The sequence below is a fragment of the Aegilops tauschii genome, chromosome 3 (assembly GCF_002575655.3).
Source record: "Aegilops tauschii subsp. strangulata cultivar AL8/78 chromosome 3, Aet v6.0, whole genome shotgun sequence".
Lineage (NCBI taxonomy): Eukaryota > Viridiplantae > Streptophyta > Magnoliopsida > Poales > Poaceae > Aegilops > Aegilops tauschii.
Genome location: NC_053037.3, coordinates 271,874,691 through 271,946,779, shown reverse-complemented (window position 1 = coordinate 271,946,779; position 72,089 = coordinate 271,874,691). Strand labels below are relative to the sequence as shown.

The 72,089-nt window shown below is 45.2% G+C and overlaps 1 protein-coding gene across 2 annotated transcripts; it reads left to right on the top strand.

Annotated features, from left to right (window-relative positions):
* The first annotated feature begins 38,966 nt into the window (after positions 1-38,966).
* Positions 38,967-62,301, top strand: LOC109760997 (uncharacterized). 2 transcript variants are annotated; one of them, XM_020319797.4, is made up of 9 exons: positions 38,967-39,255; positions 43,590-43,959; positions 44,077-44,194; positions 44,289-44,394; positions 44,491-44,586; positions 51,487-52,194; positions 52,317-52,474; positions 61,752-61,894; positions 61,991-62,301. In XM_020319797.4, exons 1-9 carry the CDS (start codon positions 39,223-39,225, stop codon positions 62,074-62,076), a joined length of 1,818 nt encoding a protein of 605 aa, XP_020175386.1. In that variant the 5' UTR covers positions 38,967-39,222; the 3' UTR covers positions 62,077-62,301. The 2 variants fall into 2 exon arrangements, with proteins under 2 accessions (XP_020175386.1, XP_020175387.1); XM_020319798.4 differs by lacking the exon at positions 44,491-44,586.
* Positions 62,302-72,089: the final 9,788 nt, after the last annotated feature.

Here is a 72,089-nt window from a genome sequence, read left to right as displayed (position 1 = left end):
GGAACCCGTGGGCTCAAGGGTGGTCACTCTGTTAGCATCGGGCAAGTTGCCCCGGCAAGGCTCTTGTCGGGGCCGTGGAAGCTGCCCCGGCAAGGGCCTTGCCGGGGGAGTCCACCTCGCCCTCTCGCTCTTTGGTATCTTTGGTCTTGGCGTTGCCTTGGACATCTTGTGCTTCGGCTTCTCTCCGGCTCCCCTTCTCAGCCCTGGTTAGTGTGGCCGTGGCGCGCGGCTCCGACTGCCCGTGCACAAGTAAAGGGGTACAAAGGTGTGCCCCTACTTTTGTACACCGACTGTATCCAAATAATGATAAATTTCAAGTGTAAGGATCTTAATCTAGTACTCATTTTGAACCAAAAGAATACCCCATATACATATTTTACAAAATAACAAAGAGCACATGAGCACCTTAACTTCCAAAAGATCCCAACCTAGACAAACCATTCTCTCTCTCCCATCGAGTCCAAGTAAGGCAGCACAAAAGGCCACAAAGAAGTGGCCATCTTTGGAACCTAGCCAGACCATCGACCCAAAAAATCCTAATACTTGGAATCTAGCCAAACCTGAGAGCACAAAAGGCTCTGTGGCCATCTTTTAGAACCTAGCAGACCTGAGGCAAATCCTAATACTTGAAATATAGCCAAACCTGAGAGCACAAAAGGCCCCCATCTTTGGAATATGGTCTGAATCCAACAGCATATAAGAACAAACAAGATCAGAGAGGGAGAGGTGGTGAGGAGTGGAGGCACCAAATCAAAACCGAAGTGTAAACAGCGGCTCAGATGTATGTCTTGGCGTCGCCGGAGACTGCGGCGGTCCCCTGCCAAGCGGTCCCCTAAGACCCTGCCACCGCATCCGGCGCCGACGATGTCACGGTGGCTGCCCGAACATGGGCCTCCAGGCCAGCAGCATCACGGCGCGGCGTGGCGACGGCAGGAGGGGCTCCGCGATGAGGAGGGATCTACCGCTGCCGCTGCTCAGGAGCTCGGGTCTGCGCCAAGGTCCAGGCCTCCTCATCGAGTGGTCGCGGTCCCTGGTGGCACGGTCATCGGCCACGGCGAGCGGGACGGGCGGGGCGGGCCGGGAGAGGCGGCGGGGCATCGGCCATAGCGAGCGGGACAGACAGGACGGGGCGAGCGAGGCCGCGGGGCATCGGCCACGATGAGCGGGACGGGCGAGGCGGGACAGTGGGGGCGCGGTCATCGGCCACCACCACGGTGAGCGGGACAGCGGGGCGGGGCGGGCAAGGCGGCGGGTGAAGAAAATATGCCCAAGAGGCAATAATAAAGTTGTTATTTTATATTTCCTTATATCATGATAAATGTTTATTATTCATGTTGGAATTGTATTAACCGGAAACTTGATACATGTGTGGATACATAGACAAAACACAGTGTCCCTAGTAAGCCTCTACTAGACTAGCTCGTTAATCAAAGATTGTTAAGTTTCCTAACCATAGACATGTGTTGTCATTTGATGAACGAGATCACATCATTAGGAGAATGATGTGATGGACAAGACCCATCCGTTAGCTTAGCATAATGGTCGTTAAGTTTTATTGCTATTGCTTTCTTCATGACTTATACATATTCCTTTGACTATGAGATTATGCAACTCTCGGATACCGGAGGAATACCTTGTGTGCTATCAAATGTCACAATGTAACTATGTGATTATAAATATGCTCTACAGGTATCTCCGAAGGTATTTGTTGGGTTGGCATAGATTGAGATTAGGATTTGTCACTCCGAGTATCGGAGAGGTATCTCTGGGCCCTCTCGGTAATGCACATCATAATAAGCCTTGCAAGCAATGTAACTGATGAGTTAGTTATGGGATGATGCATTACGGAACGAGTAAAGAGACTTGCCGGTAACAAGATTGAACTAGGTATGAAGATACCGACGATCAAATCGCGGGCAAGTAACATACCGATGACAAAGGGAATAACAATGTTGTCATAATGGTTCGACCGATAAAGATCTTCGTAGAATATGTGGGAGCCAATATGAGCATCCAGGTTCCGCTATTGGTTATTGACCGAAGAGGTGTCTCGGTCATGTCTACATAGTTCTCGAACCCGTAGGGTGCGCACGCTTAACGTTCGATGACGATTTGTATAATATGAGTTATGTGATTTGGTGACCGAATGTTGTTCGGAGTCCCGGATGAGATCACGGACATGACGAGGAGTCTCGAAATGGTCGAGAGGTAAAGATTCATATATAGGACGATAGTATTCGGACACCGGAAGTGTTCTGGGGTTACCGGGTACGTATCGGGTCACCGGAAGGGCTTCCGGGCTACCCCCAGCAAACTATATGGGCCTTATGTGCCAAGAGCGGAAACACACCAGCCACAAAGGGTCTGGTGCGCCCCCCCCCCATATGGGCTGGGCAAATTAGAGATGGAAAGGGGAAGGAGGAAAGGAAAAATGGAATAGGATCCCCCCTTCCCCCTCTTCCCTTCCTACTCCGAATAGGAATAGGAAAGGGGGGAGGCCGAATTGGGAGGTGCCCAACTAGGATTCCACCAACTTGGGGAGCCTCCTTGGCTGCCTATCCTCCCCTCCAACCTATATATATGAGGGGGGCACCGCTAGAACACACAACAAACATTGTTAGCCGTGTGCGGCGCCCCCCTCCACAGTTTACGCCTCCAGTCATATTCACGTAGTGCTTAGGCAAAGCCCTGCGCGGATCACTTCACCATCACCGTCACCATGATGTCGTGCTGACGGAACTCTCCCTCGACACTTTTCTGGATCAAGAGTTCGATGGACGTCATCGAGTTGAACGTGTGCAGAACTCGGAGTTGCCGTACGTTCGGTGCTTGATCGATCGGAACGAGAAGAAGTTTGACTACATTAACAGCGTTGTCAAATGCTTCCGCTTTTGGTCTACGAGGGTACGTGGACACACTCTCCCCCTCTTTTTTCTATGCATCTCCCAGATAGATCTTGCGTGAGCTTAGGAATTTTTTTTGAAATTGCATGCTACGTTCCCCAACAGTGGCATCAGAGCCAGGTCTATGCGTAGATGATATGCACGAGTAGAACACAAAGGGTTGTGGGCGGTGATCGTCATACTGCTTACCACCAACGTCTTATTTTGATTCGGCGGTATTGTTGAATGAAGCGGCCCGGACCAACATTACATGACCACGTTCATGAGACCGGTTCCACCGACAGACATGCAACTAGTTTTGCATAAAGGTGGCTGGTGGGTGTCTGTTTCTCCAACTTTAGTTGAATCAAATTTGACTGCGGCCGGTCCTTGTTGAAGGTTAAAACAGCAAACTTGATAAATCACCATTGTGTTTTTGATGCGTAGGTAAGAACGGTTCTTACTAGAAGCCCGTAGCAGCCACGTAAAACTTGCAACAATAAACTAGAGGACGTCTAACTTGTTTTTGCAGGGCATGTTGTGATGTGATATGGTCAAGACATGATGTGATATACATTATTGTATGAGATGATCATGTTTTGTAAAAGTTATCGGCAACTGGCAGGAGCCTTATGGTTGTCGCTTTATTGTATGAAATGCAAACGCCATGTAATTGCTTTACTTTATCACTATGCGTTAGCGATAGTTGTAGAAGCAATAGTTGGCGAGACAACAACGACACTACGATGGAGATCAAGGTGTCAAGCCGGTGACGATAGAAATCATGACGGTGCTTTGGAGATGGAGATCAAAGGCACAAGATGTTGATGGCCATATCATGTCACATATTTTGATTGCATGTGATGTTTATCTTTTATGCATCTTATTTTGCTTAGTACGGCGGTAGCATTATAAGATGATCCCTCACTAAAATTTCAAGGTATAAGTGTTCTCCCTGAGTATGCACCGTTGCGACAGTTCGTCGTGCTGAGACACCACGTGATGATCGGGTGTGATAAACTCTACGTTCACATACAATGGGTGCAAGACAGTTTTGCACATGCGGAATACTCAAGTTAAACTTGACGAGCCTAGCATGTACAGACATGGCCTCGAAACATTGGAGACCGAAAGGTTAAACGTGAATCATATATTAGATATGATCAACATAGAGATGTTCACCATTGAAGACTACTCCATCTCACGTGATGATCGGACATGGTTTAGTTGATATGTATCACGTGGTCATTTAGATGACTCGAGGGATGTCTATCTAAGTGGGAGTTGTTAAGTAATATGATTAATTGAACTTAATTTATCACGAACTTAGTCCTAATAGTATTTGCATATCTATGTTGTGTTGGGGAACGTAGCAATAATTCAAAATTTTCCTACGTGTCACCAAGATCAATCTAGGAGATGCTAGCAACGAGAGAGAGGGAGTGCATCTTCATACCCTTGAAGATCGCTAAGCGGAAGCGTTACAAGAACGCGGTTGATGGAGTCGTACTCGCGGCGATTCAAATCGCGGAAGATTCGATCTAGCGCCGAACGGACGGCGCCTCCGCGTTCAACACACGTACAGCCCGGGGAAGTCTCCTCCTTCTTGATCCAGCAAGGGGAGAGGAGAAGTTGAGGGAGAACCCCAGCAGCACGACGGCGTGGTGGCAATGGAGCTCGTGGTTCTCCGGCAGAGCTTCGCTAAGCACTACGGAGGAGGAGGAGGAGGAGGAGGAGGAGGTGTATGAGGAGGGAGGGCTGCGCCAGGGAAGAGGTGCGGCTGCCCTCCCACCCCTCCACTATATATAGGGGCAAGGGGAGAGGGGGAGGCGCCCTAGGGTTTCCCCTAGGGGGCGGCGGCCAAGCAGATTGGATCTCCCTAGGGAAAATCCTAGGGAGACTTGCCCCCCAAGCCAAGCAGGTGGAGGCTTGCCTCCCAAGCCAGGTGGAGGCGCCCCACCTCCCCAAGTAACGTGGGAAAGGGTGTGGGGGGCGCACCACCCATTAGTGGGCTGCTTTGCCCCTTCCCCTTTGGCCCATGAGGCCCTCCAACACTTGTCGGGGCTCCCGAAACACCTTTCGGTCATGCTGGCCATTGCCTGGTACCCCCGGAACACTTCCGGACTCCAATACCCTTCGTCCAATATATCGATCTTCACCGTCGGACCATTCCGGAACTCCTCGTGATGTCCGGGATCTCATCCGGGACTCCGAACAACCTTCGGTAACCACATACTATTTCCCATAACAACTCTAGCGTCACCGAACCTTAAGTGTGTAGACCCCACGGGTTCGGGAACCGTGCAGACATGACCGAGACACCTCTCCGGACAATTAACCAATAGCGGGATCTGGATACCCATATTGGCTCCCACATGTTCCACGATGATCTCATCGGATGAACCACGATGTCGGGGATTCAATCAATCCCATATACAATTCCCTTTGTCTATTGGTATGTTACTTGCCCGAGATTCGATCGTCGGTATCCCAATACCTCGTTCAATCTCGTTACCGGCAAGTCTCTTTACTCGTTCCGTAACGCATGATCCCGTGGCTAACTCATTAGTCACATTGAGCTCATTCTGACGATGCATTACCGAGTGGGCCCAGAGATACCTCTCCATCATACGGAGTGACAAATCCCAGTCTCGATTCGTGCCAACCCAACAGACACTTTCGGAGATACCTGTAGTGCACCTTTATAGCCACCCAGTTACATTGTGATGTTTGGTACACCCAAAGCATTCCTACGGTATCCGGGAGTTGCACAATCTCATGGTCTAAGGAAACGATACTTGACATTAGAAAAGCTCTTAGCAAATGAACTACACGATCTTGTGCTATGCTTAGGATTGGGTCTTGTCCATCACATCATTCTCCTGATGATGTGATCCCGTTATCAATGACATCCAATGTCCATGGTCAGGAAACCATAACCATCTATTGATCAACGAGCTAGTCAACTAGAGGCTTACTAGGGACATGTTGTGGTCTATGTATTCACACATGTATTACGGTTTCTAGTTAATAAAATTATAGCATGAACAATAGACAATTATCATGAACAAGGAAATACAATAATAACCATTTTATTATTGCCTCTAGGGCATATTTCCAACATGTTGTAGATCAATAGCTCGCGTATAGCTCCCCTGTTTTATTTTTGATATGTTCCTAGAGAAAACTAAGTTGAAATAGTGTCATGTGAACGTCGAATACATGACAATTCACCATATTTGGGCCTAAGGGAATGCATTGTGGAGTAGTAAATAGATGGTGGGTTGCGAGAGTGACAGAAACTTAAACCCCAGTTTATGCTCTATTCCGTAAGGGACCGATTGGATCCTAGAGTTTAATGCTATGGTTAGAATTTATTCTTAATACTTTTCTCGTTGTTGCCGATGCTTGCGGGAGGGTTAATCATAAGTAGGAGGTTTGTTCAGGTAAGAACAACACCTAAGCACCGGTCCACCCACATATCAAATTATCAAAGTAGCGAACACAAATCAAACCAACATGATGAAAGTGACTAGATGAAATTCCCGTGTACCCTCAAGAACGCTTTGCTTATCATAAGAGACCGTTTTGGCCTGTCCTTTGCCTCAAAAGGATTGGGCTACCTCGCTGCATACTTATTTCTACTATCGTTACTTGCTCGTTACAAATTATCTTGCTATCAAACTACTCGCTACTTACAGTTTCAGCACTTGCAGACATCACCTTACTGAAAACTACTTGTCATTTCCTTCTGCTCCTCGTTGGGTTCGACACTCTTACTTATCGAAAAGAGCTATAATTGATCCCCTATACTTGTGGGTCATCAGGAGTACACCTGAAGAACATAATTTTGTCCAATAAAAAAATCTATGCATGACTTGCAAAAGTATTTCTCTTCCTTTGGTCACTATTGTAACCTATTATTGTCCACCTTCAATTATTGTTTCTTTTGGTAGAAAGCGGGTGGTAAAGTAGATTCCACAAAATACCGGTCATTAGTCCAAACAATGTGTTTATGCAAACTGCTTGCTCACATTCATTACTACACTACTACTTTACTTCTAACCATGATCTCTGTCGTTTTTATTTTAACTTTTGAACCTCTGGGAAATTCATGATTTCTTAAGCATAAAAATATGAGATGCAGAAGATCTATGGAACGCCAAAAACTAACTTAAGCTTATGTTACCATGTTCCCCAATCTGGGAAATACAGAGCTTTACCAGGTTACCTTCATTACATGATGCACATCCTATAGATTGTTTACTTAGTAGTTAGCAATTGCCATTTTCCGCTTGGAACATCTCTGCTACACATCTCTATTTGAACCAAACAATGTGTATTTTAGAAACTAAAAGATATGCAAAGGATAACCTAACACTTGATCCTCGTTTGAGCGAACCGCTCGATCGAGTAAACTACTCAGTAATATAAATGGAGGTTCCCTACAATAAAACTTGTAGAACACACATGGGTAAGGAAACCGAGAAATATATCACAAGTCAGCATCAAATATATTTGTAAGTAAAAAATCATCATTGTTTAAGCATCTCACTCAATAAGAATCCAAAAAACATACTATTTTAGTCCCCATTATTGCAAACAAAAAACATGTAGAAGAAAAAAAATACAACCAGTAATTGTATTGCGTGTAACTAAATAGATTTTAGTAAAACAAAGCTGGTTTTCAGATAGCGCACTGTTAGTATCATCTCCAAGCAATATCATAGTATGAGAGAGAAAGAGAGAGAACCTTAGATGAACATTATTTCCTGTTTAGAGAAAGAGAGGTAGTTCTGGATGGAAATAGACAGCGGACACATTGTGTGCATTTCCTTCAAGTGTTTGAACACAGCTCTTGGTTTCCTAATCCCAAACCTGATCCAAAAAATTGAGTAATAAGTCAGATCAATCCCAATATACCTTCACAATGGCACAATTCATTGCAGATGACACGAGTTTGCAGTCTGATCATCAGATCCAGTAATAAAAAATGGTCGATCACCACCGGTGAAGTAATCAACACAGTTCACGCCTTTTGAGTGGCCATCTAATGTGAGGTTAGGATTAGGAGAACCAATACTCCATATCTAAAGTTCACGTTCAATATTAGGATATCAGGCAGGGTATAGACCAAGATACAAAACATGACTTAGTTTAACCAGCATCTTTTTGAGGAACAATTATCAATGCATACGTGCAAAATATTTTCTTTTCCTAAACCAGTCCATATTCATCTCCTTGTGAAACCAATTGATCATGTTCTTTATAGAATTCAATGGCATAGGCTCCCTTCAGGATTAAAAAAATGATATCATACGAACCCACTTTCTCCATGATACTACAGCCACTACAAGTTATTAATGGGGAAATTAGAAAATGCAGGGATGGGGATCGGTTATACCTGGGGGCGTGCAGAGGCAGCAGAGGATGAGGTCCCTCTTGTGTGTGTGCCAAATCTCCTCGCCCAAGGCCGGCGGCAGCGAGCTCGCCAATCAAACCCTGGGTCAGGGCCATAGGAGGTGGAGGCGAGGCATGCCAGCCGGGGTCTTGGTCCAACTCCAGACGGCCTTTATACAAAAGACCAACGATAACCAGGTAGCAGTACACATAAGTGTGTAATGCCCCATTGCTCCTCATGGCGAACAAACACAGAAAACTTACTGGCATGACTTGTTAACAATAAAACAATTTTAGAAATCCTCCTCTGAACTCATCATTAAGAACCAATAACATTGCCAAACCATCGTTTATCCCAGAATAACAAAGTGCAACTTACTCTTAACCAGATTAAATCAAGGACCAACAACAAACAATAAAAGATCAATAACAACTTATATGCAATAAAGGTATGAGAGAGAAGAAATATTTACATAAAACGGCTATAAACACTAGAGCATAAATAAGAAACACCTTTAAATACAAATTAAAAGGGTTCAGGGTTCAATGCATAGTGGGCTCAGATTCGCCTTTCCTCGATCATATAACCTACCCCCACCCCCCCGGTCAGCTCGTATCACCGGATCAATATGTTTATACAGTGGAGCTGCCCTGGTTATCACTCAACAAGAATGACCATCCAAGGACAGAACAATAAGTATCACAGGATCAAAAAGGAATCTAGAGACAAGAGGGAGGATCCAACTTGATACCCACAGGTGCCTCGATTGCTCAAAGGCACACTTATTTCAGCCATAACCAATCATCGTCGCCCTAGTAAGAATGGCTTCCGGCCGGTAGGACATGCGAACTACAGGCGGTGGCATGAGATATTTCACCGCGGGAGTAACTATCCATTGCTACAGGAGCTCAGGTTCGATCCGACGGCCGACGTCCTCCAGCGCCTCGATCCGACGGCCGAAATCCAATCAAGCAAACGAAATGGACAGCTGGATTGCTCAAATCACTAAGAGTGCCCGTAGCTCGACTCGTCTCATCTTTCTGGATAACCATGCAAGGACAGAGCCACTAAAATAAGAACGTGATCAAAACGGCTCAAAGAAACGAGGGGGGATCCAACTTAATACCCACAAGTGCCTCGATTGCTCGAGAGCATGCCTATATCAGCCATAATTGATCATTATAGCCCTGGCCATGTCCCATACAGTAGCCAAAGCAGAGGAGCGGGAGGAAGATGGAGCTCACCGAGGGAGGTTGTAGCTGAGGCGGTACTCAGTGGGCGTTGGGGTTGCGCCTGAACGTCGTCCAGCTGGCGAGGAACCGCTTCCTACACCGCACATCCATGCCGCCGCATCGGAGTTGTGCCTTGCACCGTCCCACCGACGAGCACGAACGCCACAGGCACCGAAGCGGCCATGGAGGCGAGGAGGTGATGTACATCAAGGAGCACCACCAGGGGCGGAGATGACTGGGGCACCAATTCTGATGTTTCCAGTTCTGATGTCAGGCAAATGAAAAGGTGAGATTGAATAAGAATAAGTCAAACATCATGTCCAAGACAACAGTGTTTGCTACATACTGTATAATCGACTACCTAGCTAATGATGATTGCCTACCTTCAGGCTTCGCCTTTACCTTGAGCTCACACCAAGATTACCTGCAAAATAGTAGATATGCATTTCAGTGCTAAGGCGAAGACAAAGAAAAGAAAAATGAAAGAAGAAGAAGAAGAAGAAGAGAAAGAAAAGGAGATAGCTACAATCCAAGGAAGAAAATGCTAACACCGCACCCAAAGTGAAATAAGAGATAGAAAAGACGAAAAAATCCGAGCTAAAACAATCCAGATCAGACCCACAGTGCATTCCCACACCCCAACCAAATCATCTCACTCTTTTTTTTGTAAGCCACACAAAATCTTGTTCTAAAGGCAAACAAGTTACAGAAACAAACCTATAGTTAAATTCAGTGGCTAGAACCTATAGCCGAAAAAGGAAATAATCCGCAATGCAAAGCTAATATCATTTATCTATTGCCAATCACCCTATCCATTTCAAAACATTAAATTGCATATGATTTATAACCTGAACATAAATAGTTTCTGGTTACATGGGATGATCTTTTTAACTGAACCGAACTTCCAAAGCTAACGATTAAACATGACATCAGTGTAAAGATGGTAACGGTGTGGTTTATCTGGGTCAAAAAAGGCAAACCAGAAATGTAGGAAGAGCTAATTAAGGATACATATTTTCTCCCCTAACACTAAAAATCGAGGAATGTAGAGAACTTCACTTATCACTGATGCAAAAGTCAAGTAGGATTACAATCTAGAAATCATGGCACAAAATTGAAAAGCCATCCATACCAGGAATAGGTGAGTTCAGGGCACTTGGCCATGGTCGGCATTACATTTTCCTCAGCGCAAGCATACAATTCTCCTGGTGTAGTAGCTACATGAAGTGAAACTCTCCTGGCAAAACAAAGTAAAATCTTATGACCAAATGTAATGGAAAATATAAATATTCACTGCAAAACGGGTATGCCTTTTTAGATACTAAAAAAATTCGATAGCATGTCAGGCCACTATAAGACTAATAAATAGTACCCTTTTCATTCACATCCATATCATTCTTGGGGTTTCACTATAGCAAGATTTATCCAAAAATCAGTGGTGAAAGGAACTGACGTTGTGGTGCATAATGCATCAAAATGGCTACCAGAACCATGTCAATATTGTAAAACATGGAAGTCAGAACAAATTATAGCACTAAAACAATCTGTAATTACACATCACGATGGTATAGTTGCTATTGCATAAGTTGAGATAATCACTACACAGAGCCTAACTAAAACTGAAAATAACAGGAGAATTTAGTAAACAACACAACACTGCAGAGTATCCAAATAATGATAAATTTCAAGTGTAAGGATCTTAATCTAGTACTCATTTTGAACCAAAAGAATACCCCATATACATATTTTACAAAATAACAAAGAGCACATGAGCACCTTAACTTCCAAAAGATCCCAACCTAGACAAACCATTCTCTCTCTCCCATCGAGTCCAAGTAAGGCAGCACAAAAGGCCACAAAGAAGTGGCCATCTTTGGAACCTAGCCAGACCATCGACCCAAAAAATCCTAATACTTGGAATCTAGCCAAACCTGAGAGCACAAAAGGCTCTATGGCCATCTTTTAGAACCTAGCCAGACCTGAGGCAAATCCTAATACTTGAAATATAGCCAAACCTGAGAGCACAAAAGTCCCACATCTTTGGAATATGGTCTGAATCCAACAACATATAAGAACAAACAAGATCAGAGAGGGAGAGGTGGTGAGGAGTGGAGGCACCAAATCAAAACCGAAGTGTAAATAGCGGCTCAGATGTATGTCTTGGCGTTGCCGGAGACCGCGGCGGTCCCCTGCCAAGCGGTCCCCTAAGACCCTGCCACCGCATCCGGCGCCGACGATGCCGCGGGGGCTGCCCGAACACGGGCCTCCAAGCCAACAGCATCACGGCGCGGCGTGGCGACGGCAGGAGGGGCTCTGCGATGAGGAGGGATCTACCGCTGCCGCTGCTCGGGAGCTCGGGTCTGCGCCAAGGTCCAGGCCTCCTCATCGAGTGGTCGCGGTCCCTGGTGGCACGGTCATCGGCCACGGCGAGCGGGACGGGCCGGGCGGGCCGGGAGAGGCGGCGGGGCATCGGACACGGCGAGCGGGACGGCAGGGCGGGGCGAGCGAGGCCGCGGGGCATCGGCCACGACGAGCTGGACGGGCGAGGTGGGACAGCGGGGGCGCGGTCATCGGCCACCACCACGGTGAGCGGGACAGCGGGGCGGGGCGGGCGAGGAGGCGGGTGAAGAAAATATGCCCAAGAGGCAATAATAAAGTTGTTATTTTATATTTCCTTATATCATGATAAATGTTTATTATTCATGCTGGAATTGTATTAACCGGAACCTTGATACATGTGTGGATACATAGACAAAACACAGTGTCCCTAGTAAGCCTCTACTAGACTAGCTCGTTAATCAAAGATTGTTAAGTTTCCTAACCATAGACATGTGTTGTCATTTGATGAACGGGATCACATCATTAGGAGAATGATGTGATGGACAAGACCCATCCGTTAGCTTAGCATAATGATCATTAAGTTTTATTGCTATTTCTTTCTTCATGACTTATACATATTCCTTTGACTATGAGATTATGCAACTCTCGGATACCGGAGGAATACCTTGTGTGCTATCAAATGTTATAATGTAACTGTGTGATTATAAATATGCTCTACAGGTATCTCCAAAGGTATTTGTTGGGTTGGCATAGATTGAGATTAGGATTTGTCACTCCGAGTATCGGAGAGGTATCTCTGGGCCCTCTCGGTAATGCACATCATAATAAGCCTTGCAAGCAATGTAACTGATGAGTTAGTTACGGGATGATGCATTACGGAACGAGTAAAGAGACTTGCCGGTAACAAGATTGAACTAGGTATGAAGATACCGACGATCGAATCTCGTGCAAGTAACATACCGATGACAAAGGGAATAACATATGTTGTCATAATGGTTCGACCGACAAAGATCTTCATAGAATATGTGGGAGCCAATATGAGCATCCAGGTTCCGCTATTTGTTATTGACCGGAGAGGTGTCTCGGTCATGTCTATATAGTTCTCGAACTCGTAGGGTGCGCACGCTTAACGTTCGATGACGATTTGTATTATATGAGTTATGTGATTTGGTGACCGAATGTTGTTCGGAGTCCCGGATGAGATCACAGACATGACGAGGAGTCTCAAAATGGTCTAGAGGTAAAGATTCATATATAGGACGATAGTATTCGGACACCGGGAGTGTTCTGGGGTTACCGGGTACGTATCGGGTCACCAGAAGGGGTTCCGGGCTACCCCCGGCAAACTATATGGGCCTTATGTGCCAAGAGGGGAAACACACCAGCCACAAAGGGTCTGGTGCGCCCCCCCCCCATATGGGCTGGCCAAATTGGAGAAGGAAAGGGGAAGGAGGAAAAGAAAAAGGGAATAGGATTCCCCCTTCCCCCTCTTCCCTTCCTACTCCGAATAGGAATAGGAAAGGGGGGAGGCCGAATTGGGAGGTGCCCAAGTAGGATTCCTCCAACTTGGGGAGCCCCCTTGGCTGCCTCTCCTCCCCTCCAACCTATATATATGAGGGGGGCACCGCTAGAACACACAACAAACATTGTTAGCCGTGTGCGTCGCCCCCCTCCACAGTTTACGCCTCCGGTCATATTCACGTAGTGCTTAGGCGAAGCCCTGCACGGATCACTTCACCATCACCGTCACCATGCCGTCGTGCTGACGGAAGTCTCCCTCGACACTTTGCTGGATCAAGAGTTCGAGGGACGTCATTGAGCTGAACGTGTGCAGAACTCGGAGGTGCCGTACGTTCGGTGCTTGATCGGTCGGAACGAGAAGAAGTTTGACTACATTAACAGCGTTGTCAAACGCTTCCGCTTTCGGTCTACGAGGGTACATGGACACACTCTCCCCCTCTTGTTTCTATGCATCTCCTAGATAGATCTTGCGTGAGCTTAGGAATTTTTTTGAAATTGCATGCTACGTTCCCCAACAGTGGCATCAGAGCCAGGTCTATGCGTAGATGATATGCACGAGTAGAACACAAAGGGTTGTGGGCGGTGATCGTCATACTGCTTACCACCAATGTCTTATTTTGATTCGGCGGTATTGTTGAATGAAGCGGCCCGGACCAACATTACATGACCACGTTCATGAGACCGGTTCCACCGACAGACATGCAACTAGTTTTGCATAAAGGTGGCTGGCGGGTGTCTGTTTCTCCAACTTTAGTTGAACCGAATTTGACTGCGGCCGGTCCTTGTTGAAGGTTAAAAACAGCAAACTTGATAAATCACCATTGTGGTTTTGATGCGTAGGTAAGAACGGTTCTTACTAGAAGCCCGTAGCAGCCACGTAAAACTTGCAACAATAAAGTAGAGGACGTCTAACTTGTTTTTGCAGGGCATGTTGTGATGTGATATGGTCAAGACATGATGTGATATACATTATTGTATGAGATGATCATGTTTTGTGAAAGTTATCGACAACTGGCAGGAGCCTTATGGTTGTCGCTTTATTGTATGAAATGCAAACGCCATGTAATTGCTTTACTTTATCACTATGCGTTAGCGATAGTTGTAGAAGCAATAGTTGGCGAGACGAGAACGACACTACGATGGAGATCAAGGTGTCAAGCCGGTGACGATAGAAATCATGACAGCGCTTTGGAGATGGAGATCAAAGGCACAAGATGATGATGGCCATATCATGTCACATATTTTGATTGCATGTGATGTTTATCTTTTATGCATCTTATTTTGCTTAGTACGGCAGTAGCATTATAAGATGATCCCTCACTAAAATTTCAAGGTATAAGTGTTCTTCCTGAGTATGCACCGTTACGACAGTTGTCGTGCTGAGATACCATGTGATGATCGGGTGTGATAAGCTCTACGTTCACATACAACGGGTGCAAGACAGTTTTGCACATGCGGAATACTTAGGTTAAACTTGACGAGCCTAGCATGTACAGACATGGCCTCGAAACACTGGAGACCGAAAGGTCGAACGTGAATCATATATTAGATATGATCAACATAGAGATGTTCACCATTGAAGACTACTCCATCTCACGTGATGATCGGAGATGGTTTAGTTGATATGGATCACGTGATCATTTAGATGACTCGAGGGATGTCTATCTAAGTGGGAGTTCTTTAGAAATATGATTAATTGAACTTAATTTATCACGAACTTAGTCCTGATAGTATTTGCATATCTATGTTGTAGATCAATAGCGCGCGTATAGCTCCCCTGTTTTATTTTTGATATGTTCCTAGAGAAAACTAAGTTGAAATATGATATTAGCAATGATGCGGACCGGGTCCGTGATATGAGAATTATCCCCATTGCTGCACAGAAGAATTATGTCCTTGATGCACCACTAGGTGACGAACCTGTTGCAGGAGCAGATGCAGACGTTATGATAGTTTAGTGCACCATGCTTTACGGCTTAGAACCGGGACTTAAAAAATGTTTTGAAACACCACGGACCATATGAGATATTCCAAGAGTTGAAATTGGTATTTCAGACTCATGCCCGTGTCTAGAGGTATGAGACCTCTGACAAGTACTTTGCCTACAAGATGGAGGAGAATAGCTCAGCCAGTGAGCATGTACTCAGATTGTCTGGGTACTACAATCGCTTGAATCAAGTGGGAGTTAATCTTCCAAATAAGATAGTGATTGACAGAATTCTCTAGTCAATATCACGAAGCTACTAGAACTTTGTGATGAACTATAATTTGCAAGGGATGACGAAAATGATTCCCGGGCTCTTCGCGATGCTGAAATCGGCGAAGGTAGAAATCAAGAAAGAGCATCAAGTGTTGATGATTAACAAGACCACTAGTTTCAAGAAAAAGGGCGAGGGAAAGAAAGGGAACTTCAAGAAGAATGGCAAGCAAGTTGCCACTCCCATGAAGAAGCCCAAAGCTAGACCCAAGCCTGAAACTGAGTGCTTCTACTGCAAAGGAAATGGTCACTGGAAGTGGAACTGCCCTAGATACTTGGCGGATAAGAAGGATGGCAAAGTGAACAAAGGTATATTTGATATACATGTTATTCATGTGTACTTTACAAGTGTTCATAGTAACCCCTGGGTATTTGTTGGAAATATGCCCTAGAGGCAATAATAAAATGGTTATTATTGTATTTCCTTGTTCATGATAATTGTCTGTTGTTCATGCTATAATTGTATTAACTGGAAACCGTAATACATGTGTGAATACATAGACCACAACATGTCCCTAGTAAGCCTCTAGTTGACTAGCTCGTTGATCAATAGATGGTTATGGTTTCCTGACCATGGACATTGGGTGTCATTGATAACGGGATCACATCATTAGGAGAATGATGTGATGGACAAGACCCAATCCTAAGCATAGCACAAGATCGTGTAGTTCGTTTGCTAGAGCTTTTCTAATGTCAAGTATCATTTCCTTAGACCATGAGATTGTGCAACTCCCGGATACCGTAGGAATGCTTTGGGTGTACCAAACGTCACAACGTAACTGGGTGGCTATAAAGGTGCACTACAGGTATCTCCGAAAGTGTCTGTTGGGTTGGCACGAATCGAGACTGGGATTTGTCACTCCGTATGACGGAGAGGTATCTCTGGGCCCACTCGGTAATGCATCATCATAATGAGCTCAATGTGACCAAGTGTTTGGTCACGGGATCATGCATTACGGTACGAGTAAAGTGACTTGCCGGTAACGAGATTGAACAAGGTATTGGGATACCGACGATCGAATCTCGGGCAAGTAACGTACCGATTGACAAAGGGAATTGTATACGGGATTGATTGAATCCTCGACATCGTGGTTCATCCGATGAGATCATCGTGGAACATGTGGGAGCCAACATGGGTATCCAGATCCCGCTGTTGGTTATTGACCGGAGAGTCGTCTCGGTCATGTCTGCATGTCTCCCGAACCCGTAGGGTCTATACACTTAAGGTTTGGTGACGCTAGGGTTGTAGAGATATTAGTATGCGGAAATCCTAAAGTCGTTCGGAGTCCCGGATGAGATCCCGGACGTCACGAGGAGTTCCGAAATGGTCCGGAGGTAAAGATTTATATATGGGAAGTCCTATTTTGGCCACCGGAAAATGTTCGGGATTTTTCGGTATTGTACCGGGAAGGTTCTAGAAGGTTCCGAAGTGGGGCCCACCTGCATGGGGGGACCCACATGAACGTGGGTAGTGGGGGCAAGGCCCCACACCCCTGGTCAAGGCGCACCAAGATCCCACCTTAGAAGGAATAAGATTATATCCCGAAGGGATAAGATCAAGATCCCTAAAAAAGGGGGATAACAATCGGTGGGGAAGGGAAATGATGGGATTTCTTTTCCCCACCTTTGCCAACGCCCCAATGGACTTGGAGGGCAAGAAACCAGCCCCCTCCACCCCTATATATAGTGGGGAGGCGCATGGGAGCAGCACCCCAAGCCCTGGCGCCTCCCTCTCCCTCCCGTGACACATCTCCCTCCTCCCGCAGCGCTTGGCGAAGCCCTGTTGGAATCCCGCTACTTCCACCACCACGCCGTCGTGCTGCTCGATCTCCATCAACCTCTCCTCCCCCCTTGCTGGATCAAGAAGGAGGAGACGTCGCTGCTCCGTACGTGTGTTGAACGCGGAGGTGCCGTCCGTTCGGCGCTAGGATCATCAGTGATTTGGATCACGACGAGTACGACTCCATCAACCCCGTTCTCTTGAACGCTTCTGCTCGCGATCTACAAGGGTATGTAGATGCACTCGTCCCCTCTCGTTTCTAGCATCTCCTAGATTGATCTTGGTGACACGTAGGAAAATTTTGAATTTCTGCTACGTTCCCCACAATGGACGGCAAGCTTCAAGCATTTGATCTCTTCATGATGCTTCACTTGAACTTGCACACCGCAACATCTTCATAAGTCCATTGTCACCACAATGGACGGCAAGCTTCAAGCATTTGATCTCTTCATGATGCTTCACTTGAACTTGCACACCGCAACCTAACCCCACAAAGAACTCTCACGAAGATCATGGGTTAGTACACAAAGCGTAATTGATAATGCTCACCACACCATGGGATCGCTTGATCCCTCTCGGTACATCTTGTGCGCTTTGTGTGTTGATCAACTTGATTCACTCTTGACTTAGTCTTGATCAACCTTGACTCTTTCCAACTCTCTTCATTTGGATGATGTCTTGAAGGTAAACATGAATGATCACACAATCTTCTTCTTCAAGACATGCTTGCAATAAGCTCAACTCTCACATGACCAATCTTTGGATAATCCCTTAATAACTACTTGGTCACCACATAAACTCTTTGAAACCAACACATGGACTTCAAGAAATGCCTATGGACAAATCCTTGGTCACCACATAAACTCCTTGAAACCAACACATGGACTTCAAGAAATGCCTATGGACAAATCCTTCAAATATAACTCAAGGCAACCATTAGTCCATAGAGATTGTCATCAATTACCAAAACCAAACATGAGGGCACCGCATGTTCTTTCAATACCGATGTATGCGATCCGATGAGCGTTGAGGCTCGCGGCGGGTATCGTTATTTTCTAACCTTCACAAATGATTTAAGCAGATATGGGTATATCTACTTAATGAAACACAAGTCTGAAACATTTTAAAAGTTCAAAGAATTTCAGAGTGAAGTGGAGAATCATCGTAACAAGAAAATAAAGTTTCTACGATCTGATCGCGGAGGCGAATATTTGAGTTACGAGTTTGGCCTTCATTTAAAACAATGTGGAATAGTTTCACAACTCACGCCACCTGGAACACCACAGCGTAATGGTGTGTCCGAACATCGTAATCGTACTTTATTAGATATGGTGCGATCTATGATGTCTCTTACCGATTTACCACTATCGTTTTGGGGTTATGCATTAGAGACAGTTGCATTCACGTTAAATAGGGCACCATCTTAATACGTTGAGACGACACCGTATGAACTATGGATTGGCAAGAAGCCTAAGCTATCGTTTCTTAAAGTTTGGGGTTGCGATGCTTATGTGAAAAAGCTTCAGCCTGATAAGCTCGAACCCAGATCGAAGAAGTGCGTCTTCATAGGATACCCAAAAGAAACTGTTGGGTACACCTTCTATCACAGATCTGAAGGCAAGATCTTTGTTGCTAAGAATGGATCCTTTCTAGAGAAGGAGTTTCACTCAAAAGAAGTGAGTGGGAGGAAAGTAGAACTTGATGAGGTAATTGTACCTTCTCTCGAATTGGAAAGTAGCTCATCACAGAAAACCGTTCCCGTGATGCCTACACCAACAAGAGAGGAAGCTATGATAATGATCATGAAACTTCAGATCAAGTTACTACTGAACCTCGTAGGTCAACCAGAGCATGTTCCGCACCAAAGTGGTACGGTAATCCTGTTCTAGAAGTCATCTTACTAGACCATGATGAACCTACGAACTATGAGGAAGCGATGATGAGCCCAGATTCCGCAAAATGGCTTGAGGCCATGAAATCTAAGATAGGATCCATGTATGAGAACAAAGTATGGACTTTGGTTGACTTGCCTGATGATCGGCAAGCCATAGAGAATAAATGGATCTTCAAGAGGAAGAAGGACGCTGGTAGTAGTGTTACTATCTACAAAGCTAGACTTGTCGAAAAAGGTTTTTGACAAGTTCAAGGTGTTGACTATCGTAGCAATGCTTAAGTTTGTCCGAATCATGTTAGTAATTGCCACATTTTATGAAATCTGGCAAATGGATGTCAAAACTGCATTCCTTAATGGATTTCTTAAAGAAGAGTTGTATATGATGCAACCAAAAGGTTTTGTCGATCCTAATGTGCTGACAAAGTGTGCAAACTCCAGCGATCCATCTATGGACTGGTGCAAGCATCTCAGAGTTGGAATATACGATTTAATAAGGTGATCAAAGCATATTGTTTTATACAGACTTCGGTGAAGCCTGTATTTACAAGAAAGTGAGTGGGAGCACTACAGCCTTTCTGATAAGTATATGTGAATGACATATTGTTGATCGGAAATGATGTAGAATTTTCTGGAAAGCATAGAGGAGTGTTTGAAAGGAGTTTCTCAAAGAAAGACCTCGGTGAAGCTGCTTACATATTGGGCATCAAGATCTATAGAGATAGATCAAGACGCTTGATAAGACTTTCGATGAGTACATACCTTGATAAGATTTTGAAGGAGTTCAAAATGGATCGGTCAAAGAAGGAGTTCTTGCCTGAGTTGTAACGTATGAAGTTGAGTAAGACTCAAAACCCGACCACAGCAGAAGATAGAGAGAGAATGAAAGCCATTCCCTATGCCTAAGCCATAGGTTCTATAAAGTATGCCACGCTGTATACCACACCTATTGTGTACCTTGCCATGAGTTTGGCAAAGGGCTACAATAGTGATCCAGGAGTAGATCACTGGACAGCGGTCAAAATTATCCTTAGAAGACTAAGGGGATATTTCTCGGTTATGGAGGTGATAAAGAGTTCGTCGTAAAGCGTTACGTCGATGTAAAGCTTTGACACCGATATGGATGAGTGAGTCTCAATCTGGATACATATTGAAAGTGGGAGCAATTAGCTAGAGTAGCTCTATGCAGAGCATTGTAGACATAGAAATTTATAAAATACATACGGATCTGAATGTGGCAGACCCGTTGACTAAACTTCTCTCACAAGCAAAACATGATCACACCTTAGTACTATTTGGGTGTTAGTCACATAGCGATGTGAACTATATTATTGACTCTAGTAAACCCTTTGGGTGTTGATCACATGGCGATGTGAACTATGGGTGTTAATCACATAAAGATGTGAACTATTAGTGTTAAATCACATGGCGAGGTGAACTAGATTATTGACTATAGTGCAAGTGGGAGACTGAAGAAAATATGCCCTAGAGGCAATAATAAAGTTGTTATTTTATATTTCCTTATATCATGATAAATGTTTATTATTCATGCTGGAATTATATTAACCGGAAACTTGATACATGTGTGGATACATAGACAAAACACAGTGTCCCTAGTAAGCCTCTACTAGACTAACTCGTTAATCAAAGATGGTTAAGTTTCCTAACCATAGACATGTGTTGTCATTTGATGAACGGGATCACATCATTAGGAGAATGATGTGATGGACAAGACCCATCCGTTAGCTTAGCATAATGATCGTTAAGTTTTATTGCTATTGCTTTCTTCATGACTTATACATATTCCTTTGACTATGAGATTATGCAACTCCCGGATACCGGAGGAATACCCTGTGTGCTATCAAACGTCACAACGTAACTGGGTGATTATAAAGATGCTCTACAGGTATCTCCGAAGGTATTTGTTGGGTTGGCATAGATTGAGATTAGGATTTGTCACTCCGAGTATCGGAGAGGTATCTCTGGGCCCTCTCGGTAATGCACATCATAATAAGCCTTGCAAGCAATGTAACTAATGAGTTAGTTACGGGATGATGCATTACGGAACGAGTAAAGAGACTTGCCGGTAACAAGATTGAACTAGGTATGAAGATACCGACGATCGAATCTCGTGCAAGTAACATACCGATGACAAAGGGAATAACATATGTTGTCATAACGGTTCGACTGATAAAGATCTTCGTAGAATATGTCGGAGCCAATATAAGCATCCAGGTTCCGCTATTGGTTATTGACCGGAGAGGTGTCTCGGTCATGTCTACATAGTTCTCAAACACGTAGGGTCCGCACGCTTAACGTTTGATGACGATTTGTATTATATGAGTTATGTGATTTGGTGACTGAATGTTGTTCGGAGTCTTGGATGAGATCACGGACATGACGAGGAGTCTCGAAATGGTCGAGAGGTAAAGATTCATATATAGGACGATAGTATTCAGACACCGGAAGTGTTCTGGGGTTACCAGGTACGTATCGGGTCACCGGAAGGAGTTCCGGGCTACCCCTGGCTAACTATATGGTCCTTATGGGCAAGAGGGGAAACACACCAGCCACAAAGGGGCTGGTGCACCCCCCCCCATATGGGCTGGACAAATTGGAGAAGGAAAGGGGAAGGAGGAAAGGAAAAAGGGAATAGGATTCCCCCTTCCCCCTCTTCCCTTCCTACTCCGAATAGGAATAGGAAAGGGGGAGGCCAAATTGGGAGGTGCCCAAGTAGGATTCCTCCTACTTGGGGCGCCCCCTTGGCTGTCTCTCCTCCCCTCCAACCTATATATATGAGGGGGGGCACAGCTAGAACACACAACAAACATTGTTAGCCGTGTGCGACGCCCCCCTCCACAGTTTACGCCTCCGGTCATATTCACGTAGTGCTTAGGCGAAGCCCTGCGCGTCACCTCACCATCACCGTCACCACGCTGTCGTGCTAACGGAACTCTCCCTCGACACTTTGCTGGATCAAGAGTTCGAGGGACGTCATCGAGCTGAACGTGTGCAGAACTCAGAGGTGTCATACGTTCAGTGCTTGATCGGTCGGAACAAGAAGAAGTTCGACTACATCAACCGCGTTGTCAAATGCTTCCGCTTTCGGTCTACGAGGGTACGTGGACACACTCTTCCTCCCTCGTTGCTATGCATCTCCTTGATAGATCTTGCGTGAGCGTCGGAATTTTTTTGAAATTGCATGCTACGATCCCCAACAGCGGGGCAGGGCGGGCGAGGCAGCGGGGCGAGTGGCTGGGAAGGGGAGAGAAGAGGAGGCGGCTAGGGTTCTACGGGAGCTGCTAAGATTTTTATACCCGAAAGTGAAATGACTAAGATGCCCTTGGGGGCATCGATTTTACACGTGGTGGCACGAGATATTTCACCGCGGGAGTAACTATCCATTACTACAGGAGCTCAGGTTCGATCTGACGGCCGACGTCCTCCGGCGCCTCGATTCGACGGCCGAAATCCAATCAAGCAAACGAAATGGACGGCTGGATCGCTCAAATCGCTGAGAGAGCCCATAGCTCGACTCGTCTCATCTTTCTGGATATGTTGTGGATGTCTACAAGCACCCATGCTTAGATCATACATGAGAAGGATATGAGGGTATTCAGGCATATATGTGTATATATATATATATATAAACACTATTCTGATCACGGGATCAGAATATTATTCTGATCACAACATGAACTTCCTGAGTTACACGCCTGAACTTCCCTCTGTAGGAACCCGACATTCGGGCTATCTTCACAACCGTGTCTCCCCACACGAATTATTCTGGTTAGTCGTGTTCTATGTGATGTAAGTGTAATCTAGAAACGGTTTTTAGCAACTAAATGCCCGTTTTAAATAGGAATCTTGCTCGTTGGCGGATTTTGCTCTCGGGTCGTGATGAACTTGCGTTTTTTGCAATTTTACTGCCTGAGTTGTTTGACCTGAACTTCCCCCGGCGCTAGGTTGAACTTCCGCCAACACTGCCCAAATGGGGCTTGCGATATACCGTTGGAAAAATATGGACACGAGTATCATGACCCAAGTTAAATATTGGCAAAATCTAAGCGGTTTAAGAGCAGTTTTAAAAACCGTTTTTTCTTCATACAAAAAACGTGAATCGTATTTTCGATCGCATTTCTAAACCGTTTATCAGAATGAGGCAAATAATATGGCATTGAAAAGCTGCTGCAAAACCGCTCCTTCCACATGTTGATAGTTTTCTCTAATTCCCTATGGTTAAAGAGTAATTTGGAAAGTTGTAAAATTCCGCAAACCGAACAACCGAGTTCGTATTTTCGACGTCATTTCTAACTGGCTAATCCAATTGAGGCAAATGATATGGCGTTGGAAAGCTTATGAAAATGTGCTACTTTTTCATGTTGAAAGTTTTTTCTAGTTTTCAACGGTTTAAAATTAATTTAGAAAACAAGTTCCACCGAGTTCGTATTTTCGAGCTAAGTTTTTAACCGTAAGTCCGAATGCAGCAAATGACACAGCGTTGGAAAGCTTGAACAAATGCGAAACTTTTTGGTATATATTTTTTCTCCCAATTCTTTATGGTTTTAAGTCAATTTTGAAAATGGCTAAAAACGTATTTTTGTTGTAATTTCTATAAACTTTATCAGAATGGGACAAATAATATACCGTTGAAAAGCTACGGAAAATGTGGAACTTTTTCATGTTGATGGTTTTCTCTGATTCCTAGCCGCTTTTAAGTAATTTCAAAAACGACGAGATCATTCATTCTGCCTTTATCGCGAAACAGATATTTCAAAAATGCATCGCGTGAAGAACTTGAACTTCTCGGCATGTCTACTTGAACTTCACCCTATTTTTGGCATGCTTTTTTTGCTCGTAGCTCTCCATCCACTGCTCGTAGCTCTCCATCCACTCACTGGAATTGAGAAGTGATATACCGATGAAAAGCTGCTATAAACATGCAACTTTCCCGTGTTGATCATTTTTTCATACTCGCGACGATTTAAAAGTTTTTCATCTGAAATTCATTCAGCGTAGTAGTTGAACTTCCTGCTATTTTCACGTTGAACTTCTGTGACGTATTTTCGTTTGTAATTTTCTCATCCATTCGTCAGTGCTACACAAATGATATTCCTTTTGTACAAATCTCTCTCACAATAATTTTTTTAACTTTCTCCGACGGAGGACTTGAACTTATAGCAACAAAAATAATTGGACCTTTCCTTTTAATTCATTTTTCTCATATTAAACACACACCATGTAGTACATGAACTTTTTTCGTTTTTATAATTTGAATTTTTTATTTTCTTTCTGAAATCAAATTGCTCCCAAATAATAACTGAACTTCTTTGTGGATTGAGAGAGTTATTTTAAAATGCAAAAAACAATTTCTTTTTTGTGTTTTTGAACATGAAAATACAAGGTGAACCTCTCTCGCAAGAATTTTTGAACTTCCCCGGACAGAGCACTTGAACTGCTTTCAACAAACCTTTTAAGCTCTTATTTTTCTATACTTCTATTCTCACCTGAAATGCATTCCGTGCAGTACTTGAACGTCTTGTTGTTTTCAACTTCTTTCAACAGATAAGAATTTTTTGAAATACATAAAAATGTGTTTTAGACGGTATACATGAAAATTTTAAACCATTCACTGGAGTGTAGCATATAATATACGGTTGGAAGGCTTATGAATATGAGCAACTTTTTTATGTAGACAAGTGTTACAAATTTGTTGCTGTTTGAGAGCAGTTTTAAAAATGGCAAACACGGTCTTGTTTTTGCCTCTCTTTTTAAACATGCAATAGAAGGTCGGAGTCTCGTAATATAATTTTTGAACCGTGCAGGGTGGAGCACATGAACTTCTTGCAAAAAACTTTTAGGCTTTTAGTTTTGTACTCTTTTATTCTCATCTGAAACGCATTCCGTGTAGTAGTTGAACTGCTCCCTGTTTTCATATTGAACTTCGGCCATGTATTTTTTGTTTGTAATTCCTCACCCGTTACTCAGAGTTCCACAAATGATAAACCATTAGAAACATGTTGAAAAGACACAACTTTTTAAATACGATTAAACTTCTTTTTGGGACAACATGCACCAATTTGTTTTTAACTGTTTATGTTGGAATAAGAATATGATATACCCTTGGAAATTTGTTGAATAGAAGAACATTTTTCGTGCCGAGCATTATGTTTCAAATTTGTAATGGATTGAGAAAACTATTTTAAAGCACTAGAAATACATAGTGAACCTCCTTTACAAGAATTTTGAACTTCCTGGGCCGAACACGTGAACTTCTAACTAAAGTCTTTTTAGACTTTGTCTTTTTATTCTTTTTTTTTCTTATATGAAACACACTCCGTGTAGTAGTTGAACCGCTGGTTGGTTTCACTTTGAACTTCACTTTTGCTTTTTTACCCATAATTCCGAAAACTTTAATAATTTTATTCTCCGGAGAGAAAAAATATGGTTTTAGAATCATACAATTTTATTAAAATTGAACTTCTTGCTTTCATTTTTCCTAGAAATGGAAAGAATTTCAGTTTTCCGTATACATCAAAGTACTCCTTTATTTTAATTTGAACTTCTTCATTTTTATTCCTTAGTAACAAGGAAACCTAAGATTTTTCTAAATATTGAACTTCTCTATTTTTCATAATTTGGACTTCTTGGTTTGTTTCCTTGTAGTGACGAAAAAATCCTAATTTTCTAATAAATATTGAACCAGCCCGTTATTTAAATATGAACTTCTAGAGTTTTTATTAGAAATGATGAAAAACCTTTTGTAAGAATTTTGTACTGCTCTATTTTAAAAAATTGAACTTCTTGTATTCATTGTATAATAAATAGGAAAATCTGAATTTTGTATAACCATCGAACTGCTCCGGTTTTTAGATTTGAACTTCTGGGGTATTTTAACAGATAAAATACTTTTTGTATAAATTTGTGTTGAGATGCTTTGTTTTTTTTGTTTAACCTTCTTGGGGTTTGTAATAAACATTGGACTTCTTTGTCTTTTAAATTTAAAACTCTAGGTTTTTCTAGAAACGGGGAAATCCATGTTTTTTATAATTTTTGAAATGATCATTTTTTTAAAAAAAATTGAAAGTCTGGGTCATTTTAGAAATGAGGAAAACCCATTTTCAAAGACAGAAAAATCCATGAGCTTTTTTCTGTACAAACATATGTGTCTCTTTTTTATTTTCTCGGTTTTGTCGAATTCTCCAATTTATTAAATCTGAACTTCGGGAGTTAACACTATTCTAAGTGATCCTTTTTTTGTTCTTCCTATAAAAATATCATTTGATTCACCCCAAAACACAGGGAAAAAACTCTAGTATTTCCAGGGAGTTTCAAAAACCCACAAAGCCAAAGAATTACAATATATTTTGTTACAACTAACATACTTGACCTTCTTGAACGCAACAGTTTGACCATTGCATAAACAAAAAAAATCAAAATTCAAAAAATTTGGAGAACAACACAAATTTGTTGGAGATGATATTCTCAGGAAGTTTGTTGTTCGTTCGGGCATGGCCATATTCAATTTTTACCAAAACTGAATGAGCATATGAAGTCATTGGTGTACGCCCTAGATCCTCTATGAAACAATGCATAAATTTTATAGGGCACAAGCAACCACATTGAACTCTCTCAAAATTCATTCTGTACATTTCTAGATTGCAGGAAAAATGACCCCTAGTCAATCTAAGAAAATTCTAAATGAATCAGCTCATAGCATGTGCATCTTTTTTGAACCCTGTCGTAGCTAAAGCCGTCCCGTAGTGTCAGGAAGAACATAGACTCAAACAAGGTTGCAGAAAATCCTGTAAAGAGATAAGGGAATAGCAATATGGGGATGAAGATTACCTCAGCTGAATCAGGGGAACCGGCGACCTCCAGTTCGAGGTGGACTGGTGGCTCAGGCGAAGTGGGACTGCCCTGGTGTTGCGGCAGTGAAGCCCCAACAGGAGGAGGCACCGCGTTTTTGCGGATCCCTGCCGGGATGGTGCCATGGCTGGGGAGCTTCACCGTGGCTGAGGAGGAGGAGGAGATGGAGTAGTAAGTGGGGTGCATAGGCTGCAGGGGGCGATGGCGGCGACCAAGTAGCCGACGGCAGCGGCGGGGCAGTTGGCCAGCGGTGGTGGAGGCGCTCGCCCAGGAGCTGCCCGCACTCCGGTGAGGAGTGGCGCAGGGGCAAGGCCGCGCAGGGGGAGCTCGAGCTCCACCACCCGATCTGGGCGTGCTCCGACCGCACGACGTGCTGACGATGAGAAGAGGCGGGGGTAGGCGCGGTGGCTCCGACAGGTTTCCGAGGGAGCGAATGGCTCCAGCTGTGTGCAGGGGAATCGCTGGAGGGGAGCACGTGCCCTGGGCTGCGGCGGCAGTTGTTGGGACGAGGGATGGCGGTGGTGGTTGGGACGAGGGGTGGCGGTGGTGGTTGGGTCGAGGGCCGACGGCGGCTATGGTGGATGGCCTTAGTAGCCGACGACGTGCAGTGTCGAGTGGGATCCGGGCGCTGCGGGTCTCGGCTGGGTGGAGGTCGTGGGAGAGTGGGCTTGACCCGGTTGGTTCTGCCTTTTTTTGTTCTTTTCGAGTTCGGGAAGATCTCATCGGGGCCTTATAGGGCCGGCTGTGATCAGAATAAGGATCAGAATAGTGATATCCTATATATATATATATGGGAGAGAGTACAGAGCCTACGTTGGACGCTTCACTTCATCCCCATTTAGATACATTACAACCGTGCGCTTTTCCAGCCCTCTCATGCCACCAGTGTTTCCAGCCGTTGGATGTGCTCTTCTAGGCGTTTCTGACCATCTGATAAAATTCTAGCGCGCCATTTATAGCGACAGGACCAGGCAGCTGCTCTTGCAGCAAAATTGGAGGCCTGTGGTTAATTGGGCCAACACGAAGCCCATTCCAGACTCACAGGAAACCATCGAAGGAGCGACCCGAGCGACTCGTCTCCCTTCGCTCGACGCCCTCCTCTCCTTCGTTTTGACTTCTGCCGTGCCGCCCCCTCTCTCCGTCGCAACGCCTCCCTGATCTTAACCGCACTCGGGCGGCGGCGGCGGTGAAGTGCCCCCTTCCAGATGAAATCTTTGGTGCTAAATGGTCTCTCTCTCTCTAACCCTAACCCTAACCACCATGGATCAGCACCGCGTCTCGGTGACATGTCTAAATCCCACACCGCTGCCTTCGACTGTGCGCATACGTCGTCTTGCTTCGGTTCGCTAAGATCAAGTGATGGTACGCTGCTCCAGTAACAATTTCTGGAGCCTTCTATTAAATTGGGCCTGATTAGCCACGTTTCCTCAACCCCCTACTCGCATTGCAAAGGAAACAGTAGGGGAACACCCTCAACGACGAGGGATGGATGCCGACTACTAGATCCTGACCTCCCCTCCTATGCCCTCGTGCTATTCCTTTAATTTGCACATCGATTAATGGCATAAATTCCTAATTCGCCTATGATTTTGGTCTGTTGTTCTTGGATTGCAGGTTGTGGCCGCAGCAGTGCAGATGTATGGAGCACACTGGAGCAGGGGAGCTCGAGTTTGCGGCCGTGGCAGAACGGCTCCGGCATGGACTACTATTTGGTGATTCATTTTCCTTCCAGTACCTTTGCCGCTCCTTGTAATTTATCTAGATATTATGGAACCTAAATTGCTATTTTGTGTGCTGAACTAAAATCCCTTGGTTGTTAGTAGTACAAAATATATCAGATCTGTTGATCCCATTCTCCCCTTTAAACCTAATATTTTTTAGGCCTAAATCCCCAATTTGTACTGATGTTTAACTGAAGTCCCCGCTTTAATACTTCTATGAAAGTAATGTGATGACTCCAAAGTATTTTACTTGCCTTAATCCGTTTCCTTATTTCTTCAAGTTGCTAGCTTACCGTTGGTGGCTATAAACCAGGTTTCACGTTCGTATGAACATGTCCAATTTAAAGTGTATCCTTCTCATTCACTCCATCACCACCTATAAGATATGTTTGGTGCCTTCAAATTTTATTTTCCTATTTGCTTTCGCAGGATTTCAACAACCTATTTTTGATTAGGAATTATATCCATCAGACCGTTTGCTTCTCACGCTATGGCATTTGAAATCCCTTCAAATCAAATTAAATTCCCATATATGCTTGTTACTTTGTTGATTCCATTTTTATATTTTATGATTGCTACCTCTTGAGATTGCGTTGGTTTTTCCCTTGAAGAGGAAAGAGTGATGCACCAAAATAGAGTAAGTATGTCCCTCGGGTTTTGAGACCCAAGGTATCAATCCAGTAGGAGACAACGCACAAGCCACTGAATACCTGCACAAACAAACACCAATTTGCACCCAACGTGATAAAGGGGTTGTCAATCCCATCACGGTTATTTGCAAAGTGAGATCTGTTATAAGTGGATAAATGGTAAAGTAATATTTTTGGTATTTTTGGTTTATGGAACGGAAAGTAAAAGATTGCAAAGAAAGTAAAAAGGAAACTAAAATTGTAGATCGGAAACTTATATGATGGAAAGTAGACCCGGGGGCCATAGGTTTCACTAGAGGCTTCTCTCAAGATAGAAAATATTACGGTGGGTGAACAAATTATTGCCGAGCAATTGATAGAAAATCGCATAATTATGACGATATCTAATGCAATGATCATGAATATAGGCATCACGTCCGTATCAAGTAGACCGACTCCTGCCTACATCTACTACTATTACTCCACACATCGACCGACTCCTGCCTGCATCTAGAGTATTAAGTTCATAAGAACAGAGTAACGCATTAAGTAAGATGACATGTGTAGCGGGATAAACTCAAGCAATATGATGAAAACCCCATCTTGTTATCCTCGATGGCAACAATACAATACGTGTCGGTTCCCCTTCTGTCACTAGGATCGAGCACCGCAAGATTGAACCCAAAGCTAAGCACTTCTCCCATTGCAAGAAAAACCAATCTAGTTGGCCAAACCAAATCAATATTTCTAAGAGACTTGCAAAGATATCAAATCATGCATATAAGAATTCAGAGGAGATTCAAATAATATTCATAGATAAGATGATCATAAATCCATAATTCATCGGATCTCGGCAAACACACCGCAAAAGAGTATTACATCGAATAGATCTCCAAGAACATCAAGGAGAAATTTGTATTGAGAATTAAAGAGAGAGAGAAGAAGCCATCTAGCTACTAGTTATGGACCCGTATGTCTGTGGTAAACTACTCACGCTTCATCGGACAGGCAATGGTGTTGATGTAGAAGCCCTCCGTGAATGAATCCCCCCCCGACAGGATGTCAGAAAAGGCCCCTAGATGGGATCTCACAGGTACAGAAGGTTGCGGTGGTGGAAAAGTGGTTTCGTGGCTCTCCTGGAAGGTTTTGGGATATTTGAGAATATATAGGCGGAAGAAATAGGTCGGTGGAGTCACGAGGGACCCACAAGGGTGGGGGCGCGCCCTACCCCCCTGGGCGCACCTCCCGACCTTATGGCCGCCTCGTGGCTTTCCTAACGTGCACTCCAAGCCCTCTGGATGTCTTCTGGTCCAAGAAAAATCATCATGAAAGTTTCATTCCGTTTGGACTCCGTTTGGTATTCCTTTTCTGTGAAACTCTAAAACAAGGGGAAAAAACAGGAACCGACACTGGGCTCTAGGTTAATAGGTTAGTCCCAAAAATAATATAAAATAGCATATTAATGCATATAAAACATCCAAAACAGATAATATAATAGCATGGAACAATCAGAAATTATAGATTCGTTGGAGACGTATCAAGCATCCCCAAGCTTAATTCTTGCTGGTCCTCGAGTAGGTAAATGAAAATTCCCACCAGTATATGAAAGTGATATCATAGGAGACTCTCTATCATGAAGATCATAGTGCTACTTTGAAGCACAAGTGTGGTAAAAGGATAGTAACATTGCCCCTTCTCTCTTTTCTCTCATTTTTTTTATTTGGGTCTCCTCTCATTTTTGTGGCCTCTTTTTTTCGCCCGGAGTCTCATCCCGACTTGTGGGGGAATCATAGTCTCCATCATCCTTTCCTCACATGGGACAATGCTCTAATAATGAAGATCATCACACTTTTATTTACTTATAACTCGATACTTAGAACAAAATATGACTCTATGTGAATGCCTCCGGCGGTGTATCTGGATGTGCAATGAATCAAGAATGACATGTATGAAAGAATTATGAACGGTGGCTTTGCCACAAATACGATGTCAACTACATGATCATGCATAGCAATATGACAATGATGGAGCGTGTCATATAAACGGAACGGTGGAAAGTTGCATGGCAATATATCTCGGAATGGCTATGGAAATGCCATAATAGGTAGGTATGGTGGCTGTTTTGAGGAAGGTATATGATGGGTTTATGGTACCGCGAAAGTTGCGCGGCACACGAGAGGCTAGCAATGGCAAAAGGGTGAGAGTGCGTATAATCCATGGACTCAACATTAGTCATAAAGAACTCATATACTTATTGCAAAAATCTATTAGTTATCGAAACAAAGTACTACGTGCATGCTCCTAGGGGGGTAGATTGGCAGGAAAAGACCATCGCTCGTCCTAGACCGCCACTCATAAGGAAGACAATCAATAAATAAATCATGCTCCGACTTCATCACATAACGGTTCACCATACGTGCATGCTACGGGACTCACAAACTTTAACAGAAGTATTTCTCAAATTCACAACTACTCACTAGCATGACTTTAATATCACCATCTTAATATCTCAAAACAATCATTAGGAATCAAACTTCTCATATTATTATGAAAGTTTTTATTATATCCCTCTTGGATGCCTATCATATTAGGACTAATTTTATAATCAAAGCAAATTACCATGCTGTTTTAAAGACTCTCAAAATAATATTAATGAAGCATGAGAGTTCATCAATTTATATAAAATAAAACCACCACCGTGCTCTAAAAGATATAAGTGAAGCACTAGAGCAAAATTGCCTAGCTCAAAAGATATAAGTGAAGCACATATAGTATTCTAATAAATCACGATTGATGCGCGTCTCTCTCAAAAGGTGTGTACAACAAGGATGATTGTGGCAAACTAAAAAGCAAAGACTCAAATCATACAAGACGCTCCAAGAAAAACACATATCATGTGGTGAATAAAAATATAGCCTCAAGTAAAGTTACCGATAGACGAAGACGAAATAGGGGATGCCTTCCGGGGCATCCCAAGCTTAGGCTCTTGGTATCCTTGAATATTACCTTGGGTGCCTTGGGCATCCCCAAGCTTAGGCTCTTGCCACTCCTTATTCCATAGTCCATCAAATCCTTACCCAAAACTTGAAAACTTCACAACACAAAACTCAACAGAAAATCTCGTAACCTCCGTTAGTATAAGAAAATAAATCACCACTTTGGGTACTGCTGTGAACTCATTCTTTATTTATATTGGTGTAATACCTACTATATTCCAACTTTTCCATGGTTCATACCCCTCGATACTAGCCATAGATGCATCAAAATAAGCAAACAACACGCGAAAAACAGAATCTGTCAAAAACGAAAAATATTATATAGCCAATATTAATTTAACTGAAAATAAATTCAGAAAAATATTGAAACAACAAATTTTAAAGTAGTTCAAAAATATGAAAAGGTTCGTCAAAAATGAAAAAAGTTTGTCGATTGTGAGAAAAAGTTCATCAATTTTCGAAAGAATTCATTGAATTTTAGAAAAGAATCAAGATTTTGAAAAAAGTTCATTGGATTTGAAAAAACGTTCTTTGGATTTGAAAAAACTTTCATCGAAGTTGCAAAAAGTTCATCAAATTTTAAAAAAGTTCATAGAATTTGAAAAAAAGTTCATCCAATTTGGAAAAAGTTCATTGAATTTTAAAAAACTTTATGAAATTTGGAAAAAGTTCAATTTTTTTAAACAATTCATCATTTAAGAAAGACCTAAAAAGAAAAAAATTGATGAAAAAGAAGACGCATCTGAAAAAGAAAAAATGAAATAATAAAACCTGATTAAAACCACCCCGGAAATGACCAGCGGACTAGGGAAAATCCGTTTTGGGAAGCTTCCCAAAACCAAAGGATTCCTGCGATTAAAGATACAAATAAAAATAAAAAAGCAAGTTACTAAGCAGTAGTCATTTGTTGGTGGCCTAATGGTAACTGTGTTGGCGTCGCTGCAAGTGATCGCGAGTTCGAACTCCGGGAGCGCCTATTCGGCGCCTTCAGCGCCGCCGAAGGTAGCTGGCGCCTGCGGCAGCGCCTGCTGGGTCGGCCCACGAATGAGCAAGCAGAAAAAACTGGCGTCGCTGCAAGTGATCGCGAGTTCGAACTCCGGGAGCGCCTATTCGGCGCCTTCAGCGCCGCCGAAGGCAGCTGGCGCCTGCGGCAGCGCTTGTTGGGCCGGCCCATGAACGGGCACGCAGAAAAAACTGTATTATTACGCGAAAAGACATCCAAAAAGGTGACTCTCTGTGATTCGAACTCACGCCCTCACGCTCATCTCCGAGGCTGGCCAACCGGTACACCTACTAGATGCTAGTGATTAATTTCAGCGCGAATTGATTTAAGAACCAACATAGTAGCACTTGACTTATTTGAAAACATTAATAAAAAATGTGAATGTATGGAAAAAATGTGAACAAATTTGGAAAGTTGACGAACATGCATAAAAAAGTTAACCAATGTAAAAAAAGGCTCATATATTCAAAAAAGTTCACGAATTCAAAAATAAAAGTTCATGAAATGGAAAAAAGTGCACTAATTTGGAAAAAAATAGTTCACAACAATGAAAAAGACCATGAGTTTGAAAAAAGTTCACGGATTTGAAAAAAGTTCATCGAATTTGAAAAAGAGTTTACTGAATTTGGAAAAAGTTCAACGAATTTCAAAAAAGTTCATCAACTTTTCAACAATGTTCATCGGATTTGACAAATAGTTCATCGAATTTCAAAAAAGTTCATCAGCTTTTCAAAAAAGTTCATCGGATTTGAAAATATTTCATCAAATTCCAAAAAAAATCATCGAATTTGAAAATAGTTCATCAAATTTGCGAAAAAAATATCAAATTTGAAAAACAGTTCATCAAATTTTAAAAATTATTTATTGGATTTGAAAAAGTTCATCGAATTTGAAAAAAAGTTTCTCAATTTAGGAAAAAGGTTCACAAATTTTTAAAGAGCGAGCATTACAGAAACAAAAAGAACTAACACAAAAGGATAAGAAATTTTGGCCTTCTTTTTATTTATTAAAATGTTGCCAGGAAATAAAACTTTTCCAATTGTCAAGTTTTAACTTTTGTGATTTTGGATTTATGCCTCTTGTGGGAAAAACCTTCAAAGGTATTGTTGGACTTGATTTCTCTCTATAATAAAACAATTATTTATCAGTGGATTCAAATGTTGCAAGATTTACTTTCTCAAAACTTTGTTCTTATAAAATGATTTCTTTTGCATTTGGAGCCTATTTGCACTACAAACATTTGGCAAATGCATTCAAATTTTCCACCAAAATTTGGGGATGTCATGTGATGGTTCCACATCACTTTTATGCAAAAATACCTTCTGGCCATTGGAGATTTTGAGCTCTTCACCAACTTTTCCAATCTGGTCCAGTAGGCACTTTTGCACTGCAACCCATTTAAATATTCTTCTAAAAATTCTTCCAAGTGTTTGGAGATGTCAGTGGATGCATACCATTCATCATCAAGCAAAAACCCAGTGATGTTCTTTGAAAAATTTGAGTGGATCAACCTCTTTTGCATTCTGACCCAATTTGGTGATTTGTACTGCAACCTTATTTTTCTTTGCTCTAGTAACCCTGAGCTTTTTCCTACTAGTAGCCCTCCCTACCAAACTCTTAAGTCCAGGAGATTGGGCTCATTGGAGGTTTTGAAATGCATGTTCTAAACCCTTTTTCTTTCTGCCCAAAACTGGAGTTTTGCAAAACTTACTCTAACAAGTTTTTGGTTTTGCCCAAGTGATCTTACCACCATCTTCTGCATCTAAAGAGACACTGATCTGGAGATTTTGGCCACTCCAAGAGTTGCCTAAGTGCATCTGGCATTCTGTCGAACACCTGGTGTGCACAGCCCTTTTTGGCAAGCTCTCTGGTTTGCATTATGGGCTTGAACCCCTGACCGATCCACCTTGTCCACTGAGTGCCTTGTTACCCCTACCTCCATCCTGTGCAGTGCCAGCTCCACCCTCGAGCTCTAGAGCGCGCTGGCATTTCATCGAGCAGGTGCCGTGCGTGCTCTGGGCGCGCCCAGAGCGCACGTTTTGCACGCGCGCGCACTACGCCGACACGCCGCACTGCCGCCCTCGTCGCGTCCCATCTCTGACCCCTGCTCGCCTGCCGAACCCCGCCACGCACTCGCCCTCTCTCCAGTACACTCCAAGCTCCCCCTGGCACCCTGCAGCGCCGCCTTGGCAGCACGCCGGCGTCGGCAGCAGATTCCGCCGCGGACAGCGCCGCCCAAACCGCCAGCGCACGCCAGCTGCCCCAGAGCACAGGCCGTTCTTATCCTCCCGCTCGTCGGCACGCTTTCGTCGCCTCCATGATGCCCTACAACTACAGGAAAGTGGTCGCCGGCGATCTTATCTTCTGCCGCCGCGGAGCCAGCCCCGTCACGCTATAAAAGGGAACCCCGAGCTCGTTCAAGGCTTCAGGCGACACGTTACAACGCACGGGTCCTTTTGTTACAACGCACGGGTCCTTTTGTTAGTTATACGTATGAATATGGGCTCAAAGCGGACATTTTGCACGTCCGCGGGCCAAATTAGCCTATGGTGGTAAATGTTAAGGAGTATTAGTATTGGTCTAGGAGTCCTTATTAGTCTATGTTTAGTTTCCTTGCACCTCAAGTCATGTGTAATATATATATATATATGCCTCTTGGGCCTTCAATAAAGATAAGTTGCTTTCCTAACATGGTATTAGAGCTTAGGTTGTTTTTTTAGCACGCGCAACTCGTGCAGATCCAATTTTGCGCCGCCGCCAACCTCCTCTCGGTCGGACGCTGCCTCCCCCGCGATGCCGCCATCTTCCTCTGGCCGTCTCGCGCTCCCATCCCCCCCACTTCACGTGCCCTACCAGGATCCTCCCTGGGCAACGGTGTCTCCAGATCGGGAGATTGGGCCGCCCCAGTCAAAGCTGCCTTCAGATCGGTTTGGTTCGACACCCTCCAGAGATCGGGCCGGCTTGGTCAACGTCGTCATTCTAGAGTCTGGATCCCATCGCCCTGAAGATCGCCACCGCCCTGGTCAACAGCGCCCCCGTGCAGGTCTCTCACGCCTGCTGTGCTCCCATTTTCTGCTCTCCAAGTCCGCCGCTGGGACGATCGGCCCTTCCGCGAAGACCGTTGCCGCCGCGTGACGACTCGCGTGCGTCCGCTCATGCAGCCGTGCAAGCGTGTTCCTCTCCTCCTGCTCTTGCTTCCGTGTGCGTGGCTGTTGCTATCTCTTGCTACACTGGCTGCTGCTACCTGCTAGTCTGCTATGTGATGCTGCTACGTGGTACTACTACCTGCTACTACGTGTTGCTGCTAGTCCCCATGGATCTAGTTCCGCCGTCCGGCTGTCTGCTTTGCTTTCGCTGTGTCTTGGTCCGGCTACGTGTTGTTGTGTCTTGGTCCGCTGCTTGATCTCATAAAAAAAATCTTTATGTTTCTTCCGCTGCTAGATTTTCCATCTATCCATTGCATCTACTATTGCTTTTAGTTTTCTTTTCTTCCGTTGCGTCCACCAAATCCGTTAATATTTCGTGTTTCTCATGCCATGCGAGTCCACAATAGCTTTGTCCGTTAGCCTTTTTCTAGTCATTGTCCTATGTATAGGATTTCTGTGGCCTCTCTTTGCATTGTTGATCTAAGCCCATTCTCTTGCCGCCGAGCTTCTTTCGCCGTCGGTTTTCATGGGCCATGATTCTTCAAGCAATGCTTCATTCTCTTGATGTGCCATCTTCTTTTGACAACCCATCTTCTCTTGATACTTTTATTGTATCATCTATTGATGCGGTGTCTTCTCTGATGTGCCATCTCTTCGTTATCCCCTTTGGCGACTCGACAGGTTTTGAAGACTCTTCATGCTACGACGACACTCTCAAGACGCGGATTTGGATTATCTTTTTTTAGTATTACACTTCTTCAAATGCAATGCTATTGCATACGCTTTTGCATTTGAAAGGGGGTGTTAAGGAGTATTAGTTTTGGTCTAGGAGTCATTATTAGTCTATGTTTAGTTTCCTTGCACCTCAAGTCATGTGTATGCTAACGCTCACACATGTGGTGGGAGCCAAACCCGCCCACATGCCCTATAGCACACAGACTACTCCATGTCACCGCATGCATGCCTGTGGAAATCTTTTTGGATTTTCTGTTTTAAAAATGTTTTATCTCTTAAATGAAAAATCCGATTGAAGATCCGTTTTCACCATTAAATCTCTCGCGACGAGATCTTCAAAACTAGATCTCATATCAATATATTTCGACGAATTTTTTTGGGTTAAAAGTTGCCGTGTCTATTGCACATGAATTGTCATGATGTTTACACTGAAGTTGCCATAATATGTTTCAGCTATTTTCTTCTACATTTAAAAATAATTTTGACATGTTATAAAACGAGGAATTAAGAAACTAGACTTGCCATGCACCATAGATTAAAATTGCCATGATACATGCACTTAAAATTGCCATGGTTCATACAAAAAAATATTTTCATGTTCAAAGTACTGGAATTGGCATCATCGAAAAACTAAAATTGCCATGATTTACAAACTAAAATTGCCACATGGAACTTTAGTTTAAACACTATGACAACTACAGTGTAAACATCATGTCAACTTTTGGGGATTTTTTTTTTCGTCGAAACATATCAACATGGGGTCTAGTTTTGAAGATCTCGTCGAGACGGATTTAATGGTGAAAACGGATTTTTAATTCGCTTTTTTAGTTAGGAGTAAAACATTTTTAAGCCGAAAATAAAAAAGATTTCTGCTGATGTCATTTGTTCATACGTGGCAAAATGAGTGGTGATGGAGGTGTGTGAGCGATGTACAAACGCCCACACGTGTGGGCGTTAGTTTTTCCGTATATATATGCCCCTTGGGCCTTCAATAAAGATACAGTTTTGCTAAAGCACATCTAGATGTACCATAAGTATTGCACATCTAAGTCCTATGTCATTGATCTTAGTCGAGATTCGTGTGGATATTTTCTTTTTCTTTTTTCTTTTTCTTTTTTCTTGATTCACTCACTTAGATGTGCAATAACTAGGGTACATCTAGACGTGCCCTAGACACACCCAGATACATAAGGCTGGTCATAGTGGGGAGTAACTTAGACTAGTAATGTTACTAGTCTATGTTACTACCTCTATAGTGCATAGTGTCATAGATTAGTATCATAGATGGTCTCATTTATTGTCATGCATGACACATAGTAGCATCACATTTATTATGTTACGGTATCTACCTATGTCACTATAACCATCTTTTTCTTCTTTAATTGCCTGCCACATAAGCATGTTTGCGACTCCCAAATGCATGATACTACTTATGTTACCCACTATGGCCAGCCTAAGTTGCTTTACTAACAGTAAACCCCCCGGGCCAATCGGAGCGCGGCATTTGATCGAGTTCTCTCCGCCACTACCCGGATGCCACTCCTTGCATACGTGGCGGTCCAAGCCCCACCCCACCGCTCGGCCATTTGCCGGCCACCACGCGTCTGCCGCTCCCTGGACTCGACTCCTCTCGTCTCGGTTGGGGGGAGAAAGAGAGAGAGAGCAGAGAAGACAGGGAGGGGGGAAGAGGCCGTCTGCGAATTTGAGGATTTTCCTCTCCCTCTCTCTCTTTTGTTCGTAGCCGTCTGGATATGCTACCGCTGGCACCCGGGAGACAGCACGAATCGGGCGCGGTCGCCGCTACCTGAGCTGGAGGAGGATGTTTGATTGCAACGGGGAATCCCAACAGCAGGTGCGCCGCCGCCTCCCTCTTCTCTGCTCTGTTCTAATTTGCGTTCTCCTCACACGGTTAGATCTGCTATGTGTTCACGACGTGTCATGTATGTTGCGTTCTAGGTTTAGATGTGGTGGTTTGAGAAGGGGTAGGAGATGCTTTCCATGGAGGTCTGAGCGTGGTTGCGCAGCAGAGCAAGTCATTTTGACATCTCTATGTTTTTTTTTTTTGACGGGGGAGCAGTCATGGTTTACTACTAGTACTAGTTACGGATGTAGCCGGTAAGACTGCCTATTGCTTCGAGGAGTACTGGAATGCTGCGCCACGTGCTTGAGAGGGGAAAAAGCACAACAAATATTTTGTATGTGTGTAGTGTTGCTGCAATCTGTCTATCTGAAAATGACCCCATTTTAGCACCAGTTTTCATACCTACCTGAAAATGACCCTATTTCAAGCTCTGTATGGTTTTCCACCTCTCATGGTAGCTGAGTCTACACTACCTGACTCCATTTGTGAGGACAGTGAGAACTTATTACAAAACAGAGAGCTAGCAATGGAAGTGATCAAGAAAAATTTGCTGAAAGCTCAAGACAGAATGAAGTACTTTGCTGATAAGAAGAGAACTGACAGGCAATTCCAAGTGGGTGACATGGCCTATCTCAAGCTTCAACCTTACAGGCACACCTCACTTAGTCTCCACAAACACCTGAAACTCCATTCCAAATTTTATGGTCCCTTCAGAGTGCTGCTATAAATTGGGAACACTACATATAAATTGCTCCTTCCAGAAGGGTGTCAACTACATCATACCTTCCATGTCAGGCAGCTCAATAAGCATGTCAGCCCTCATGTCATACCAACTCGTCACTTGCCTCTAGTGGATGAGAATGGACTGATCAAAATGGAGCCAGAAAAGGTACTGGAAAGGAAATTGATTCCCAGACCACAGGGGAACATCAGTATTCCTGTTGTATGTTTGCTAGTCAAATGGGCGAACAAGTCGATCGAAGCAGCAACATGGGAGGACTCAACATTTATACAAAAGTTTTTTCCCTCCTTTCAGCCTTGAGGACAAGCATTGTCCCAATTGGGGGGTATTCTCAGGTTCGAGACTGAATCAACTGAAGAATAGTGACACTTCTACTGTCTCCGCGTGATGCTCCTGAGGTCGCGCTCGACGTTCATCCTTGATCGTAGGGCTCACGTCGCTTGATACCGGTTCGCCCGTTTATGTTCATTGTCAGCCGCTGATCGAAGATCGGATGCTACACCACCTCTCTCGCATCATTGTTCAGCATCTGGCAACGTTGACTGGTTGCCTTTGCTTTCTGTTTTAGCTTTTCACCTGCTTACGACTGTAATGGCTATAAAGCACCATTTCTTTGCGTTTGAGACCAACTTTATGTAATTGTGTAATTGGGTTGTAACCGTAACCGCCTGTGGCGTGCTACAGTGCCCTAATTTCCTACTCCCTCCGTCCCAAAATAAGTGTCTCAACTTTGTACTAACTCTAGTACAAAGTTGTACTAAGCTCTAGTACAAGCTTAGTACAACTTTGTACTTGAGTTAGTACAAAGTTGAGACACTTATTTTGGGACGGAGGGAGTATTTTGCAATAGAAACCCTAGCAACTCGAGCCAATTTGCACTAAAATCTTCTAAGTTTCTTCTTTCACAATATAATCCAGTCAGTAGCTAGCCATGCCCTAACAGAGAGAGAGAGAGAGCGATAGAGGTAGGTGGGAAGAATAGGAAGACCAGAAAGGGATTTGCTACAGTCTTCTTCGATGGCTCACTCCTCTACGCTTTTGACTTAAGTACTGGTTACATTCGCTAGTCCTGAACCCCACACGCAGGTGATTACTATTGTTTGAGAGAGAGATAGAGGCAGGTGGGATGAACAGGAAGAACAGAAGGGCATTGGGAGAAGTGCATATTTCAACCCCAAACTCATGCCCTAGTTAATTTACAACCCCAAGCTCCAATACCGTCTAGACTAGGGCATGAGTTCGGGGTTGAAATATGCACTTCTCTCAAGGGGCAGTCTTCTCCGATGCCTCACTCCTCTACTCAATCGGCTTAAGTACTTGTTACATTAGTGTCCTAGTTGATTAAGCAACTTCGTTAGGAAAGAGTCCAGTCAGTTTAGAGATCGTATTAGAGTTTGAATAGATTTACTGGCTTGTTTTGAACTGGACTACATGTTCTTTATTCTCCCTGAATATTCGTGGTCTTTTATACATTTTGAGAATATTAACATTTCATCAAATTACAAATTTAAATAGAGGCAGGTGATAGAGTTTGCGATTTGCTAAATTTTATGATGTGAGACTAAAAAACAGTAACAACATAGTCCCAAACAAGTTGGGGTAGGCTAGAGGTGAATCCCATAAGATCTCACGACCAACTCATTGTTTTGGCATATGGATAGCAAGCTTCCACGCATCCCTGTCCATGGCAAGCTCTTTGGTGATATTCCAATCCTTCAGGTATCTCTTTACGGACTCCTCCCATGTCAAGTTCGATCTACCCCGACCTCTCTTGACATTATCAGCACACTTTAGCCGTCCGCTGTGCACTGGAGCTTCCGGAGGCCTGCGTTGAATATGCCCAAACCATCTCAGATGATGTTGGACAAGCTTCTCTTCAATCGGTAATACCCCAACTCTATCTCGTATATCATCATTCCGGACTCGGTCCTTCCTTGTGTGGCCACACATCCATCTCAACATGCGCATCTCCACCACACGTAACTGTTGAACATGTTGCCTTTTAGTCGGCCAACACTCAGTGCCATACGACATTGTGGGTCGAACCGCCGTCCTATAGAACTTGCCTTTTAGTTTTTGTGGCACTTTCTTGTCACAGAGAATGCCAGAAGCTTGGTGCACTTCATCTATCCGGCTTTGATTTGATGGTTCACATCTTCATCAATACACCCATCCTTCTGCATTATTGACCCCAAATATCGAAAGGTGTCCTTGTGAGGCACCATCTGCCCATCAAGGCTGACCTCCTCCTTGTGCCTAGTAGTATTGAAACCGCACCTCATGTACTCGGTTTTAGTTCTTCTAAGCCTAAAACCTTCCGATTCCAAGGTTTGTCTCCATAACTCTTAACTTCCTATGACCCCCATCTGAGTATCGTTGACTACCACCACATCATCTGCAAAGAGCATACACCATGGGATATCTCCTTGTATATCCCTTGTGACCTCATCGGTCACCAAAGCAAAAAAGATAAGGCCTCAAAGATGACCCCTGGTGCAGTCCTATTTTAATCGGGAAGTCATCAGTGTCGCCATCACTTGTTCGAACACTTGTCTCAACATTATTGTACATGTCCTTAATGAGGGTAATGTACTTGTCTCAATAAATCTGACTAGAGTGTCGACCACTACTAAAAGTCACTAGATGTGATCCTCTCTTTTTAAAGAGGGTGTTAGCTACGATCATGTCGTAGGCTAGAGCAAAGCTTAAGACATCTTCTCCTTGATTCCTGATGCCATAGCCAAAGCCCCCATGCATCCCTTCAAAACCTGTGTTAGATGTACCCACGTGGCCATTGAGGTCTCCTCCTATGAACAGCTTCTCGCCAATCGTACACTTCTAACCATGTCCTCCAGGCCTCCCAGTACTCCCTCTTGGTGTTCTCATTGTGGCCTACTTGCGGGGCATACATGCTGATAACATTGAGAACTAAGTCCCCAACTACCAGCTTGACCAGGATAATCCGGTCCCCACGTCTCTTGATGTCTACCACTCCGTACTTGAGGCGTGTACCACAGCTTGAAGCCGGTATCCTCCACCTCCTTCGCCTTCTGTCCCCTCCATTTGGTTTCTTGGACGCAAAGGATATCAACACCTCTCGGCACCGCTGCATCAACTAGCTCCCGAAGCTTCCCTGTTAGGGACCCTACGTTCCAGCTACCTAAGCGAATCCTCCTAGACTCGGCTAGCTTCCTTACCCTTCGCACTCGTCGAGTCAAATGTGAAGACCCTTGCTCATTTTCCACTACATCCGGGCGACGATGTAGTGCGCCACTAAGGATGCGACGACCCGATCCTCGCTCACTTGCCACCGTATCCAGATCAAGATACGGTGCGCCATCGAGGGGATGACGGCCCGGCCCTTGCCCATTTGACACCACACCCGGGTTCCGATGTGGCGCGTCGCTGAGAGGGTTACGCCTCTTTTGGGTTTTATCTCCATAAGAGTGGCTGAGTTTTGACGTTGTCTCGCCAAGCCTATCACAACCCTCCTCAGTATGATGCGCAAATTAATTTTGATTAGCGACGCAGAGACACTGCTACTTTTTATCCAGATGATTTAGTCTTTGGTTTTGAAATGCAGGTAGGGGATGGAATCTGGGCTGAACTCAGGGAGAATGAAGACCATATAACACCTTGCCCCAAGGATACGAAGGATAGTAGATCAATCTGTGTTCGAGACCAGAAGAAGAATGATGATGAAGCAGCTAGTGTTGTGGGCCTTACTGAATGTACTTCAGGGGGTCAAACTGAACATCCTGGTTTGGAAAAGCAGGCTGCCACTGAGGCTAGTGGACATTATTCAGCTGCACAACTTGACATAGAATCCTGGCCTGACCTGCCTCTCCCGAGCACTGCATTTGATAGAAACTACAATGACTATAATATAGCATCAACATATTTGGATTTCAATTCTGCATCTAGTTTACAAAAAGTTACCAGAAGCGTGTCAGGTTTGTTTCATTATTTAACATTTCTACATTCAAACATGCCACACATGTAGGAAAAAAAAAGGTAAAGACACAATACTTTCAAAGCAAATTATATATCTTTCGTTAGCCCATATACAGTGCAGCTGGATGGTGAATCTGAAGTGTTTGGCAATGAGAATGAAGAAAAGAGCAACAACCTTCTCGACTGTGACTGGGGCAATATTGGAGATTTTGATGATTTTGACTACTTGTTTAGGTAAGGTTGGAAATCAAATGAAACAACAAGTATGGATAGTTGGTACGATACTATTACCGGTTTAATAAACTTATAGCTTGATGTGGTTCTGCAGCAACACTGAAGCCTTATTTGGAAATGAGATGATTGTTAATGGCAGTAATTTCCTTGTTACGAGTTCAGATGTGGTTGTCGGTACTGTACAATCAATCCCCTTTCCGGTATGTATATGTAGTACTCGGATCTTTTATTGCTAATTTTCATTTCCTCTGTAGCATTGAGCTCTTTCTTATCAATGCGACTTGATTGTTTTACAGTGTATACCATTAAATAAGCAACCATCTTCTGATTGTGGATCTTCTTCGGTTCTGATTAATTGTACTCCCAGTAAAATAGCCAAACAAGAAATCAAGGTACATGGCTAAATGCATTGACATGCCTAGCAACCATCTCTTGGTTGCTCTTGTATATACGATACAACTTTTGGGGGGTAGTAGATGTTACAGACAGGTATTGGGGGCAGCACTATAGCCGCAGGCCCAGACCTGCCACACAGTCCGTAACCACAATACCAACAGGTGGGCCTTAGGCAGGCACATGGCTAATCCTTGGCGGCCAAGAAGTCCAAGTTTATCCCTAGCAAATATATTTCTATTAGGAAGTTGTCTTTACTTTCCAAACGGTTAGGATCTGGTTTGCTTTCCAAGTTTTGTGATCTCTCTGATCTATATAAAGAGAGGATAGTTTGTATTAGGATTATCAATCAAGAAATAGGGAAAATTGCCCCAAACTGAGAGTTCAGAGCCTCCAGCGTCACGGCAGGGGACGAGCCCCTACATGCGCCTAAGGGCGAACCTCGCTATCCCCTCCGATCAGATCCCAGTTTCCACCTCCCAACTCCACGCACGTAACATCTTGGTATCAGAGAGGACCTTCCTCGGCCACCCACCACCAACAGCCACCAATTCCCCCCCCCCCCCCCCCCCCTTTTCTACCTGACCTCAAAGCACTACCCGAGCTGCGGTCTGATGTCGCAGCATTGACGGAACAACTAGCGGCTGCTAGGGTGTCCATTGACCTTCTGGAGAAGGGAGGATCCAGCAAGGCACAGAGCAAAGATGAAGATGAGATTGACAACACAGCTGCTGCTGCACTGGCTGCACCGTTTGCCTACCGGGAGGCTCCAAAGTTCCACAAGCTGGAATTCCCTACCTATAACGGGGAGGGCGACCCGTTGCCTTGGTTGAACCGTGTCGAGTGCTTCTTCAAGGGCCACCAGACGGAGGACAAGGAAAAGGCGTGGATGGCCTCCTATCACCTAACCGATGATGCTGCACTATGGTACAGCCGGCTGGAGATGATGCATGGCGAACCACCATGGCCAAAGTTTGTCAAATACCTGAACCGCAGTTTTGGGCCAAGGATCAGGACTAGTCGGCTGGCGGAAATTAAACACTTGAAACAAACAGGCTCGGTATGCGACTACAAGAAGCAATTCCTCACTCTTGTTTGCAGGTGCGAGAGTCTTTCAGAAGAGCAACAGATCGAGTTGTTCATTGCTGGGCTACGCAAGCCCATCCGTACTGATGTGGACTTGCAGTACCCATCGAACCTTGAGGCTGCCATGAGCTTAGCACTCTCCTATGAGCAGGGTTGTTTTACAGATGATGAGGACACAACCACACCACTCTCAGGCACAATATTGTCGTCCAAAGCAACCAAGGCAACAGCAACGGTCGCTGTTTCCCTACCCAAACAGCCTGCTGCTGTCCCAGCCGGACAGCCCCTCCCTGCTAGGCAATTCAAGAAACTTACCCCAACAGAGATGGCCGACCGGCGCACTAAAGGGTTGTGCTTTAACTGTGATGAGAAGTACGCCCGTGGCCACCGTTGTGCCCGGCTTTTTTGGATCGAGGTGCCTGATGGGGAAGACACTGACGACGTTGATGCTGACACAGTTGAGAAAGTGTTCGCCCTGGCAGCATCTGACACTACTGCGAGAGGTCCAGGAGCGTCAACCAATGGCACGCCAACCATCTCGGTGCGTGCACTTACGGGTATATGCATTGGCAAGACCATGCAGCTACATGTCCAAGCTGCTGGAGGTCGTCTCAGGGCTCCGGTGGACTCAGGATCCACACATAATTTTCTAGCTGAGGAGGCAGCCAGTCGCATGGGAATTTCCCTTGAACAACGCCCGGGGTTCAAGTAACCGTGGCTAACGGGGACAAAGTTTCGAGTGCTGGATGTGTGCAGGGCCTCTTGCTGGATGTCCTTGGCGAGCTGTTTGTCATTGACTGTCATGCCACTCCCTTGGATGGTTTCGACTTGGTACTTGGCGTCCAATGGTTGCGCACACTGGGGCCCATACTTTGGGACTTTGAGCACTTGACCATGTCGTTTTGGAAGAAAGATCACCAGGTCATTTGGCACAGCATCAACATGTCCGAAGGGCCACTGCAGGTCCATTCATGTGCCACCGATGACCACATGGCCATACTTCTGGAAGGGTTCAAGGCTCTGTTTGATAAACTGTGTGGCTTACCACTGGTGCGCATGTGCGACCACGCATTCGGCTCTTGCCAGGAACGACCCCTATTGCAGTTCGCCCATACCGTTACCCTCAGCTCCAGAAGGATGAGATTGAACGCCAATGTGAGGATATGCTCCAGCAAGGTATCATCCGGGAAAGTAACTCTGAATTTTCTTCCCTGGTGATTCTTGTCAAGAAACAGGTCGCACATGGAGGTTTTGCGTGGACTACCGCCAACTTAATGATGGTACTGTCAAGGATAAATACCTGATTCCGGTTGTCGACGAGCTCCTGGATGAGCTCAATGGTTCTTCGTTCTTCACCAAGCTTGATCTCCGCAGTGGGTATCATCAGGTTCGGATGCACGAGCCAGATGCCAAGATGATGGCCTTCCGCACGCATCACGGCCATTACGAGTTTTTGGTGATGCCTTTTGGCCTCACCAACGCACCAGCCACGTTCCAAGCCTTGATGAATGCTGTTCTTTGTCCTTCTCTTCGGAAATTTGTACTCGTTTTCTTTGATGATATTTTGATCTACAGGAAGTCTTGGACAGAACACCTTCGTCATGTTCGTGCTGTCTTGCTTCTCCTACAGCAGCATCAGCTATCCTGAAGCGCTCTAAGTGCTTCTTTGGTGAGCGCAAAGTGGCCTATTTGGGCCATATCATCTCAGCAGACGGCGTCGCCATGGACCCGGCCAAGGTGGAAGCGGTGGAGGCATGGCCAAAACCACGAAGTGTCCGCGCCCTTAGCGGGTTCCTTGGGCTTGCTGGGTATTATCGCAAGTTCATCCAGGACTACAGAGTGCTCTCAGCTCCACTCACCAAGCTCGTCAAGAAAGAAGGCTTTTTGTGGTCCCCGGAGGCTGACACAGCCTTTCACACACTCAAGCAGGCACTCGCAGCAGGACCTGCCTTGCAGCTACCGGACTTCAACTCTCCATTCTTGGTGGACTATGATGCGTCTGGCACGGGCTTTGGAGCCGTGCTACACCAAGGGGGCAGACCTCTTGCTTTCTTCAGCAGGGCGGTGGCACCATGCCATGTCAAGCTAGCAGCTTATGAGCGTGAGCTAATTGGATTGGTGAAAGCTGATCGACATTGGAGGCCGTATTTGTGGGGCCGAAGCTTCAAAATAAGAACATATCACTATAGTCTGAAATACTTGCTTGACCAGCGCCTCTCCACCATTCCGCAACATCAATTGGTAAGCAAGCTGCTGGGATATGACTGCACTGTGGAGTATCGACCAGGCCGTCAAAATACAGTGGCATATGCTCTCTCCAGGTGCCACGAGGAGGAGCTAGGGGCTGTCTTTGTTCTCTCATGTCCTCAGTTTCAACTTTTTGATGATTTGCGCCAGGAAATTGCCACTAGTGCAGACCTCACAGCGTTGCGTGACTCCATTAAAGCAGGGATGGCTGCAGGGCCTTGGAGTGTCACCGACGGCCTCATTCTCCATAAAGGTCGGGTCTACATCACAACAGCCTCAGTTTTCCTCCCTGCAATCTTGGCAGATGCCCACGACTCCGGTCATGGGTGTTCAGAAGACACTTCACCGATTGCGTGCCAATTTTTACATCCCTTGCATGCGAGCAGTGGTGGAGGAGTTTGTGCGGTCTTGTGTCGTGTGCCAGCGCAACAAGACTGAGCATCTTCCCGGTGGCCTTCTCCAACCCCTTCCAGTCCCTCAACATGTTTGGACAGACATTTCCATGGACTTTGTGGAGGGCCTGCCGAAAGTGGGTGGTAAGTCAGTCATTTGACTGTTGTTGACCGTTTCTCGAAATATAACCACTTCATTGCTTTGGGACATCCATACTCTGCTAGCTCTGTTGCCAAGGCCTTCGTCGATAACATAGTTCTTCTACATGGATTTCCGACGTCCATTGTGAGCGACCGTGACCCAGTATTTACCAGCAATTTCTGGACCGAGCGTTTCCGCCTCGCTGGTGTCAAACTACAACTCAGTTCTGCATTTCATCCCACTGACGGACAAAAATAAGTGCTGAACCGCATCATTGGCATGTACTTGCGGTGTTTAGTGGGCGATCGTCCTAAACAGTGGCCTCACTGGCTTCCTTCGGTTGAGTTCTGCTACAACTCATCTTTTCAGTCCGCCCTGAAAGCTACTCCTTTCGAGGTGGTATATGGGCGTCCGCCTCCGATGCTTGTATCTTATGAGCCAGGCCTTGCAAAAGTAGCAGCTGTGGACCGTGCCCTCTCAGACCGTGACGAGTTCCTTGCTGACATACGGGATCGCCTTCTCCAAGCTCAGAATAGCATGAAGATCCACCATGATGAGAAGCACCGTGACATTGCCTTCACCATTGGAGAATGGGTCTGGCTTCACCTTCAGCATCGGCCCACGGCATCCTTGGGTGCGCACAGCAATGCCAAGCTCGCTCCACGATACTTTGGACCATATCAAATTCTTGAGCGCATTGGTGAGGTGGCATACCGGTTGCAGCTTCCACCTCATGCACGGATTCATGATGTATTCCATGTGGTGTTCCTCAAAAAAATATCATGGTCCGCCCCCAGATACCCCTCCTGCATTACCGGACATCTTACATGGCAGGGTGGTTCCAACTCCGGCTGTTGTGCTTCGCTCACGTCTGTTCAAGGGAGTCCCTGAAGTATTGGTGCAGTGGCAGGGTGCTGATTCGACAGCTACTTCATGGCTGCCCCTGGAAGACTTCAAGCATCGTTATCCAGATTTCCAGCTCGAGGACGAGCTGTTTCTCCAGGCGGGCGGAAGTGTTACGGACAGGTATTGGGGGCAGCACTATAGCCGCAGGCCCAGACCTGCCACACAGTCTGTAACCACAATACCAACAGGTGGGCCTTAGGCAGGCACATGGCTAATCCTTGGCAGCCAATAAGTCCAAGTTTATCCCTAGGAAATATATTTCTATTAGGAAGTTGTCTTTACTTTCCAAACGGTTAGGGTCTGGTTTGCTTTCCAAGTTTTGTGATCTCTCTGATCTATATAAAGAGAGGATAGTTTGTATTAGGATTATCAATCAAGAAATAGGGAAAATTGCCCCAAACTGAGAGTTCAGAGCCTCCAGCGTCACGGCAAGGGACGAGCCCCTACATGCGCCTAAGGGCGAGCCTCGCTATCCCCTTCGATCAGATCCCAGTTCGGACCTCCAACTCCACGCACGTAACAGCAGATGCTAATGCTAATGTATGCTGAGTGTAAAATTGTCTGGGTAGTGATTATTCTCGAAAACTAAATCAGACCAGTAATTGTGTATGTGCAATGCACATTAATATTAAGCAAGATATTAATTGTATTGCACATTAATATTAGGCAAGATATAAATTGCATATTAATATTAGGTAGGACTAGTACAATGCTCGTGCGTTGCTACGGGCAAAATACAGGAAAATAAATCAAACTGATGACTAAGTGACATCAGTGAAGTCCTTCGAATATATATCACCTTTTACCAAATTCTTTAGCGGATACTATGAGAGCAACTGTGCACCGGTCGCCTATTTTTTATCGGTGGTAAAAATTTGTGATCGTCGTCTTCTTCCTCCTCTTTGTCTTCCTCCTTCCATCCCAACAACCCATCCTTCGACGCTGGTCGTGGCCAGTGTCGATGTCCTGCGCCACCCTACCCGAGCCACCTTCTTTGTTGGTTCATCATTGCCCCGACACTGATCGAGGCCGGTGTCGATGCTGCCCTGCCCATTCTCAAAACAATTATGCAAATCTCAGATGATCTCTTAAATGAAACATGTTATCAGTGCTTGGCGAGATGGCATGTGCATAGCTTATATGAAGCATGTGAAAGAGGGTATCATGTTTTTAGAGGGATGGATTGATCAGCACAAGCATGCATGTATGGAAACTTAATGCCTTCCAGAATTAAGCCACAAATTTTTCAAGCAAAGCACCATATTTTTCTTATGCTAGAAGGGTGAACACGTATGCAAAGGAGCTGAAATCAACCTTAATGTTTGGCACATTTTTATATTGGTATAGATACGGTTGAACAGGTGAGATTTGTCGGATCTCCGCAACTCGCTCTTTTTATATTGGTATAGATATTGAAGGTGGTAGCTAGCCATGTGATGCATATGCTCATCTTTTATGAATGAATTCATCTCCATCTTTCATGATGATCTGGGAAATTGTTTTCTTCACATGGTTGCTATCCTTTCTAAACATATAAATTAACACATATAAGAGTGTCAATTGTCCAGTGTAGTGATTTTTAAACACTTATTCACTTCATAGTTATCATTTATTTTTCACTTGCAATTTAGAGATCTTTTGAACTGGCCTGAATGGAGCTGATGATCATATCCTGATAAATTTGGCTATACCAATCTGATATCTGTTATCCAGCCTAAGGCTCCAATAGTTGATGTTCACCAGAAAAGTAACAACAACAACAACAACAAAGCCTTTAGTCCCAAACAAGTTGGGGTAGGCTAGAGGTGAAACCCATAAGATCTCGCGACCAACTCATGGTTCTGGCACATGGATAGCAAGCTTCCACGCACCTCTGAACAAAAGATGCTACTTGTAATGTATGCTGTTTTTCTATACATGTATTCAGTTGATCCTCTCTGGATTCATCCTGTATGACATTTTCCCCCTCCTATTGGGAACTGTCTTCACTACTATAATTGCCGTTTTGATAGCCTAGAATTTATATGTAGTTTAAAATTGGTCAAAACAATAGGTACTTGGTTACATCTTGTTTCAGTGAGTGACCTGGCTCGTTACAACCCAGTATAAATGTGGCACTTTTGTAGGGAGATGTAAAGAAGAGACAATTGAAATCACAAAGAAAACCAGATGACGGAAGCAAAAGTAAAACATCCAACAATACAAGTGGTTTCTCCCAGAACCAAGGACACCAGCAACCAGACAGTTTGCATTCATTATCCGAACCTCCTGTCCAGCATTTTCAGACTCGTCAATATGCACTGCTCCACGATAGCAAGAATATGGAGCAATTTCAAGATGCTATTCAGCTTGCATTCCCTGGCTATGGATATCCTGCATATCCATGTCCTACCATTCCGGCGGTGTCAAATATTCAGGCTGAAGGCCATCAGACAAACCCAAAGGCTGCATGTTACCAAACTTCAGTAGATCCTCTGAAGCAATCAAGTTCCACAGAAAAGCCACAAGATATGCCATCAAGGGCACTGATGATGACACCCCAGGAAAAGATTGAAAAGCTTAGGCGCCGACAACAACAACATGCCCTGAGAGCTATTCAACAACAGCAGCAGCAATTTCGTCAAGAGGGTTCGGGCAGGGACACTTTGGTACCTCGAGCATACTCCCGAAGGAACAAGAACTCAGATTCATTAGGGAGTTCAGGTATCATAGACGAAAATGCACTAGAGCAGACTTCAGCTTGTCGTAAAGAGATTCATAAGAATTCTGGAATTCCTGATGATCCCTTTATAGAGGAAAAAATATATTATGAGCTTAAAGATGCCCTTGGGAAGGTCATTTCTTTGTTCTTTCTGTAAAACGTTATTGATGTTCATGTGTTGAGTGAAACACTTTTCAGTTGCAGGATTTGGTCTTATGAAAATGAAATTGACTAAATATTTTATTCCTTGTGCAGCTGGATGCCAGGACTCGACTCTGCATTCGAGACAGTCTGCTTCGATTGGCTCATAGTTCCTCACAGAGACAAATTGCTGGTGACAGAACTAGCAGTAACAAGACTAAAAGAGATGAAGATGAAGTTTCAGAAAATGACGCATCCAACAGGAGAAAAAGGTATATTGCTTAATGCCAAAGTGGGTTAGTACTCCCTCCATTCCAGGAAAAGAGTGTATATAACTCCCACAACTATCACATTTTGGACAGATAACCCCCTCACGTCCACAAGCATCATGTTTTGGACAGATAACCCCCTCACGTCCAAAACCGGGATCTTAATTGCCTCAACTATCCAAAACCAGGCAAATCACCCCCTCCAAACTGTTTTGGCAGGTGGTTTTGCCCACATGGCCCGCTGACCAGATTTTTTTGTTTGACTTACACTGCCATCTCATCTCATGACTCACATGTCAGTGTAATCAATTGTTTCTTTAAAAAACCTGTTTTTCTTTCCTCAAGACACATCAATGGAGCTGCACATGTCCGCATCTCCGGCGACTGTCGTGTGCTCCCCTGACGAGACCGTGGCGCATGCCGGTGAGGAAAACTAGCAGCAGGGTACTCGATCGTCCATCTCCTCAAGAGTCAAGACACGCGTTTAGCAGGTACGGCCCCTAGTCTCTGACTCCAGGGAGCTTGCCATCCCGCCGCTACACAATCCCCGAGTAGGCCAGCGTGGGAGTCCACCTGATACTGCCGTCGGCGTATTCCTATTACGCGCACCTCCACACAGCGCTATGGCGGAAGTGTTGTGCTGCCGCCTTCCCCATAGTCAGCATGCACGGTGGCCCCGATGTCCGTGGGAATGCCGAGGGCCGAGCTGCGCGTTGGGATGACAAGTGTCGGCGACTTTGGGCGCAGCTAAATCCTATCAAGCAGGCCGCAAGTGTCGGGATGACAATACCCGCACAATCGTAATGAAGTTTTCTGCAAAGAAGAAGCGGCAGGGTCCCCAACGCGCTGCTCGTTCGGAGATGTTGTGGCGATGGCGACGCGCCGCTACACCACCTCTGCGTCGCCCTGCGCAGGTACTGTGGGGGCGTTCGAGCGGGCACCTCTGAAGACTCTTGTGTCGTGGAGCAGTGACTATCCTACTCCCTCGGCCATGGCATTCAAGAACTCCACCTCCGAACGAGCACATGCCATGATGACATGATCTGCACGTCTCTTGTCCTGCTCCTTCTCACGTCCATCTCATGTCCCTGGAGACGCAGGCCATGAGCAACATCATCACTTTTTTCTCTGGCTCCATACAACAGCCGAACTGATGCACGTGGCCTGTGACCGGACAACGGACATCATGGGGAAACGAGCTCCGAATGTTGTTCTGCAACACGAAGCCTCCCATGGGATGGACGCAGGTGGAGCCCGAAAACAATGGCTCGTGCGGGATGGAGTGACGCGTCCTGCTGTGGATAGTTTCCGCTGCTGTCACAACGGTCGGCGGCCTCGATCGCGCCTCCGTGCCTGGACATGGCGCCCCCTCGTTCACTTCGCTACGCCTCCGGCAAGCTCTCGACGCGCTCCCAGCTCAGCGCATGGCCTCACCCAGTGCAGCAGAGCTTTTCCATGTCTCCTCGCTGCCACGTTTGCAAAACCACCATAAAAAACCACTTACCAGGGCATGAGGGGATGATTTGCCTGGTTTTGGATAGTTGAGGGGATTAAAATCCCGGTTTTGGAAGTGAGGGGGTGAATAAGGTGCACACACATTTCAAGAATCAAGTTTGACCATCAGTTTAACCAACAAAATGTGGGTTATGTGCGCCAACATTTTTATTTTCATTAGTATAATTTTGAAGTCACATAACTTATAGTGTTGGTCTAGTTGATGGTCATAGTTAAATCTTGAAATGTGTGCTGGTATGTAGGGGTTATTGGTGACTCCACTGTGATTCTAGATCTAACATCTAGCTCAAGCAGACTTGCCCTGACAGATTGTATAGCTAGGCATGTATATATGCCCTGATAGATTGTATAGCTAGGCAGACTTGCTGTACTGTCTTTATAAAATTGGGGTCCTATTTATTATTTTATGTAGTTCATACACAATATGTGTTATTCTGCTGAAGAAAAAGGGGAAAGAAAAGAAAATAAAAGAAGGGCAAAGAAGGCTTGAAACATGCCATGATAGTTGTTGCTTCAATTAAGTTCAACTTCAATTATAATGATTTTAGTTTTGTTTGAAATACCAAATTTGACCAACATATCAGAATTGCTTAGCTTGAAAAAAATGCAAAGAAAAGAAAACTTGTATATCAATGCCCAAAAATATCAAAGTTGTTGGGGTTTGAGTAAAAAAAGAAATTAAACTAGTTAAATAGGAAATCCTATCATGTTTTTTGAAGTAACATATATTTTTTAAAAGACATACATTTCATTGGTTCTTACTTAGCTCTAGGAAATCCTTGGTTACAAGTGTTCCTTTGGCATGGACATTTTGATGATAGGGACACTTTGGTGTGCTTGAGGCAAAAGGCAAATATTCCCCTGAAAGTTGGAAGCTCTAGGTATTTACTGGTGTAGTTGGAACATGCATCGTTGTTGGCTGATACAAGAAGATTCAGAAAAGGGACTGCCACGTAAATAAATACAACCATGTCCACATGTAAGATGCTCTGAAATTCCTTCATAACCCTAGCAAGTAATTGAAAGGATCTGAACTTTGCCAAGATGGGTAAAGCGTGTCAACTCTCCTGGTGGAGAGCCCGCATATTATATATTCATAGGATGGGGCTTATCCCATAAATGCATACACTTGATTGTTACAATTGTGCATAGCACGTTGAGAGTAAGAGAGATACACGGAGGTTTACAAGAGAGTTAAAGAAGAGAGTTACAGGCATAAACCGTGTACGTTTAATCTTGATCTTTAACTAGACATCCATAACATCCGCCATAAGATATCCATAACAACCGCCATAATATATCTTTAACACCCTCCCTTATTCTGAACTTCCCAAGTTAAGATTACGCTTGAACTCCTCAAACGGTCGTGTGGCCAAGGCTTTTGTAAAACCATCTGCAACTTGATCCTTTGAATGAACAAACCGAATCTGCAACTCCTTATTAGCAACTCTTTCCCTCACAAAATGATAATCAATCTCTATGTGTTTGGTTCTTGCATGAAAGATAGATTAGCAGATAGGTATGTAGCACCAAGATTGTCACACCAAAGACATGGGGTTGGTGTGTGACATATGCCAAGTTCCTTAAGCATGGACATGACCCATATAATCTCTGTTGTTGCATTTGCCAATGCTTTGTATTCTGCCTCAGTACTTGACCTGGAAACTGTGGCTTGTTTCTTTGCACACTATGAGATCAAATTAGGTCCAAAGAAGACTGCAAAACCACTTGTTGATCTTCTATCATCTATGCAACCTGCCCAGTCAGAGTCAGAAAACACACTAACAAGTGTGGATGAAGACTTGCTAAAGGTTATGCCAATACTAAGTATTTTTCACATATCTCAGTATACGTTTGGCAGCAGTCCAATGAGCTGTAGTTGGTGCATGCCGAAACTGACAAACCTTATTGACAACAAAGCAAATATCAGGCTTGGTGAGAGTCAAATACTGAAGTGCACCCACCAAACTTCTGTACTTAGTACCATCCTCTTGACTCAGGAGTTCTCCTTCAGCAAGAGATAGTTTTTCTGAAATGGACAATGGTGTTGGTGATGGTTTACAGCCCTGCAATCCAGCTCTATTCAAAAGATCAGTTGCATATTTTTCTTGGGAAAGATGAAGACCACCTTCCTTGTTTTTCTTGACTTCAATACCAAGGAAGTAATGCAGGTCACCTAGATCTTTGAGGGCAAATTCTGAATTCAAATCCTTTAACAATGCAGTTACTGCCTCATTTGATGAGCTTGTGACAATGATATCATCAACATATATAAGCACAAATATGGATGTTTTGAACTTGTTGTAAATAAATAGTGATGTGTCGGATTTAGAAGGAACATGACCAAGTGTTTGCAACTTTGAACTCAGATGTGAGTACCATGCTCTAGGGGTTTGCTTCAACCCATAGAGATTTATCAAGCCTGCACACATGAAAAGGTTTATTCTTATGTTCAAACCCAGAAGGTTGCTTCATGTACACTTCCTCTTCCAGAACACCATGAAGAAATGCATTCTGCACATCTAGCTGTCTGAGGCTCCAGCCTCTGGATACGACAATAGACAAAACAAGACGGATACTGGCAACCTTAACAATAGGACTGAAAGTATCCTCATAATCTATGCCATACCTCTGTTTGAATCCTTTAGCAACAAGTCTAGCCTTGTAACGATCTATTGTATCATCTGACTTTCTCTTTATCCTGAACACCCATTTGCAGTCAATTAAATTTTTACCTTGATGTGAAGGAACTAGGTGCCATGTCTTGTTTCTCTGAAGTGCTTGGAACTCTTCCTCCATAGCTTTTCTCCACTTGGGATCTACACTTGCTTCTTGAAAAGTACTAGGTTCTCCTGTTGAACATGCCAAGCCAAATTTAACTTTATAATTTACAGGTTGAATTACCCTTGTTCGAAGTCTTGTACGCGGCGGTGTAGTATGTTGCTGGACTGTTGTAGATGATCCAGGCGCAGAAAATCCCATAGACTGCTCCTGGATAGAGGATCCAGGCTATCCCGAGGTTGCTGCTGTGACATGTGCCGCTGCCGGATCTTCTCTGGCCATATATGTGGGTGAAGCTTCAGTGGATGGTGCAGAAAACCTAGGCGAGACAGTTGGATCAGGCTGGGATCCCGCGCCTGCTGCGGGCTGGCGCACCGTCCGCCTGACATAGACCCGTGGGTCCGGGCCAAACCGCGTGGTCGGCCGGTCCCTTGATGGCGACGCGTGCGTGGATGACGACCCCCTAGGTGAGGACGTGGCAGACGTAGACCCGTGGGTCCGGGCCAAACCGCGTGTCGGCTGGTCTCCTGATGGCGACGCGCGCGTGGATGACGGCCCCCCAGGTGAGGACGTGGCAGGCGGGGGTTGGCGAGCAGCCGCTCCTGGCGTGGATTCTGTGTTGTAGCGCTTCGATCCCGGAGTGGGTCGCGCCTGCGCTGACACCGCCGTTCCCGAGGCAGATTCGGGAGCAGCCCTGTCACGTAGCGGGGGACACATGAAATATGGACCATTTTGGCCATTTTCTTTACCATTTGACGCCAAATTGGTTTCTGTTGCTTCACCACTTGAGCCTGCTTCATCACAAATCTCATTTGCACGGTTAGAAGAGTTAGTCAAGTGGTTAGTACAATTGTCGTTCCCTTGATGAAAACCAGACAAATGAGGTGGTAGTAGAAGGATTTCTTGGCGAAGTAGGGCACCGGCGTTAGGATGTAGATGAGCAAAAGTGAAGACAGTTTCATCGAAGACCACATCATGAGAAATATATACTCGACCTGTAGGAACATCAAAGCACTTGACACCTTTGTGTTGCGCACTATAACCCAAGAAAACACATTGTTTTGAGCGAAACATGAGTTTGCGAGTATTGTAGGGACGAAGGTTTGGCCAACAAGCGCATCCAAAGACACAAAGAGAGTTATAGTTTGGTCGAGTATGAAGGAGTCGTTGCATGGGTGTTTCATTGTTGATGACACGACTGGGTAGCATATTGATGAGATGAACTACAGTAAGAAATGCCTCATCCCAAAATTTGAGAGGCATGGAGGTACCGGCTAGGAGAGCAAATCCTACCTCAACTATATGCCTATGTTTGCGCTCGGCAGATCCGTTTTGTTGGTGGGCATGAGGGCATGAAACATGATGCAAAAGACCCAACTTTTGGAAAAAACGAGTTTAACTTCTCGTATTCACCACCCCAATCAGATTGGACAGCAAGGATTTTAGTGTCAAATTGGCGTTCAACAAGTGCTTGAAAATTATGAAAAACTTGAAAAACGTCAGAACATTTTTTAAGAAGGTAGATCCGAGTGAATTTACTGTAGTCATCTATGAAACTAACATAGAAAGTATGTCTACCAACGGAAGGAGGAGCTGGACCCCATACATCAGAGAAAACAAGTTGCAATGGCTTGGTAGAAATACTAGTGGAAACTGGATATGGTAATTGATGAGCTTTCGCTTTCTGACAAGAATCACAAATAGTTTCAAGACTACGCTCACCAACACATGGGAGCTGATTATTTCGAACCACTTGTTGAACAATAACAAAAGAAGGATGTCCTAATCGCGCATGCCACCGTTCCGATGAAATTTTGATGACACCACACACTTGTTTATTGAAGCTTCTAAACTGAGGAATCAAAGGGTAGAGCCCATGCACACATCTACCGCGGTAGAGAATTTTCCTCGTGGCCTGATCACGAATCAAAAAGAAGTAGGGGTGAAACTCGAGAAAAACTTTGTTATCTATGGCAATACGATGAACAAAAAGAAGATTTTCTCAGTTTGTGGTACTTGTAAGATATTTCTAAGATGAATATTCCGATGAGGGGTATTGACAATTGCATGACCAACATGATCTATCTTCATACCTTCACTGTTTGCGTTGTGGACTTGATCATGGCCATGGTACTTCTCGCTCATGGTCACCTTTTCAAGCTCATTGGTGATGTGATTTGTGGCTCCAGAGTCAACGTACCAATTGGTATCAACTCCATAAGATGTATCTGCAGCTGCTGCGACTTTCTTGCGTTGGGAATTGTTCTCGGCATAGCGCCAATCACAATCGTTTGCAATGTGGTTTTTTGTTGTTGCAAATTTGACATTTATTTTCATACTCATCATAACCTTGAAACGGACGACCCCTATTGTTGTTATAGGAGGGGCGCCGGTTATTGCCGTAGTAGTAGTTGTTGTCGTTGTGGTAGTGGCTGCCGCCACCACCACCGCCGCCACCACCGGTGTTGTAATTGCTGCCGCCGCCGGTGTTGTAGTTGTTGCCACTGTTGTTACCACCATAGCCACCGCCACGACCACCGCCCTTGCGGTAGCCCTTGGGAGACCCACCACGGCCTCTGGCAGCGAGATTGGCAGATGATTTGAAGGCACCCGCCCCTGTTCCTTGGAACATCTCGACTCGTTGGTCGAAATTTGAGACCATGCCGAAGAGATCATCCACGGTCAGGGACTCCACGCGGACATCCAGTGGCGAGATGAGGGGCTGATAATCCATATCCAGCCCCCCGATGATGAAGGAGAGAAGCTCCTCGTCCTTGATTGGTTTGCCAGCTGCAGCGAGCTCATCAGAGAGGGCTCGCATTTGACCGAAGTAGTTGCACTCGGTGAGCCTTTTTGGGCGTTTGAGAGGGGCGATGTGGCAATTGTTGGCGCAGGAGAGGGATTGGGTGGCGAACATGTTAGCGAGTGCTGACCAGATCGCGTGGGATTTTTCTAGGGATGCAACCTGAACAAGAACTTGCTTAGAGAGGTTCCAGAGGAGATAGGCCACGATCTGTTGGTCCTGGATGAACCAGGGGTCGTAGGCTGGGTTGGGAACGATCTCTTCTTTCCCATCGGAGTTCTTGGTCATGATGGTCTTTGTGGGTTCGACTGTGGATTGGTCGATATACCCATATAGCCCAGCCCCCATGATTTGGAAACGAGCTTGGGCTTTCCAGAGGACATAGTTGGTTCGGTTGAGAGGCTTGGATGTGGTGTAATTAAGGCCAAGGGAAGAGACTTGGGTGGAGGAGGACATGGCGACTCAAGGTGGAAGATGAAGGTTGTGGTGGTGAGGGGTTTGCTAGATGCAATGGAAGAAGGAGGCTCTGATACCATGTCAAGATGGGTAAACCGTCTCAACTCTCCTGGTGGAGAGCCCGCATATTATATGTTCATAGGATGGGGCTTATCCCATAAATACATACACTTGATTGTTACAATTGTGCATAACACGTTGAGAGTAAGAGAGATACATGGAGGTTTACAAAAGAGTTAAAGGCATCAACTTCTAATAAACCGTGTACGTTTAATCTTGATCTTTAACTAGACATCCATAACATCCGCCATATGATATCCATAACAGCCGCCATAATATATCTTTAACAAACTTCACATGCTCCTAGGTTATGCCTAAGGTCATGTCGTGTGTGTCTGGCCCGACTCCCTCCCGACCCCCTCGCGCCGCCACCCAGGGCGACGCCAGGGGGACCAACTCCTCGCGCCGCCAGCCCTCCCACGAGGCAGATCTCTGCCGCCGCTGTCGCCGACACTGGCCGCGGTGGTGGCGGCGCCCGACGCCTAAAGGGCTAGGGCAGAAGGGAAGCGACGGATCTCCTATCAGGCGGCTGGGGCGCCTCTTGCGGGGTGTCTTCGTGCGGCAGGCACGGCGGCGTCCTGGCTGTGCGGCGGCAGCCGGCGAACCCAGGGCTGGCGAGGTCCTCCTGTGGGATTCTCCGCTATGCGATGGGTGGCGGCGGTGGCCGTGGATCTGGCGTCCCGGACAGATCCGTCATGGTTCGGCTATGGCCGACTGGTGGCGCGTGATGGGACCGGGGTGGGGCGGCCGTTGGTCCTCAACCGGTTTTCCGACGACACCATACGTCCACATGGCGAGGGTGTGCTCGGATCCGGTCAGCGGCGAGATTGTGGTGGCGCTACTTCTGGTGAAAATCACGCCGACTTCGGTCATGGCGGACGCTGACGGCGTCTCCGACGCCCCCTGTTGAGGCATCGTCGTTGCAAACTGCGTCAACATGATCGGGATGTTCCGGGGGAAACCCTAGAGCTGGGTCTACCAGATCGGACGATGACGGCGCCTTCGGTGTCGTGCTCCCTCCCGAGGGCATAGTTTTGGAGCAGGAGCTGGCTGGAGGGGACGAGGAGGAGCGGTGTTTCATCTACCGCAAGGCCGTCGATGGATCCCGGCGGCATGGCGCTGAGGAGTTTCGGCGACGGGCGCGTGTGGATGAATACGTGCAGGATGGTGGCGTTGTCTGGCGCCGTGGTGGGCAAGGTAGATGCAGCAGTACAGTACTGAAGATGGATTGGTGGCAGGTGGCTGCGGCGGCCTCATACCCGGCAGGTGTCCTGGTTGTTGAGTGCGCCGGACTGGTAGGTGCCCCATACCCGGCAGGCGTCCTGGTTGGGACCTCAGGTCTTAGATGTTAGGTTTGGCTGCAAGGTCTGTTTGGTATTAGGCCTAGACTATCAGCATCCCTTCATCAACTGGATAGGAGTAGCGACAGATGTAGTCTTAGTGGTGTATGACTTTGTAAGGTCTTGTGTGAATAATTAATAAAGTGGTTGCATGTATCGTCCAGATGCAGAGGCCGGGGGTTCTCCTCCATTTCTAAAAAAAAAATGTCGTGTGTCTTCTTTTGTGGAATGTAAACAGCAAGCTACCTTTTGTGCAATTTTTGTAGTTAATAGTACTTTTTTCTGCGAGTATTCACAATGGCTCATCCTTGTATCTGGATATCAGATCTCTGGTGAAGGAAGCAGAAACAGACACCAATCCAGTCGATCGAATTGTAGCCCATTTGCTGTTTCATAGACCATGTTCGACGGTTGCAACACTTGCAAAGGAAGAAATCGCATCCTCGACTCTGATGTCACTTGAAGCTGGTGAATATGTTATTATCTATATCTCTAGACTACTAGCATGAGATCTACGTGTAGAACAAACAAACATGATGGCTTGAATATTGCAATATTTTGCAGATTCCAAGATGCCTGGGGCCACGCCTGGGCGACCATCAGGAGATCAACAGACTGCGCAGGAAATGGCAATTCAGCCTTCAGTGTAACGGATGTGTGTTCAGAGTTTACTCAAATGATAGTAAAATAGGAATTCTGTATTTGCATTTTGATACGCCCGTTTCCCCTGGATGGTTGGTCTTTCTCCAGAGAGTACGCAGATGGAGACCAACGTGACATCCGAATGGTACCCTACTTTTATAGATAGCGGCCGCAGCGTCCCGCAGGTCTTTGTACTGTATTTTATAGAGTTAAATACACTACAGGTGCCTTAACTTGCCCGGCGCGGCCAGTTTGGTGTCTAAACTTGAAAAATACACAAAAGTGGTGACGTAACTTGTCTAGGCGTTCAAATACGGTGCCTCTAGACGTATGCCGCCGTATCAAGTGCCCGTGGGGCATGTCAGCGTGTCTCTGGGCCACATATTAGTGGCTGCGGGCGTGTTGTGAGCCGTGCGTGTAGTTTTTTTTTACAGAAATGTCCCTGGACTTTAGTTAATTCTTGGAAAAAATCGTTACGCATGCTGGACGCAAGCTTTTTTTTTTACGGAAACGTGTTTGTACTTCAATTAATTCTCAAAAAAATATAAACACAAGCCGGCACGAAGAGAATTCAAACCACGGACATCCTGGTTGCCTAACAAACAAGTGGACCAAGAGGCCACACTTTGGTTTATATTTAACTGCTAGCTAGCAACTTATATGCACGATTCCGCGTATCGCTTTGCACATATTTTTTGAGTGAAGTTTCTGTTTAATTTTCATGATACATAAATTTTCCTATATGAAAAAAATAAAATAATTATCAATCTGTAATTATTGTTTATTTTATATCTTTACTCTATTTTCATTATTGTGTACCTTGAAGAGATAAACATGAAATTTTTCTAAAATTTATGTGGACATAAAAAGTTGAACGTATATTAAAAATTATTGTGTAAATTTATGCATCTTCATTGAGGGCCATAAGCACGAACAATTATTGTGTATCTTCATTCTATTCTTAAAGTACACAATTATTGAAAATTGACAATATTGTATTTTAAAAACTGTTCAACGTGTATTAAATATTATTGTGTGACAATAATAAATTCCAGAAATGTACTAACATGAGCGTGTTTGTAGAAATTTAAGAATAATATTACACAATATTTTTAATACACATTCAACATTTTCAGAAAACAAGGTGAACATTTTCTAAAATAATATTAAAATGAAAAATGAACATGAACGTGAACGTGTCTTTCAAAATATGCTCACCATGTTTTTAAACGTTCAACTCTTTAATTGCACATCAATTTTAGAAAAATTTCGTGTTTATCTCTTGAAAGTACACTATAATGGAAATAGAATAGAGATACAAATAAACAAAATTATATATTGATAATTATTTTATTTTTTCACATGAAAAAATTTATGTATCATGAAAACTAAACAGAAACATCACTCGAAGAAAGACAAGATAGTAACTTGGAATAAATATAAAGAAAATTACTCCAGTAGAAGCATATGCAGAGCGATACGTGCAATCATCTATATAAATTGCTTGCTGATAATTAAGCGCAAACCAGACCGTGGCCGCCTGGTCGGCAACAACATATCCCATGTTCGAAGTCCCTGTACGCTGACTCCCGCAAACAAAATATTAAAATCAAGGGGTATTTTTTGCGAAAATTAATTAAAATCCAGGGGCATTCCTGTAAAAAACAACATGCATAGCTCACAACGTGTGTAGGCAACCGCTGACATGTGGCCTAGCGACAGACTAGAATGCCACGCGGGCACTCGATACGGCGGCATACGTCCAGAGGCACCGTATTTGAACGCCCAGACAAGTTACGACATCACTTTTGTGTATTTTTCAAGTTTAGGCACCAAACTGACCGCACCGGATAAGTTAGGGCACCTGTAGTGTATTTAACTCTATTTTATAGCACGTTTGCCGTTTTCAGGCTTTTTGACCCCTTTGCATCAGATCCAGCAAGAATTGCATGCACTAGACCAATGTGGACTTGTCGAGATGAGAGTGAGACTGGAATCGTGTACAGAGCTCTAAGACAGCTGCTCTGTACTTATTTTTGGGGGTAAAATACGCCCGCGCTAAAGTTCACTTATGTCATTGTATTTTCGAAGGTGCAAGTTACGGTCATTTTGGTTGACGAAATTATTTCGTACTCTCTGTAAACAAATATAAGTTCTTTTTCAAATCTGTATGTGAAACAAAAACGTCTTATATAAGATGTTTTTCAAATCTGTTTGTGAAACAAAAACGTCTTATATATGTGCATAGAGGCAGTGCCAATTTGGCTGTATTAATTGAGGTGGCATGCATCCACCTGATTTGATCACTCACATACCAATGGGCTGAATTTTGTTGAAGTTATATTTTTTTTCAGTTTTCCTTTTCTACGTAATGAAATTAATGTCCGTGTTGGTAAGTTCTTTTGAAGCCCAAACTGTAGAACAATTATTCTATGGTATTTTTATCAATATAAATATTTATGAAGTTTTACGAGACAAGAAAAAACAAAAAAGAGAAAACAAAGCCATTGGCTCAACCTATTCCAGCCTTAGGAAACTCTAATGAAAAGAGTTGCTAACTAGGCAAGACAATCAAAGATCTAGCTCTTGAACTCTGTTGAGTACTAACTCTTGATCCTGTGAGTTAATAATAGAAGATCAGACTTAAGGAGGTATCTCCAAGAGGCAACACTTGGGTATTCATGATTCAAAATCCAGAAGTTTCTTTGCATCCAAATGTGCCCACACTACAGGAATCAGACACTTTGCCGTCTGCCATGGCTAACGTCATAGGCATGCCTGGCGGACGGCAAAGGCCTTTGCTGTCAGCCAGCAGACGGCAAAAGGTCCGGCTGGATAGGCTACGGCGAAGGCTGGCGGACGGCAAAGATGAAATGGTCTTTGCCGTCTGCCAGCAGACGGCAAAAAGCCTGGACGGCACACGTGGCAGGTTAGTTCCGTTAGGGGGTTAACGGCGTGCCTTGCCGTCTGCTGGCAGACGACAAAGTCTTTTGCATCTTTGCCGTATGCGAGCAGACGGCAAAGTGCCCATATAGGCCAGCCCAGATTGCTGCCACGTGGCATGCTATGCCAGACGGCAAAGAGGAAAAGGTCTTTGCCGTCTGCCAGCAGACGGCAAAGCAACCATATAGGCCAGCCCAGTGCCCCCAGGTTGCACAGGTAGCTGCCACGTGGCAGCTTTGCCGTCCGCTGGCTGATGGCAAGGCTCTTTGCCGTTTGCCAGCAGACGACAAAGAGCCTGTATAGCCCCTATTTTCTTCTTCTGTTTTTTCTTAAATTCATTCAATTTGACAGAATTTCATATACACACACACACACGCACACACACACACACACATTTGAAAATAATTTCAACAAGCATATTAACAATAAGTTTCCACTGAACATATCCAACATACAAGTTTCCAACAACATATACAATGGTTTCCAACAACATATCCATACATACATATCCAAAACAAGTTTCTCTTGTCCAACATATCAACATATCCAAAAGGAATCATAAGGAGAAGAGTACACTCCATCAATGCAAGCTTCCTCATCTAAAGCAAATCTGCAAATTAGGAAAGATGAAAGTTAGAAGAAGAAGAAGAAAAAGACTAGCTAGAAGAAAAAGAAGAAAAAGAAGAAGAAGAATTTATCTTCTCTTTCTTTTTCTCCTCTCCTCTTATTCATCATCATCTTCTTCTAACAAAGAAGAAGAAGACTAGCTAGAAAAAGAAAGAGAAGATAAATTCTTCTTCTTCTTTTTCTGCTTTTTTCTTCTTCTAGCTAGTCTTCTTCCTTAGTTAGAAGAAGAAGATGATGAAGAAGAGGAGAGGAGAAAAAGAAAGAGAAGATAAATTCTTCTTCTTTCTCTTCTTCATCATCTTCTTCTAACTAAGGAAGAAGACTAGCTAGAAGAAAAAGAAGAAAAAGAAGAAGAAGAATTTATCTTCTCTTTCTTTTTCTCCTCTCCTCTTCTTTATCTTCTTCTTCTTCTAACTAATAAAGAAGACTAGCTAGAAGAAAAAGAAGAAGAAAAAAGAAGAATTTATCTTCTCTTTTTTTTTCTCCTATCCTCTTCTTTATCTTCTTCTTCTAACGAAGGTACAAAAAATGCCATTTTTAGCTAAGCTAGGTAAAAATGCTAAGTGTGTAGGTCATTTTAGAGCTAAGCTAGGTAAATAGGTCATTTTGGAGCTAACCTAGGTAAAATGGATCATATTGGACCTAATCTAGGTAAACTTGGTCATTTTGGAGCTAACCTAGCTAATTATGCCATTTTTGAGTTAACTAAGCATATTATGCCATTTTTGACATAAGTAAGCTAATTATAGGTCTTTATTGAGCTAACCCAGGTAACTAAGCATATTAGAGCTAATTTAGCATTTTACAGCTAACTTAGAGCTAACTTAGGTCATTTTGGAGCTAACTTAGGAAATATAGCTAAGTCTAGGTCTTACCGTCATCACGGAGGTGAAGGACCGGTCGGGTTTGCGGCAGTGCCTGACGGAGAAGGACCGGTCGGGGTCGGGGTTGCGCCAGTGCGAGTCGGAGAAGGATCGGTCGATGCTTGTCGGGAGGCATGCTGCACCAAAGATCATTTGCAATGTCTCGTTAGCATGATGCAATTGAAATGTGAAAACTAGTAACTAAGGACCATTCAAATGAAACTCACCGTGTCCGCTATAGCAATCTGGGGCATCGGCGAAGGGGTCTGACCATTTTTCTCGTACATGGACTGCACATTTTGTTTTCACGAGTCAGTCATATTAGTTAGTAATGAAACGAACATTACGTGCATGATTTGGCTAATATGCAGGAGAAACTTACCACGAGGAGCTCATATAGGGCCCGGTGAGACGCGTCGTTCCGGTTCCTCTCCGCCTCCAACAGACTTGCCGTCCTCTCCTCCAGCTCGATCTCCCTCTGCTTGGCCTGCCTGTTTGCCTCCTCCAGAAGCTCCTGGGCCCTAGCCTCGATGGCGAGCTCCACTGGACGTGGTCGAGGCGGGATCTCAGGAAGAGACCCCGCGTGACGCTTCTTGATCTCCGGGAGACTTCTAGGACAACGTATCAGTCCATCCCCAATGGCGACCGAGCCATGTTTCCTCCCCTCACCAGATAGCATCACGAGCTCTGGATCAAAAGTACTCTGGCTCGGGTTGAAGTCATCCCCTTTCGTCGCCTTCCCAAAGTCTCTGTACCTCACGAGCTTGTTGTGGGAGGAGATGCTGGTGAAGCTCTCTGGATGATCGAGGTCATCCTCAGAGAATGCCTTGGCCTTCTTGAACGGGGCACTCTGGGCTATGGCATAGAGGTCGTAAAGTGGTGGCACATCCTTCTTGTTGTGTTTCGCCTAAAAGAGAGGAACAACATATTAGTTAAGGGCTGAAGCTAGCATGAAGAATGAAATTGCATGAATCGTTAAGGGCTCAAACCACATACCCAGTGATCCCCGTACTCAAACAGGTTGGAGCTCCCTTGATGGTGTGGGACACCTCGCATTTGGGCACGCTTATCCCTGGCCTTGTTGTGTTCGGCTAGCCATTGGGGAGAGCACCACTCATCCACCAACGCCTCCCAACAGTCCATCATATCCGCACACCATCTCGGGGGCACCTAAGTTTGGCAAAGAGAAATTTCAGCGCTACGCCTACGAATGAAATCAAGGAAACTAAGTACAAGGCCTTAAGAATAGGTAAGTACCTTCATGTACTTCTCCTTACTCAGATACTTGCGGCGGCACTTCTTCTTGGCCCTCCTAATGTTAGTCGAGGCATAGTAGTCTCGAACAGCCTGCACCCTAGCCTCGTTCCATAAGTTCTGAAGTAGGCGCTTGCACTCGGCTTCGAGAACCCTAGCCGCCTCCGCCTCGTCTTCCTCAAAACACCTGTAGAAGGTCTGCATTCGAACAAGACAATACTGATTAGTACAATCACTAGGTAATGTTAATTTTTAATTCTGTAAAAGGAGAAATTACCCAAAACCGCCGCCTCACAATGTCGGCCACCGTCTCGCACAAGACACCGTCTCGCACAAGACACCGTCTCGCACAAGACACCGTCGACCATCTCCCTCGGTGGGGCCGGGGCAGCCACATACAGCTCCCACCTCAGTGCTAGCTGTGGAACCCGACCCTCACCGGGGCAACGTGATCCACCCCGGGAAGTGGTGCCGGCAAAGCACACCAAGGACCTGGTTGGGCCTGGGGACACCATCGGCGTGTATCCAACCCCTGCAGTATGACAAGGCCAACACATTAGATATTAATTTGAAGAAACATGAAGGAGAAAGGTTAAAAAAGAGTAAATGCACTTACTGTCGTGGTACTAAGACTGACAGTAGAATAGGTGGGTAAGTATGGAGAGGCAAGATCCTAGCTATGGCGAAGTTGTACACACGAGTTTTACGAGTTCAGGCCCTTCTCGGAAGAAGTAACAACCCTACGTCTCGGAGCCCGGAGGCGGTCGACTGGATTATGTATGTGTGTGTTTACAGGCTTGTGCATGTGGAGGGGGGTGGCTTATATAGAGTGCGCCAAGACCCCAGCCAGCCCACGTTACAAGGGATTTAAGGTACATCAAGAGGGGGGCGTTACTGGTAACGCTAGTAATAAAGAGACATAATGACCATAAAGCTATGATGTAATGTCCGACCGTTGCAGTGCAGAGTGGCTTTAGATCTTCTGGCGGTCGAGTGTTAGTCTCCATGGTTGAGTGACTTCGAGTCTTTCGAGTGGAGTGCTTCATGGTCGAGTGGATGGTGACTCCTCTCCGAATGCTTCCGGTTTTAGGGTGATGTCCCTGGGGAGGGTATCTAGGTCAGGCCTATGACCCTACCCTAGGTACATAGCTTCATTATTAGCCCACGAATGGATCAGGGTTTGAGTGGAGAAGGAGTTGAAAATACTTACGACTCACTTTTCGCGCTTCGGATGTGTCTTGTTCGGATCGACGGACCAGCATGATGACACCAACTTCTTTTTCAGTCGCCTTGGTCCATTCCTGGTTTTGTCGAGTGAACTTTTGCTGAAAGAGCTTCGAGTGTTAATATGGAGAAGATCTTCCGTCTGACAGGTTGTTCTGCTGTCCGCGGATCTTGCGGGATTCGAATTTTGGGAAGCGCGCGAGGCGGAGGAGGCCGTAGTAATCGGGCTGGATAAGGCAGGGTCGCCTCGATTTCTGCGCCACCTTTTTCGCCACGTATCGCGCGCGCGACTGTTGCGGGATTTGATAAGATCGTCCGGGCCTACAGGTCAGTCACTCGGAAGCAACCTCATATAAGGCGCCGGATTGGGGTTTTTTGAACAGTGCGCCCTCATTCTTCTTCCTTCCTCTCAGTTTTCCCCACTGCGTCCGTTCCTGCCCCAGCGCGTCCGCTCCGTTCGAGCTCTGTCCGCTGCGATGGGGAAAGAGAAGACGGAGGCCCTGGAGCGCGCGAAGAAGACGACGGCGAAGTCTAAGGGGAAGAAGTCCAGCCGGGGCGGATCCTCGTCGAGGTCCGGTCTGCCGCGCGGCTGGATCCAGGGCGACTGGATCCAGTCGATGATCCGCCAGGACGACATCGACGATCTGGCAGAGGAGGGACTGATTCCCCACGGATCTGCGCGGCTCCCGGGGAATGAGACTGAGCCTCGACCGCAGGAGGGTGAGTGCGTCCTCCTCGCCACCCACATCGATCGCGGGTTTTCTTTGCCTCCGCACCCTTTTTTCCGAGCTTTCTTGAACTTCTTTGGGGCACAACTTCACCACTTTTCCCCCAACACCATCGTGTATCTTGCTGCTTTCGTGTCTCCGTGCGAAAATTTCTTGGGTTGTTGACCACACTGGGGCCTCTTCAAGCACATTTTCACGTGTCGCTCCCAGTCGGTCAAAAAGGCCAATTCGAGTGACGAGAAGACAAAAGTGTTTCAGATGTGTGGGGGTCTTGGAATTCAAATGAGGGGTAAGAGCTCTTTCCCAGCCATAATCTTTCCCGAGTCAGTCCGAGGGTGGCAGTCGACCTGGTTTTACTGCAAAGACCAGCCGACTCCAGGACAGTCGACTGGACTTCCTCCCTTTTCCATGGCTCGCGTGGAGAAGCCCTCCACCTTGAAAGTGACCCCGGGGGAGAAAGCGGAGGTGAAGGTGGTGGTTGAGCGAGTGGTCTACCTCATCCGTGAGGGCGTGACCGATATGGATCTGCTGGAAGTCTTCCTCAGACGACGTATTTAGCCACTTCAGGCCCGTGACCATCCGATGTGGATGTATTCGGGCATTGAAGATTCCACTCGGGTGCATCCAGAAGAAGTCGACGAGGATACGGTGGAGAAGTGGTTGAGGGGTATCACTGGCAATAAAGATAACCCCAGGGGGGCCAGGAGAATCCCTCCACTCGACCAATCCTATGAACCAGACAAGGTCCAACTCTGAATTACCGAGTATTAACTTGATTTATCATGCACCTGTTTATGGTCCACCGACTGACTTTGTCTTGCTTGTTTTCTTCTAGGCCCTTACTGAGATGTATTCGATGCCCAACGGAGAGCAGGAGCAGGACCCGGAAGGGGAGGCAAGCGGAGGCGAAAGCGGCGAGTGGCATTCTGATGGTGAAGGGGACGAGGAGAGCGACGACCCGAGTGATGAAGAAGAGGTCGACTCACCTCCCCGCAGGGAAAGGCGGTCCAAGCTCACCCACGATCCAGCAAGCGCCCGCGACAAGGCGACCGTTCAGACCGGGCAGTCGTCAAAGCGTCCTTGGACGTCGTCTCCGGCGCCGACTGAAAAGGCCCCAAAGCAGTCCAAGGTTGTAGTGCAGAAGACCCGGAAAGCGCTGCCCAGAATCAAAATTGACATCCCTGTTGCCTCTGCGTGAGTGTCCTGTCTTCATTTTATCCGAAGTTTTGTGCTGTCCATGTTTCCTTGGTTTGACCGAATGAATCTTGAAACTAGCAGTGCCGCTACCTCTTGGACCGCTGCTTACAAAAACGAGGATGAGGACATGGAAGATGCGGTCACCTCCAACCCAGGTATAATCTTTGTGATCTTGTCTTCGCTTAGTCGATTGAACTGCGATATAACCGATCGAGGATGAACTTTTGGCGACTGATCTTTTACAGCTCCTCTCAACGTCATTAACCTCCCCGACAACGACGAGGACGAGCCACAGAGGCCCTTGGGGAGAAGAAACAGGAAAACGTCCGCTGGCAAGACGCCTCAGTCGACGCCGGTGGCGGAACCGGTAATTCAGGCCGCCGGCGATGCCAATCGGACTTCCGTCTCCTTCGCCATATCGCTGTCGAGTGCTCGGCCTTCCGCGTCAGCTGCACAGACTCCCGCCGATCCACCTTCACTTTTTGCTGCACATCACGTCCCAAAGGACCAAGTGGGTGCTGCCAAAGAGGCTATACGCCAAGCGGGCATTATGATGGAGAAGATGAAGATGGTGCGGGAAGCCAGCCAAGCTGCTTATGATGCCAGCTCCGCTTTCCAGAGCAACGTCCAGGTTAGCAGATTGCCGACTGACTCTTTTGGCTTGTTCTGTTAGGATATGGTACCTGAAAACTTTCTTTCAAAGAATCTTTTAATCTGTCTGCGCTTCGCATCTGTACACCCACTGGGTGTTTTGATTTGCCACTGAGCAAATTCGTACTTTGAGCTGACTATGTTGTTGTCGATTGAATCTTTGAACCAGTGGGGGCACGCTGAGTGCACCCACTGGGTGTAGTCCCCGAGACCATAGTTGACTGCGGGCAGTCGACTGTGGTCTGAGAATCGGAATTTCCTCACTCGACCGGGACGGACCGTGACAAGGAACCTGAACCAGTGGGAGCACGCTAAGTGCACCCACTGGGTGTAGTCCCCGAGACCGTGGTCGACTGCAGGCAGTCGACTATGGTCTGAGAGCAACTTTTTTTTACACTCAACCTGGACAGACCACGTCGAGTGGAATCTGGACCAGTGGGGGCACGCTAAGTGCACCCACTGGGTGTAGTCCCCGAGACCGTGGTTGACTGCGGGCAGTCGACTACGGTCTGAAAACAACTTGAATTTATCGAA

What these genes read in the sequence shown, in the direction of transcription:
- LOC109760997 (XM_020319797.4), top strand. Translation starts at nt 39,223, where the DNA reads ATGTTTGATTGCAACGGGGAATCCCAACAGCAG. An exon ending in AGTTACCAGAAGCGTGTCAG is followed by an intron (nt 43,960 to 44,076) that starts GTTTGTTTCATT and finishes GCCCATATACAG; the next exon opens with TGCAGCTGGATGGTGAATCT. An exon ending in TTAAAGATGCCCTTGGGAAG is followed by an intron (nt 52,195 to 52,316) that starts GTCATTTCTTTG and finishes TTCCTTGTGCAG; the next exon opens with CTGGATGCCAGGACTCGACT.